This window comes from Eleutherodactylus coqui, chromosome 2 (genome assembly GCF_035609145.1).
Source record: "Eleutherodactylus coqui strain aEleCoq1 chromosome 2, aEleCoq1.hap1, whole genome shotgun sequence".
Taxonomy (NCBI): domain Eukaryota; kingdom Metazoa; phylum Chordata; class Amphibia; order Anura; family Eleutherodactylidae; genus Eleutherodactylus; species Eleutherodactylus coqui.
Genome location: NC_089838.1, coordinates 324,369,072 through 324,440,960, shown reverse-complemented (window position 1 = coordinate 324,440,960; position 71,889 = coordinate 324,369,072). Strand labels below are relative to the sequence as shown.

The window sequence follows — 71,889 nt, the reverse complement described above, 5'->3', positions numbered from 1 at the left end:
AGGTTATTTGAGCCTCCATGCCTACCCGTATCACATCTTGTATCTATGCTAGAGGAGGTACAAAAGGGTACTGGAGCCTCCATGCCCACCTGTATAAAATCATGCATCCAAGCTAGAGGCGGTACAACAGGATACTAAAACCTCCATGCCCACCTGTATCATATCATGTATCCAAGCTAGAGGCGGTACAACAGGGTACTAGAGCCTCCATGCCCATTCATATCACATTATGTATCCAAGCTACAGATGGTACAACAGGGTACTAGAGCCTCCATGTTCACCCACATCACATCTTGTATCCAAGCTAGAGGCAGTACAACAGGGTACTAGAGCCTCCATGCTCACCCGCATCACATCTTATATCCAAGCTAGAGGAGGTATAACAAGGTACTAGAGCCTCCATGCCTGCCTGTATCACATTTTGTATCCAAGCTAGAGGAGGTACAAAAGGGTACTAGAACCTCCATGCCCATCCGTGTTACATCATGTATCCAAGCTACAGGCGGTGCAACAGGGTACTAGAGCCTCCATGTTCACCCACATCACATCTTGTATCCAAGCTAGAGGCGGTACTACAGGGTACTAGAGTCTCCATGCCCCCTGTATCACATCTTGTATCCAAGCTAGAGGTGGTACAACAGGGTACTAGAGCCTCCATGCTCGCCCGCATCACATCTTGTATCCAAGCTAGAGGTAGTACAACAGGGTACTAGAGCCTCCATGCCCCCATATCACATGTTGTATCCAAGCTAGAGGTGGTACAACAAGGTACTAGAGTCTCCATGCCCACCTGTATCACATCTTGTATCCAAGCTAGAGGCTGTACAACAGGGTACTAGAGCCTCCATGCCTGCCCATAGCTCCCTGTAGCAGATCTCTTACATCTTCCTGCAGCTGGTCTCGCGCATCTCCCTGCAGCTGGTCTCACGCATCTCCCTGCAGCTGGTCTCACGCATCTCCCTGCAGCTGGTCTCACGCATCTCCCTGCAGCTGGTCTCGCGCATCTCCCTGCAGCTGGTCTCACGCGTCTCCCTGCAGCTGGTCTCACACATCTCCCTGCAGCTGGTCTCGCGCATCTCCCTGCAGCTGGTCTTGCGCATCTCCCTGCAGCTGGTCTTGCGCATCTCCCTGCAGCTGGTCTCGCGCATCTCCCTGCAGCTGGTCTCGCGCATCTCCCTGTAGCTGGTCTCATGCATCTCCCTGCAGCTGGTCTCATACATCTCCCTGCAGCTGGTCTCATACATCTCCCTGCAGCTGGTCTCATGCATCTCCCTGCAGCTGGTCTCATGCATCTCCCTGCAGCTGGTCTCCGCATCTCCCTGCAACTGGTCTCACGCATCTTCCTGCAGCTGGTCTTGCGCATCTCCCTGCAGCAGACCCATCACTATCCGGGTTATTACTGCAGTCACTGCTGATGATGGATGTGATCTCCACCTCTCCGGTAATTTTGTGCACAGACTGCCGACTTCGACATGAGTTCTTTTACACAACAAGCAAGCATTGGTGGTTCAGTGGTAGAATTCTCGCCTGCCACGCGGGAGGCCCGGGTTCGATTCCCGGCCAATGCAGCACTACTTTTACCAAACTGTTTTAAAAATCGGTTTAACTTCTTCTTGTCTTGCTTTTCTCACAAGCTGCTATTAGTTGAATGCTCTATTATATTGTTAATGTATAGGCTCTGTTACAGCAAATGTGGAGCAATATGCCACAGGATACCATATGGAACCTGTATGTCTCCATGCCCGCCCGTACCATATCTTGTATCCAAGCTAGAGGTGGCCTAACAGGGTACTAGAGCCTCCATGCCTGCCCATATCACATCTTGTATCCAAGCTAGAGGCGGTACAACAGGGTACTAGAGCCTCCATGCCCATCCATATCACAACTTGTATCCAAGCTAGAGGCGGTACAACAGGGTACTAGAGCCTCCATGCCCATCCATATCACAACTTGTATCCAAGCAAGAGGTGGTACAACAGGGTACTAGGACATACATGTCCCTGTGTCACATCTTGTATCCAAGCTAGAGGCAGTACAACAGGGTACTAGAGCCTCCATGCCTGCCTGTATCACATCTTGTATCCAAGCTAGAGGCGGTACAATAGGGTACTAGAGCCTCCATGCCCGCCTATATCACATCTTGTATCCAAGCAAGAGGTGGTACAACAGGGTACTAGAGCCTCCATGCCTGCCCATATCACATCTTGTATCCAAGCTAGAAGCAGTACAACAGGGTACTAGAGCCTCTCTGTCCGGCCGTATCACATCTTGTATCCAAGCTAGAGGCAGTACAACAGGGTACTAGAGCCTCCATGCCTGCCTGTATCACATCTTGTATCCAAGCTAGAGGCGGTTCAATAGGGTACTAGAGCCTCCATGCCCGCCCATATCACATCTTGTATCCAAGCAAGAGGTGGTACAACAGGGTACTAGAGCCTCCATGCCTGTCCGTATCACAACTTGTATCCAAGCTAGAGGCGGTACAACAGGGTATTAGAGCCTCCATGCCCGCCCATATCACATCTTGTATCCAAGCAAGAGGTGGTACAACAGGGTACTAGAGCCTCCATGCCCGCCTGTATCACATCTTGTATCCAAGCTAGAAGCAGTACAACAGGGTACTAGAGCCTCTCTGTCCGGCCGTATCACATGTTGTATCCAAGCTAGAGGCAGTACAACAGGGTACTGGAGCCCGCATGCCTGTCTGTATCACATCTTGTATACAAGCCTAAGGTGGCCAAACAGTCGCGTTCGCATGTGAGCAGGTCCTGCGTACGCAAAAAGTGCACTACTAGCACCAGAACGCATGCAAATCTACCTCATCATCCGCAATTGCACACACGGTCGTCTGCTGCCCTAAGGCTGGGCTTACACAAGTATATCAGGTAGCGCTGCACGCAGTCAGTACACGATGACATTGTGCACTGGCTGCAGGCTCATCCCCATGTACTATCTTGGCGTGAATGCTCACATAATACACACCAACATAGGACACGCTGCCATTTTTTTTTTGCACACATTTTTTTTCACCAGTCATGTGAGCGGCAACACTGGTACAGCGCGGAATATGCTGTACGGACACGCTCGTGTGGGCTGGGACTAAGGGAAGAAAATCGCGCGAGGGGCACAAATATGAAATATTAAACGGGGTCATACATATGGGCGATGTTTTCCAGCACGGCACCGCCATGTGATGCAGGATACAGATCGCGGCTGTTCTATTCTGCTGCGTGCTCTCGCAGCGCCCGTTGCTTTCAATAGACTCCACGATCCTCCACTGCAGCTGACAGCTGCGGCGCATTGAGGTCATGCGAGGGGAGCGTGATATGTGGCCGTGATTCACAGAACTATATCGCGCTCGCCAGCGTGAGGTTAGCCTAAAGAGTATATAACAAAAAAACGTGCAAAAAGTATAAAGATAAATAAAGCAGAAGAAGTAAGAAATAAAAGGAACTGGAAAATATATAAAAATAAACAAAACATTGAAAATAAGGCCAAATGCACACCGGCTCTGCACTGCGCATTATGGCTGTGCGCCAGACGACACGTCCGCAGAGCAGAGCGAAGACGCCGGACAGGTAAGCTGCGGCCACCGCAGGGGAAAGGGTTACATCCCGCTGCGAGAATCCGACCGACTGCATTCAGCCTAATAGGAGAGAAACATGAATGCAAATGAAAACATCCCACAGATCTCTGGTATCTCCCTGCAGCAGGTCTCTCATATCTCCCTGCAGCAGGTCTCTCGTGTCTCCCTGCAGCAGGTCTCTGGTATCTCCCTGCAGCAGATCTCTTGTATCCCCTTGCAGCAGGTTTCTGGTATCTCCCTGCAGCAGATCTCTTGTATCTCCCTGCAGCAGGTCTCTGGTATCTCCCTGCAGCAGGTCTCTGGTATCTCCCTGCAGCAGGTCTCTCGTGTCTCCCTGCAGCAGGTCTCTGGTATCTCCCTGCAGCAGGTCTCTCATATCTCCCTGCAGCAGGTCTCTGGTATCTCCCTGCAGCAGGTCTCTGGTATCTCCCTGCAGCAGTTCTCTCGTGTCTCCCTGCAGTAGGTCTCTCGTGTCTCCCTGCAGCAGGTCTCTGGTATCTCCCTGCAGCAGGTCTCTGGTATCTCCCTGCAGCAGGTCTCTGGTATCTCCCTGCAGCAGGTCTCTGGTATCTCCCTGCAGCAGGTCTCTGGTATCTCCCTGCAGCAGGTCTCTGGTATCTCCCTGCAGCAGGTCTCTCGTATCTCCCTGCAGCAGATCTCTCGTATCCCCTTGCAGCAGGTTTCTGGTATCTCCCTGCAGCAGGTCTCTGGTATCCCCCTGCAAAAGGTCTCTGGTATCGCCCTGCAGCAGGTCTCTCGTGTCTCCCTGCAGCAGGTCTCTGGTATCTCCCTGCAGCAAGTCTCTGGTATCTCCCTGCAGCAGGTCTCTCGTATCTCCCTGCAGCAGGTCTCTCGTGTTTTCCTGCAGCAGGTCTCTTGTATCTCCCTGCAGCAGATCTCTGGCATCTCCCTGCAGCAGATCTCTTGCATCTCCCTGCAGCAGATCTCTTGCATCTCCCTGCAGCAGGTCTCTGGTATCTCCCTGCAGCAGATCTATTGTATCTCCCTGCAGCAGATCTCTTGCATCTCCCTGCAGCAGATCTCTCGTATCTCCCTGCAGCAGGTCTCTCGTATCTCCCTGCAGCAGGTCTCTCGTGTCTCCCTGCAGTAGATCTCTTGTATCCCCTTGCAGCAGGTTTCTGGTATCTCCCTGCAGCAGATCTCTGGTATCTCCCTGCAGCAGGTCTCTCGTATCTCCCTGCAGCAGATCTCTGGTATCTCCCTGCAGCAGATCTCTGGTATCTCCCTGCAGCAGGTCTCTGGTATCTCCCTGCAGCAGGTCTCTCGTGTCTCCCTGCAGCAGGTCTCTGGTATCTCCCTGCAGCAGGTCTCTGGTATCTCCCTGCAGCAGGTCTCTCGTATCTCCCTGCAAAAGGTCTCTCGTATCTCCCTGCAGCAGGTCTCTGGTATCTCCCTGCAGCAGGTCTCTGGTATCTCCCTGCAGCAGGTCTCTGGTATCTCCCTGCAGCAGGTTTCTGGTATCTCCCTGCAGCAGATCTCTGGTATCGCCCTGCAGCAGGTCTCTGGTATCTCCCTGCAGCAGGTCTCTCACGTCTCCCTGCAGCAGGTCGATCGTATCTCCCTGCAGCAGGTCTCTGGTATCTCCCTGCAGCAGATCTCTGGTATCTCCCTGCAGCAGGTCTCTGGTATCTCCCTGCAGCAGATCTCCCAGCAGCAGATCTCTCGTGTCTCCCTGCAGCAGGTCTCTGGTATCTCCCTGCAGCAGATCTCTGGTATCTCCCTGCAGCAGGTCGCTCGTGTCTCCCTGCAGCAGGTCTCTGGTATCGCCCTGCAGCAGGTCTCTCGTGTCTCCCTGCAGCAGGTCTCTGGTATCTCCCTGCAGCAGGTTTCTGGTATCTCCCTGCAGCAGGTCTCTGGTATCTCCCTGCAGCAGGTCTCTGGAATCGCCCTGCAGCAGGTCTCTCGTGTCTCCCTGCAGCAGGTCTCTGGTATCTCCCTGCAGCAGGTCTCTGGTACCTCCCTGCAGCAGGTCTCTCGTATCTCCCTGCAGCAGATCCCTTTTATCCCCTTGCAGCAGGTTTCTGGTATCTCCCTGCAGCAGATCTCTGGTATCTCCCTGCAGCAGGTCTCTGGTATCCCCCTGCAACAGGTATCTGGTATCCTCCTGCAACAGGTCTCTGGTATCCCCCTGCAGCAGATCTCTGGTATCGCCCTGCAGCAGGTCTCTCGCGTCTCCCTGCAGCAGGTCGATCGTATCTCCCTGCAGCAGGTCTCTGGTATCTCCCTGCAGCAGATCTCTGGTATCTCCCTGCTGCAGGTCTCTCGTGTCTCCCTGCAGTAGGTCTCTCGTGTCTCTCTGCAGCAGGTCTCTGGTATCTCCCTGCAGCAGATCTCCGGCATCTCCCTGCAGCAGATCTCTTGCATCTCCCTGCAGCAGATCTCTTGCATCTCCCTGCAGCAGATCTCTTGCATCTCCCTGCAGCAGGTCTCTGGTATCTCCCTGCAGCAGATCTATTGTATCTCCCTGCAGCAGATCTCTTGCTTCTCCCTGCAGCAGATCTCTCGTATCTCCCTGCAGCAGGTCTCTCGTATCTCCCTGCAGCAGGTCTCTCGTGTCTCCCTGCAGTAGATCTCTTGTATCCCCTTGCAGCAGGTTTCTGGTATCTCCCTGCAGCAGATCTCTGGTATCTCCCTGCAGCAGGTCTCTCGTATCTCCCTGCAGCAGATCTCTGGTACCTCCGTGCAGCAGATCTCTGGTATCGCCCTGCAGCAAGTCTCTCGCGTCTCCCTGCAGCAGATCTCTGGTATCTCCCTGCAGCAGATCTCTGGTATCTCCCTGCAGCAGGTCTCTGGTATCTCCCTGCAGCAGGTCTCTCGTGTCTCCCTGCAGCAGGTCTCTGGTATCTCCCTGCAGCAGGTCTCTGGTATCTCCCTGCAGCAGGTCTCTCGTATCTCCCTGCAAAAGGTCTCTCGTATCTCCCTGCAGCAGGTCTCTGGTATCTCCCTGCAGCAGGTCTCTGGTATCTCCCTGCAGCAGGTCTCTGGTATCTCCCTGCAGCAGATCTCTGGTATCGCCCTGCAGCAGGTCTCTGGTATCTCCCTGCAGCAGGTCTCTCACGTCTCCCTGCAGCAGGTCGATCGTATCTCCCTGCAGCAGGTCTCTGGTATCTCCCTGCAGCAGATCTCTGGTATCTCCCTGCAGCAGGTCTCTGGTACCTCCCTGCAGCAGATCTCCCAGCAGCAGATCTCTCGTGTCTCCCTGCAGCAGATCTCTGGTATCTCCCTGCAGCAGATCTCTGGTATCTCCCTGCAGCAGGTCGCTCGTGTCTCCCTGCAGCAGGTCTCTGGTATCGCCCTGCAGCAGGTCTCTGGTATCTCCCTGCAGCAGGTCTCTGGTATCTCCCTGCAGCAGGTCTCTGGTATCGCCCTGCAGCAGGTCTCTCGTGTCTCCCTGCAGCAGGTCTCTGGTATCTCCCTGCAGCAGGTCTCTGGTACCTCCCTGCAGCAGGTCTCTCGTATCTCCCTGCAGCAGATCTCTTTTATCCCCTTGCAGCAGGTTTCTGGTATCTCCCTGCAGCAGGTCTCTGGTATCCCCCTGCAGCAGATCTCTGGTATCGCCCTGCAGCAGGTCTCTCGCGTCTCCCTGCAGCAGGTCGATCGTATCTCCCTGCAGCAGGTCTCTGGTATCTCCCTGCAGCAGATCTCTGGTATCTCCCTGCTGCAGGTCTCTCGTGTCTCCCTGCAGTAGGTCTCTCGTGTCTCTCTGCAGCAGGTCTCTGGTATCTCCCTGCAGCAGGTCTCTCGTATCTCCCTGCAGCAGATCTCTTGTATCCCCTTGCAGCAGGTCTCTTGTATCTCCCTGCAGCAGATCTCTTGCATCTCCCTGCAGCAGATCTCTTGCATCTCCCTGCAGCAGATCTCTTGCATCTCCCTGCAGCAGATCTCTTGCATCTCCCTGCAGCAGATCTCTGGTATCTCCCTGCAGCAGGTCTCTCGTATCTCCCTGCAGCAGATCTCTTGTATCTCCCTGCAGCAGGTCTCTGGTATCTCCCTGCAGCAGGTCTCTTGTATCTCCCTGCAGCAGATCTCTGGTATCTCCCTGCAGCAGGTCTCTGGTATCCCCCTGCAGCAGGTCTCTGGTATCCCCCTGCAGCAGATCTCTGGTATCTCCCTGCAGCAGATCTCTTGTATCTCCCTGCAGCAGATCTCTTGTATCTCCCTGCAGCAGATCTCTGGTATCCCCCTGCAGCAGATCTCTGGTATCTCCCTGCAGCAGATCTCTCATATCTCCCTGCAGCAGATCTCTGGTATCCCCCTGCAGCAGATCTCTGGTATCTCCCTGCAGCAGATCTCTTGTATCTCCCTGCAGCAGGTCTCTGGTATCTCCCTGCAGCAGGTCTCTGGTATCTCCCTGCAGCAAGTCTCTGGTATCCCCTTGCAGCAGGTTTCTTGTATCTCCCTGCAGCAGGTCTCTGGTATCTCCCTGCAGCAGGTATCTTGTATCTCCCTGCAGCAGGTCTCTGGTATCTCCCTGCAGCAGGTCTCTTGTATCTCCCTGCAGCAGATCTCTGGTATCTCCCAGCAGCAGATCTCTGGTATCCCCCTGCAGCAGGCCTATCCGAGTTATTACTGCAGTCACTGCTGATGATGGATGTGATCTCCACCTCTCCGGTAACTTTGCGCACTGATTGCCGAGTTCTGCATGAAATCTCAGCTTGCTTTCTGTAGGAGTCTTCTGTTTTTTTAGCAAAATAAGTAAGCATTGGTGGTTCAGTGGTAGAATTCTCGCCTGCCACGCGGGAGGCCCGGGTTCGATTCCCGGCCAATGCAGCACAACTTTTAAAACTTAGTTGAAGATCTTTTTAGTTTGGCTTCTTCTCTCACAACCTTTTATTAGCTGAATGTTCTATTATACAGTTAGTGTATTGTGGTTAGGTTAAAGCTTATTCTTACATTGCTAACACTTCTGGAAGGTGACCCCATACAGAGTAGTGCATGCAGAGCAGGTGGTGCAGGTCTACCTGTCAGGGCAGACTTATGTGATCCTTCAGCAATCAATCCCTTGTCTATTATTCCACACATTCACATATCAATATACTGGAAGTTAAATAATATATACACTCAAAGTAACCCATCCCCCAGAAGGAATACATAAATATATGCACACTTATTGTCAGACCAATCCCTCCCCTAGTAGGAGTTGTCGGAATGGAATGGAACTTTCTCTGTGACTACCTACGCAGTCATGAACGTGCGATTTACCCCAGATGCGCCTCGCATCATATCTGTGAAATACCGCTCCTCTCACGTGATAGAGGATCAGAGGTGTTTCCAATTGATTTCAATGGTAAACCTCGCATCGCACTCGTATGCACATCGCACGGCATGCGAGAGCCAAGCGATACATTAAAAGCTCCCACTGACATCAATGGGTGATGCGTTCGGAGGAATGGGAAGAGATAGGACATGCCCCAATTTTTGTATTGCTCGTGTATACGACTCCCTTCAAAAGAATGGGGTTCATGATCGCGTGAGATTTCTGCATCTCGCAACGCACAAATCTTGCATGAGTTTCATGTCCGTGTGAAAGCGGCCTGTGTGATTGTAACATTGATATAAGTAAGTGATTACAATATCAGAGCAGAAGTAGAACACTGTCCACTTGTAGGGAGGCTCTAGTAGCCTGTTGTACCTCCTCTAGCTTGGATACAAGATGTGATACGGGCAGGCATGGAGGCGCTAGTACCCTGTTGTACCGCCTCTAGCTTGGATACAAGATGTGATACAGATGGGCATGGAGGCTCTAGTACCTTGTTGTACCGCCTCTAGCTTGGATACAAGATGTGATACGGGGGGGCATGGAGGCTCTAGTACCCTGTTGTACCTCCTCTAGCTTGGATACAAGATGTGATACAGGTGGTCATGGAGGCTCTAGTACCTTGTTGTACCGCCTCTAGCTTGGATACAAGATGTGATATGGGTGGGCATGAAGGCTCTAGTACCCTGTTGTACTGCCTCTAGCTTGGATATAAGATGTGATACGGGCGGACATGTAGGCTCTAGTACCCTGTTGTACCTCCTCTAGCTTGGATACTACATGTGATACAGGTGGGCATGGAGGCTCTAGTACCCTGTTGTACTGCCTCTAGCTTGGCTACAAGATGTGATATGGACGGGCATGGTGGCATACCGCTTCCATATGGCATCCAGCGCATATCGGTCCGCATTTGCTGTAACTGAACCTCTAGGTTGTTCAGACTTGTAGGCTGTGGAGGTTGGCATCCCAAATGGTCCCATACATGTTCTTTTGGTAATAAATCTGGCAGCTACGGAAGTGTGACAATGTTGTGGAAATATTCCTGTGACCCCCTTGTCTGTGGCTGAGCATTATCCTGCTGCCTCTTCAAAGCCACCATGAAAGGAACACATGGGTATTAGTGTATCTTGGCGCCATCGGAAGCTAGGGGTTTGACAGGAGGAACGCCCCTACCACACCCCCAGCTCCCGATAGGGTCAAGGCTGCAAGGTCCCGTTGGGCAGCAGGGCCGGCTGAAATGGATTGACAGACAGCAGCGTCTCACCTCTGTCCCAGCCGGCATTTCTGGCATGTATTCCTGCCGCTGCTGTGAGGTCCGTCCCTGCCGCCGGCTCTATCGGCTGGCAGCTGTGAGCTCCGTGCTGGCCGGCGATTGTGAGCTCCGTTGCACCTGGTGGCTGTGACCGCTGTGCCGCCCGGTGGGTGTGCGCTGCAGTGCGGCCGTGAACTCTGTGGCGGCTGCGAGCTCTGTGCCTGCCGGCCGCGCCCAACCCCCCTGACAGCTGGCAATGAAATAATAATCGCCTGGGCTAACACTGTAAGTTCCCTGTCAACTCCGTGCTGCCCAGGTGCCGCAAAGTTTGTGCACTAAGGCGGGTTCCGCCTTCTGGGCCGCCACCAGGGAAGCTACTTGGAGCTGTGCCTGCACCCCCGGCGGCCACTCTATGCTTTTTTTAGCTTTGTTTACTGGCCTTCCAGGACGTTGTTCCCAAGAAGCTGCGCAGCTAATCAGCTACAGGAGGCGTCACCCCCTGTCGATCTTGACTCCACCAGCTATTGCTGGTGGCGTCAAGATACACTAATACCGAACACATGTCTCCCTGTGTCTCCCAGTCTCTCTCCTAAGCTTAGAGCTTAGCCTGATGTCAGCTGGTGTCTTATTGGCTGATAGCTTCAAACTCACTGGTGCAGAGCTCAAGCTACCACACAAGTCTCTATGCAGGAGGGGGAGGAGTCCAGAAAGTGCAGGAACTAAAAGAGGTCATAAAAGGAATAGGAAGTGAGCAGTTAGGGGAGTCATAGTCAGGCCTTGGAGGAGAGAGGTCATGTCAGAGAGGAGGAGGTACTCATTCCACAGAGAGAAAAAAACAGTGTTTTCACAGCCTTCCCAGGGTAGAGCATGTTTCCCTTCCGCTCCCCTGGGGGTCTACAGCAGATCGGAGAAGGATCTTTCTGAGGTTGGTCTTCTTCCAAAACAGTGAGTCTGAAAACTACCCGGTGAATTCAAAACCAGGATTAGTTCAACTTCTACTTCACACTCTGCTTGATCTACATCTTAAATCAGTGCACTCATCCCTGCAGTTAGAATCACTAGTGGGGAATTTGCAAATAAGGGAGATGGAATAAATTCTCCATAGTGCCAGCATTCCTTCAAGTCAAAGTCAGACTTTTTATACAAGCCTTTGGCCCCATTGTCTAGAGAGTCTATAGATAATGTGTGACAACCCTTCTGCAACCCTCGTGGTCTCCCTAATTTTAGCACGCTTTGCTCGGCCGGCCGTTACACAGTCACCTTGTGTGCCCTCACACATCCACTAGTCGGACACCTCCTAACAGTCTGGTCAGACGCTCCTCTCCACTGGTGGTCTATAGGGGGTGTCCTGAGCCCGGTCACCTTGTGTACCCTCACTGATCCCAACACCTCCTAACAGTCTGGTCAGACGCTCTTCTCTACTGGTGGTCTGTAGGGGGCGTCCTGAGCCCAGTCACCTTGTGTACCCTCACACATCCACTGATCCAACACCTCCTAACAGTCTGCTCAGAACGGCCTGGTGGGGGACAATTCATTGATACGACCATCCAGCTTCTCACATCCCAATAATGGCTCCCCTCTCACTCTGGTAACGGGGTGAAATCTCTTCTCTGCGTCGTCGAGGAGTCTGATGGTCAATAAGCTCTACACAAGCAGAAGAAGAGGTCACTACACACAAGGAGCCTCCGAGAGCCTCTTATAAGCCAAAGCCAACTTTTAGGGTCTCAGGTAACAAGACCGTCCATCTAATCACCACAACTCATCATTTACATATCTGCCTGAGATGGAACTGCAGGACAGGCTTCACAGCAAAGCGACAACTTCTTCTGGGGGTGGGATTGTTTTTGACAAAGAGTGTAGGCACCATGAATGGAGGAGATACAAGTGGGTGAAGCTCTATTAGGGTGTCTTGACACGTACCAGAATATTGCACAAAATGCTCTGGAATATTCCATCCTACAGAATTTGGGAGTGCAAAATCACTTGCGCAAACTGCAGAGAGTAGAACCCAATGATTTAGATTCATTCAGCGTTTTGTAAAATTAGAAAAAAAAAAATTCCGCCATATTTCGGAGCGTCTTGTTTCCACGGCGCAAAAACTTCTACAAAATGACATGATAACTTACCAAATATGTATTTTTGTTTTATTATGTAGATTCTTTTATTATAAATATAAGATTTTGTAGAAAAGTCTTTCCACCAACTGCCTCTTTGATGTCCATACTTCTTCCTCACTTCCTCGCCTCCGGTGTCTTGTGGTCACACTTTTCACACACAAGTGATATAAAGATGGAAGGGTGACAAGAGAGTAATTTACATTGACTAGTCAGATCCACCCAGACTCCTGTGTCAACAGGTCCAATGTCATAAAGCATGAGAGGGGGGGGGGGGTACACCCCTTGTTGTCCGAGGACTATACTGTCTGACTGAAGGACTCCCAAGGGCTGCAGTGTATTATCATCTATGACATTTATGACATATCGAAAGCATATGCCGTAAATGACTGGTAGGTGCAGGTGAGGCTACAACCGGACTGTACTTGGGTCTATGTTGAAACTTTCATCCTGGGGTTCTAATGCAATAGCCAAAAGCAGAATTCAAATGGAACTATTGACAAATGGTGAAGAAAGGTGCAACTTTGGTCTCTGATGTGGTTTCATTTCCATAGTCCACTATTATTGTGTCCTCCAAAAACAATCTAGGTTCCATGTGGGGACAGATTCATCAACGCTGTCGTAACTCTGGAAACACTGTTACAATACTGTACAGAGCCTACATTTTGCAGGGACCCTCAGGGCTCGGTCAGAAGAGCGGAGATCCGCTGCGTGTGCGGGCAAAAGTCCGCACCTACCAAGGATAGAACATATGGGTGGCAATGGATGTGGTCATGCAGATTTTTTTCCTGCACGTGGTGCTTTTTCTTTCCGCGCGAAAAAATGTGCGGATCTCCACTCGTCTGACCGAGCCCTCATAAAAACAGCATGTGGTCCGTATACACATCATATACACTCTTTGTCAAAAACAAGCCCACCTCTAGAAGAAGTTGTCGTTTTACTTCAAAACTCGGGAGGGGTATCATCACTCCTTAAAGAGAGCACCTAAAAGGTCAGTGAGGAGACTTATAGGGCCATGCATGCTCCTCTGGGAAATATTTGTAAATAAGAAAGGCAGAACAATAACTCTGCAGCGCCACCTATTGGATGTCAGCATTCAATGTCTGACCCTTTATACAGGTCTTTGTAACAATGATTGGGAATTGAAAACCAAGCCAGAATCTATACACAGACAGCTGTTTCGGGGCCAGAATCTGACTGAACACTGATGGTCAAAACCCCGAAACTGCTGTCTGTGTATGGATTTTGCCTTGGTGTTCAAGTCCCAGTAACTGTTACAAAGATTATCATGCTCCCATCCAATAGCTGGCGCTGCAGAGGTATTGTTCCATCTTTCTTAGCTGAACACGTCCTCCAGTTCCATCTCAGGCAGATATGCAAATGATTAGAGTTGTGATTAGATGAACGGTCTTGTCACCGGAGGCCCAAAAAGTGGTTCCCCCCTTGGCCTATAAGAGGCTCTCAGAGGCTCCTTGTGTGCAGTGACCTCTTCTTCCGCTTGTAGAGCTTGTTGACCACTAGACGCCTCTACGATGCAGAGAAGAGATTTCACCCCGTTACCAGAGTCTGAGAGGGGCGCATTATTGGGATGGGAGGAGCTGGATGGTCGTATTGATGAATTGTCCCCCAGCTGGGCTGTTCTGAGCAGACTGTTAGGGGGTGTTGGACCAGTGTACGGCCGAGGGACACTTAGGGACTAAGGCCTCATGGAATCTGAGCGGGAACAGGCTAAGGTCTATTAATGTAAAGTTAATAGAGCTGCTTAATCACTGTCTATCAAGTTCGTTGCAGGATCAGCTGGGAGCGGGATGGAAGATGCTGGAGGTTGCTGGGGAGAGTTTACAGCCCTGATAATGACAGCTAATTGGAAAGGAGAAAATGGCGGGAACAAGCTTGAAGAACCTTCCTAATTTTTACTGACATGTTATAAAGAGGTGTCAGATGGGAGGGGGGACCTCAGTTTTCTACAGCACCGCAAGATCGTCTTGCCCTCCCGCACCTTTTTTATTGTTTTTGTCCACGTTTGTCGTGGGCATCTTTAAATGAGGGATTGCCACCCACCTCCTGCAGGTGGGCATCAAGGTGGTTTAAAGTTTGGTGATTTGATAGTAGACTTGAGTATATAGGACTGAGTCTACTTTGGTATATATTTATGGTTATTGGTAAACTCTGTTTAAAATAAATGCCGTGGCCAATAAAATCCATAAAATTAGTCTGTTGTTTATTTAGGTATAGTTTAAGAAGGTTTTAAATGGAGCATGAGATTCCATGGATGTGTGAGGGCACACAAGGCAACCGGGCTCAGGACGCCCCCTACAGACCACCAATAGAGAGGAGAGTCTGATCTTCCAACAAACACAAGCAGCTCTAACTGTTTTGTTATCCACAATTCAGAGACAGGGGGCGCCATCGCTACACCCCTGTGTCTGTCGGAACCATTTCCAGGCGCTTGGCTGAAGGACATTTCGTCTCTCGATGCCCATTACATGTACGGCCTCTGACACCCACCGTCACCTCCGTTTGCAGTGATGTTGTGAACTAAGAAACTGGACACTATAGAGTGGAATCAGGTTCAGAGGTAACGCCCAGGTCACGCCTCTAGCTCACTATTGGCTATCCTCCACACACCTCAAGGTGGCCGAGCGCACCAAGCGCTGAGGGGGCAGGCCTGGCCATAACTCGGGTGCTCTGTGATCGATCCTTGCAGTGGACACGACAGATCAGCTCGGTATTAGTGTATCTTGAGGCCACCGGAAGCTAGGGGTGTGGCAGGAGGAACGCCCCTGTCACACCCCTAGCTTCTGATAGGGTGAAGGGACGAAGGTCCTAGTCGCACAGTGTGGCTTTCTTACTGGCAGCGCTGCAGGTTTACACAGAGGGTTCCTATTCTGCTTAGGCTTACATTATGACCTTGAAATGCTGGCATGTTGCAGTGGTAACATGCCAGCATTAACATGTAATAAATTAAGCCTAAACAGAATAGGAACTCTCCGCATAAGCCTGCAGCGCTGCCAGTGAGAAATGCAGCGTGTGTGCTTGCTCGTGGATGGCATTTCTGCCATGGCCTGATAGGCGGCCGGCGGCTTACCCCTCCGTCCCAGCTGCAGGCTCTCCGATGCGTTTTCCCGGCCGCATCACTGCTCGCTGTGGGTCGCTCCCGGAAAACCACTGTGAGTTGCTCCCGGAAAACCACTGTGAGTACGGACGGCCGCCGGCTCTCCGCTCATCTCCGGCGCCTGCATCACTGGTCCCTAACTGCAGCTCCCGGCAAAGTCAATTGCCTAAAGTGGCACTGCACTTGTGCAGTCAGGGTGGGTTCCGCCTTGTGGTCTGCCAGTGGGGAACCCACTTGCTGCTGGAGGTGCGCGACAACAGTGGCGCCGGTCGCTGTATGGCTTCTCTACAGATCTGAACACTCGTTCCAGGACCTGCTGCCGAGAACGCTGTCCAGCCAATCAGATGCAGGGGGCGTCACCCCCTGTCAATCTTGACTCCACCAGGAATTCCTGGTGGAGTCAGCATACACAAATACGACCAGCCCTGCAGCAGAGACCACGAGGCACCAAGTTCAAGCGCTGAGGGGGCGGAATAGCACCAGCATGCATGAGCCAGCAATTAACAGCGATGAGGGGCCGGCCTTTACTGGAGACGGGACACCAGAGAGCAGGAGCCTGCATGAGTAGCCAAGTAACATCACTAAGGGGCCAGGGCTGCCTTTCACTGGAGACGGGACAGCAACAGACAGCAGCAGCCTGAATACCATCATCCCTATCTTCCTGCTTGTACAGACGACCAGCATCAGAAACCAGGAGGCTGCAAGTTAGCCAATTGGCATCTTGGGGCGTGACCGGGGCATTACCTCTAGCTGAGGCCGCCCAACCCCTAGCTTCCGGTGTCGACATATTGCACTACCACTAGAGCCTCCATGCCCCCAAGTATCACATTGTGTATCCAAGCTAGAGGCAGTACAACAGGGTACTAGAGCCTCCATGGCCGTCTGTATCACATCTGGTATCCAAGCTGGAGGCGGTAAAATAGGGTACTAGAGACTCCCTTCAAGGGGTCATTTTCCACAATAAATGACCCTTTTGCTCTGATATTGATAATCACTTACTTATATCAACATTACAATCACAGAGAGAAAGTTTCTCCTCAGTCTGACAACTTCTGGGGGAGGGATTGATCTGACAATGACTGCATATATACTGTGTGTGTGTGTATATATATATATATAATACTCCTTCTAGGAGAGGTGTTAATTTGACAATGTGTGGATATAATTATTTACCTTTCAATATATTGCCCTATTCAGACAAGACCTATCTTTTCTCATGCGTAGCAATATTGTGCAATAATTCTGCTAGTAAAAAAGAAGCCATTGCAATCAATGGTTTTGTATCGTCCCATTTTGCGGGTGTGATTTTGCCGCCCGCAAAACGGGACAAAATCACGGTCATGTGTTTACGCCCTAGCTGGTACAAAGTGTGTTCTGACAGGGGACCTGCACAACCTGCTATGCACACAGTATGCATTATGGGGTCAACAAAACTTTCTTTGTGTCACCTTAGAAGTGTTTGCATGTGAGAATAGGTCGTCATCTGTACACACTACACTAACTGTATAATAGAGCATTTAACTAATAAAAGGTTGTGAGAGAAGAAATTAAACTAAAAAGAAGTTCAACTAAGTTTAAAAGAAGTTCAAGTAACAATATGAAGTTTAAAAAGTTAAAATAGTTTTGTAAAAGTTGAGCTGCATTGGCCGGGAATCGAACCCGGGCCTCCCGCGTGGCAGGCGAGAATTCTACCACTGAACCACCAATGCTTGCTTATTTGGTAAAAACAGAAGACTCCTACAGAAACCAAGCTGATATTTCATATAGAACTCGGCAGTCTGTGCGCAGAGTTTACCGGAGAGGTGGAGATCACATCCATCATCAGCAGTGACTGCAGTAATAACCAGGAGTGATGGGTCTGCTGCAGGGAGATGCTAGAGATCTGCTGCAGGGAGATGCAAGAGATCTGCTGCAGGGAGATGCAAGAGATCTGCTGCAGGGAGATGCAAGAGATCTGCTGCAGGGAGATGCAAGAGATCTGCTGCAGGGGGATACCAGAGACTTGCTGCAGGGAGATGCAAGAGATCTGCTGCAGGGAGATGCAAGAGACCTGCTGCAGGGAGATGCAAGAGATCTGCTGCAGGGAGATATCAGAGATCTGCTGCAGGGAGATATGAGAGACCTGCTGCAGGGAGATACGAGAGATCTGCTGCAGGGAGATGCAAGAGATCTGCTGCAGGGAGATATCAGAGATCTGCTGCAGGGAGATACGAGAGATCTGCTGCAGGGAGATACAAGAGATCTGCTGCAGGGAGATACAAGAGATCTGCTGCAGGGAGATACAAGAGATTTTCGGAATTGTTTTTTTTTCATTTGCATTTATTTTTCTCTCCTACTTATTTTTTTACAACATTTTTTTTGCTTTTTCTGCTTTATCACTTTGCACATTTTTATTTGTTAAACACTCTTTATTCCTTCCACACAAGTTATTATCATTCTTTGTCCTACTTAGGGACCTTTCACATGGGTTGAATCTGGCCACCGCAGCACATGAAAGCTCTGCACTAAGGGCTCCTGTCCACGGACTCTGCAGCAAATCCAGCCCCATAGCATGCAATGCAAAAACGTGATTTCCTGCCCACGAGCAGAAATCCATTGCATGCTGTGATTTTGTGCGGGCTACGCACAGACGGCTTCCATTGAAGTCAATCAAAGCCGACCGTCCCGTGGCCATTCTGCAATAATCATTGCACAATCGCCATAGCGACGGCGCAGAGTCCTCTGTACTGCGCATGCGTCACCAAATACGCAGGGGTCAGCACCTAGGCACTTGATCAAACTCTGCTGCGGGATTCTGCATGCGGGGTCCGACCCACCTGTGAACAGGCGGCCCTAAGTCCACCCGGCTCTGTGTGTGTTGTTTTGTTTAATCTGATCATTTTTATTATATATTCGATACAATTACCCCTAATTATACGTAGATAATCATAATATACCTAATCAGCTGCTTTCACATCTGCGGCCGGGATTCTGTTTTCCTCCTCTATTCGGGGAGCAGGACTAGAGAAGGAACCGAACAGCGCCAAATGAACCCCACTGACTATAAGGGGGTCCGTTCAGTTTCCGCTGCACTTTACCAGAAGAAGCCCTGCGCACAGCGCTATTTCTTCCGGTGTTTTGTGCCAGATCTGCGACGTAAGCTTCGCTCCGCCGATGTGAAGCAGCCTTACTCCACCCAAACTATACAATCATTCAGAATTATGTTTCAGCAAATCATAATCTCCAAAAATATATATATTTAGACACATACAAAAATAAAGAACCCCCAACCTCCTCCCCACCCTCTCCCCTCTCTCCCTCACCCTCTCCAAATCCCAGCATACCTAGGATACCTCAATCCAGCCAGCACTCAATATAAGCTATCCATTATGTATATCAGACCTCTTTTTTGATATTTCCCCCTTCCCGAGGATATAGCCTCTCTCATCCTTGTGACAATATCTCCTACTTCATCCAACGGGCAGTAATCGGCTTCTGTGCCCGACAAAACGCTCTCTGAATTACCAGAGGAGTGTCGCCATCAGGCCCATCAGCAATACCCAATATACGAGATCTGGGATAAAGACCAATATCAACAAGATAGATTTTTTAATTATTTCTGGTACCTCATTCCAAAATACAATTTTACACAATCCCAGAGCAGATACATGATATCTGCACCATTCATGTAAGATCACGGGCGGTCTGAGATTAATCTAAACAGCTTCAATACAGTACAAAAAGCTTCACGCACTAAATGAAATTGTGCTCCCCGTTGACTCTCAGAGATATCATTGGAATCATACACAATACTGCGGCCTGTTTTTCTTCACTAATATGGCCAAATTCTTCTTCCCATTTTACATTTATCTTTATTGGCAATTGCTGTAAATAGTAAGAAAGCATCTGTCTACATAAATAAGATATTACACCCCTCGTAGCTCCAGGACACTCAAGAACATTCACCAAAGGGACCCAGGACTGGCATCCGCTACATCTAGAAGAAAGCAGGTTTCATCGCCTACACAGAAAAGGGTTCTTTACTGTAAGAGCAGTGAGACTGTGGAACTCTCTGCCTGAGGATGTGGTGATGGCAAAATCCATAGAGGAGTTTAAAAGGGGACTTGATGTCTTTCTGGAGCGGAAGGATATTACAGGATATAAATCTTAGGTTAATCCGGGTATACAGGCAGATAGGAACTATTAGGGGTTGATCCAGAGATTAGTCTGATTGCCATTAGGGAGTCGGGAAGGAATTTTCGCCCAAATGGGCTAATTAGCTTCTGCCTCTTGGGGTTTTTTGCCTTCCTCTGGATCAACAACATAGTTGGATATTGTCTTCATTCGGCCTTACCTACTATGTTACTATGTAAGCAAACTGACTGGCCCAAGCAGCTCAATTCTGCCGGTAATTCCGCATCAAAATCCACATGCAGTTGTGCAAGTTATGGGTTGTGCAGAATCTATGTTCCGGACCATTGGAAAGGTCCCTAAGTCTCTTTTACACAGGCCCATATCACCCATATGGGAGTTTAACGAGCACCAATCGCCTACTGTAAATTGGCGCTCATTTGGATGGGTTGTTTGGATAGTGGATAAGCCCACTTCAATAGGGCCATATGAATTAATAAACTGAAACATACTTAACAATCTGCAGCCATCAGGATCCAGTGCTGCAGCCTCGCTGTGATCCCGGTGATTACTGACAGATGATGTCACAGGTAATCAGAGGACCGCTGCAGCCAATGAGTGACTACAGCATCACTGCACATTCTCCTGGCATCGACATTCACATCCTGAGTGCCATGATGCCAGGAGTTTAGCTGCTTATTGGCTCCAGTGGTCACCTAAATTCCTGTGATCACACCGATCCAACGGGACCACAATAGGGTTGCAGCACTAGATCCCGGCAGCCACAGAGGGGAATGTATGTTTCCGTTATTTTAACCCATACAGCTCTACTAAAGCAGGGTTTTGCAGTAACCAGACAACCCCTCTAACTAGCTCTTTACACAGGCCAATAAACCATAAATATCTGATAGTGTGGATCTCTATATCTGCATTGCTTGATTGGGCAATGAATCGAACATGTTAGGGAGGAAAAGTGCCTCGGGCCACAAGCTGATGAAGAGTTTCTTCAGGTTGTGACTTACAATTTCGCCTCACCTGGTGTGGGGACATCACCAATTCTGAGAAGTTCCAAAATAATCCTCTGACATCTTAATTTAAAGGGGTTGTTCAATTGATTGCCAATCCTCAGTGAGGGTCTATCCTCCAGGAACCCCACCAATCATCTGTTCGCCTGGCCAACAAACTCATGCACTGAGCTGATTTCTACAGGAAGCAAACAGCTCTGTTCACACTGCAGTGGCTCAACTTGGTATTGCAGGCCAAGTTCCCATTCATTTCAGTGGGACCATTGCATTCAGTACCAAACTTGGCCATTGCAGTGGAAAAGGAGCTGTCTGCTTCCTGCAGAAATCAGCTCAGTTAGACGAGCACGTCGGCCAAGAAAACAGCAAATCAGTGGGGTTCCTTGGTGTTTGCCCCTTACCCCCCTTCCCCATAATATATTATCCTGAGGATAGGCCATGAATGGTTTGCAACTGGACAACCTCTTTAACCCCTTAATGACACGGCCTATTTTGGCGTTGAGGACCAAGCGATTTTTGGTATTTTTCCATCTTCATTTTTCAAAAGCCATAACTTTTTTATTTTTCCGTCGACGCGGCCGTATAAGGGCTTGTTTTTTGCGTGGCGAGCTGTAGTTTTTATTGGTGCCACTCTTGGGTACATAGACTATATCGTAAAACTTTCATTATTTTTTTATGATAGCAGGGAGAGAAAACGCATCAATTCTGCCATAGAATTCTTTTTTTTTACAGCGTTAATCATGCAGCATAAATGACCACAAAATTTTTTGCTGCAGGTCGGTACGGTTACAACGATACCAAAATTCTTATATTTTTTTAGGTTTTTACACTTTTTTGCAACAAAAACCCTTTTTTTTGGCAATTTTTTTTTTCTCTATAGCTGCATTCAAAGTCCTATAACTTTTTTAATTTTCTATGCATGGAGCTCTATGAAGGCTTATTTTTTGCGAAACGAGCTGTAGTTTTTATTGTTACCATTTTGGGGAATGTACGGCTTTTTTGATCACTTTTATTGCATTTTTTTGGGTGGCAAAATGCTAAAAATTAGCATTTTGCCACAGTTTTTTTAGCGTTTTTTTTACGCTTTTTGCCGTACAAAATAAAAAGCATGTTCAACTTTTTGTACACGTCGTTACGGACGCGTCAATACCCAATATGCAGGGTTTTAATTTTTTTTAACCTTTTTTTATGCTCATATAAGAAAAAGCACAAAAAAGGGTTTTTTTTACATTTTTTTTTACATTTTTCTTTTCTTCTTTTTACACTATTTGAGTCCCTCTGAGGGACCTACAACACTGTACCTATGATCGCTGTGATAAGACATGGCAGAGCTATTTCTCTGCCATGCCTTATCGCTTATACAGCGATCATAGGCATTGGCACTACAGGACGCCAGTGTCTGGTGTCCTGTTGCCATGGCGATAGGCCGGGCTCTCGCGATAACATCGCGAGAGCCGGCCGGAGACACAGAGGGAGCGCGCTCCCTCCGTGAACTCTTTCTAAGTAGATCGCGGCAGGGAAGGGGTTAACAGCTGTTGCAGCGGGACGCCGGCTGTGACTGACAGCCGGCTCCCGCTGCGGGATAGCACGAGGTCAGTCATGATCTCGCGCTATCCCGATGACATAAGGGTACGTCATTTTGCGCGAAGTACCAGCCTGCCATGACATACCCTTACGTCATAGGGCGGGAAGGGCAGACCACTACAAGACCCTATTACCTGTTTGTTACTGTTGGTCTAAGTACCTATCTGCTCCTTTGGTTTACAGTCCTCAAAAGTTCTTTTTATCTAATACTAGCGTACCCGGCGCGCGTTGCTGCGAAGACAGACATACATACATACATTCGTTTTTATATATCTAGATGATGGCAGCAGCGACCACTGAGGTTTTGTAGGCCGCTGCTTCCCCCTTGCAGGCTGAATAAAATAGCCGTTGTGTGGAACATCCAATTTATCCGGCTGCTGTGGCTTCTTGGGAAGATAGCCTAGTACATGTTTGCCCACTTCCAACTCCAATGGAGACTGACTGTAAATGGCTGGCGTGCTCTAGTATTTATGGTTTCAAGCTGTACGTGTCATTGCATACAGTCTGTCTATCTATCTATCTATCTATCTATCTATCTATCTGGGTTATTGCATACAGTCTATCTATCTATCTATGACATCAGGAAATGAGAGAATTAGATTCCGTACGTAAAATTTGAACGCTAATTCTTTGGCGCTTTGAATTGAATAATCGAGTTGGGACCCATTAACTTTTCCTATTTATGACATAATCAATGCTCGTGCCAAATTTCAAGTTTCTATGACATTGGGAAGTGAGAGAATTAAATTCCGTACATAAAATTTGGACGCTAATTCTTTTGCGCTTAGAATTGAATAATCGAGTTGGGATGAGACATAAGGCCTTGCCCATAAGCATTCCTCAACCTCCAAGAACTGAACCTACCTACCTGAATGAGATTTTGTAGGCCGCTGCTCTTCCCCCTTGCGGGCTGAATAAAATAGCCGTTGGGTGGAACATACAATTTATCCGGCTGCTGTGGCTTCTTAGGAAGATATCCTAGTACTTGTTTACCTACTTCCAACTCCAATGGTAATTGGCTGGCGTGCTCTAGTGGTTCCAAGCTGTACGTGTCATAATAGAGCCGTAATGACATCACAATGCAGCTTTATAGAACATGTTGGGGCATGTTCAAGGGCGTCCGATGTTGATGACATCAGTGATGACATCACAATAGCAGGTGGCTTACTTATTCGATCTACGTGGGGGGGTGGTAACTCTCGACGACGCTCGCGCGTGCGCCATTTATCGTAGGATAGTTGTACTATGCCTATAATCTTCCCAGGAGTGTACTCAACAACTTCCCAAAGTTTCATGGCGATCGGATGAATGGTGTAGTAGCGCATAAAGGACAAACAGACACGCACGCACGCACACAGACAGACATACATTCAATTTTATATATATAGATGTCTTAAGATATTACAGCTATGACAATATTCTTGGTGGAGATCATCACTTCCAGCCAGTCCTTCACTATAAGGCTCTGGGTCTGGGACTTGATGATGAGTATCTAGTCCTCTGAGAAGCACAGATAAGAGCCTTTCCCGGGGATGAGTGTGAAGTTGGCACGGACGTGACAATTACTAAGCTACAATTACCTTTTTATTACAATGAGAAGTGTGTCCCGGGAAGAGATGGCATCTATGTGCCAGAATCGTCCTCCTGCCTTTTCCATCTCTGACACTTCCACAAGTGCTTTGATATTCAACCACCCAGCCTTCCAGAGGTGTCACAGAGTGAGTTCCCATAGTGTATCTCCCATTATAGACTTAGCAAGCTGCTTTAGTAGGAACTGACTGACACTGGCAGCCATCTAGATCTAGTTCCTTCCCTTCCATAGTCATTCCTGTTCACTTGCATAAACTAATTGTATAACAGTTCCCGTAAAATGGACAGGAGGGGAGACGCAGCAGCCTTGGGCCAGATGAGTTGCCAGCCTCACATAGACTTACACTTCAAATCCATCTGTAATAGACAATATTAGTACAGCGCTGCAGAATAAGTACATACCATGGGTGGTGGTGCGACACCGGATGCAGTCGATGGAGTAACCCAAAGTTTACAATACTGAGAAACATGGAAATGAAGAATAATACCCCGTTTCCCTGAAAATAAGACATAGCATGATTTTCCAGAATTTTTGAGGATGCAAAATGATTTTTCAGGCTTTTAGAGGATGATTGAAATATAAGCCCTACTCCAAAATTAAGCCCTGCTAACAGTTTATTAAAAAAGTCAATTTAAATAGTGTCCAGGCAGCTATACATGTAAAAAAAAGTTAAACCTTTTTGAACAAAAATTAATATAAGACACTGTCTTATTTTCGGGGAAACACGGCAGTACAGCAATAATATCTGCACAATTAAACCTTTTTATTGGATTTACTGTCGCTGACTACAGTTAACTAGATCCTAAGGGTAATACACTGGGCATAAAAGGAAACTGTTCCAGAAGAACAACAGCAATAACACTCAACTATTATCAGCACTAACACAACGTCTGGTTATGGAATACATGGCACAGCGATACAGCTTTCCCTTAGGGCAGGAGTGTCGAACTCATATTCACTGAGGGCCACATCAGTCTTATGGTTGCCTTCAAAGGGCAGATTATAATTGTAAGACTGTATAGTGATAATGACCCTCTTAGTGACTGCAGTAGTAATAGTGACCCTAGTAGTAATAGGGTTGCCCATAGTGGCCCCAGTAGTAAGTGACCCCCATAGTCACCCTGGTAGTAATAGGATCCCCCATAGTGGCCCAAGTAGTGATAGTGACCCCTCATAGTCGCCCCAGTAGTAATAGTGATTCCTATAGTGGCCCCATTAGTAAGTGACTTCCATAGTGGTCCCAGTAATAATAGTGACTCCCATAGTGACCCCAGTAGTAATAGTGAACTCTATATTGGCCACAGTAGTAAGTGACCCCCATAGTGGTCCTAGTAATAATAGTAACCCCCATAATGGCCCCAGTAGTAATAGTGATCCCATAGTGGCCCCATTAGTAATAGTGACCCCTATGGTGGGCCCAGTAGTAAGTGACCCCCATAGTGGTTCCAGGCCCCAGTAGTAATAGTGCTCTCATAGTGGCCCCAGTAGTAATAGGGTCCCCCATAGTGGCCCCAGTAGTGATAGTGAACCTTCATAGTGGCCCCCAGTAGTAACAATGACCCCTATAGTGCACCCAGTAGTACTAGTGACTCCCATAGTGAACTCAGTAGTAAATGTCCCCTATATTGGTGACTCCAGTAGTAATAATGCTCCCTATGGTGGGTCCAGTAATAATAGTGTCCCCTATATTGGCCCCAGTAGTAATAAGTGACCCTCATGGTAGTCCTAGTAGCACACCCAGACACCAGGGCGGAAGAGGTTAGTGGTCACAGACTCTGCCCTGCCACCACTGGACCAGAGCTGTAGGCTGGGTGAGTGGAATGCTGCATGGGTTTGCTGCACAGCTAGCAGACCACATATAATGAGGTGGCAGGCCAAATTCAACCCGTGGGCTTGTGTTAAACATGTGCCTTAGGGGTTACCACTCCAATACAGTCTCTTAGAAAAGCTGATTCCCATATTCACTATAATGTCCCTTTAAATAACACAGTCCATAACTCGGATTCGAGCCCTATCTCCTAACACCTGTCTTTAACCCTTTCCTGGGTGTGCACAATTATTGTCAGATTGAGGCCAGCCTTAGGGCGCCCACCCACTGGCGATTTTTTTCCCTGCGAAATTCGCAGCGTTTTTTTCTCTGCAGTGGTCTATGGGACTTGTAATGTTAAAATCGCGATCGCGCAAAATCGCAATTTACCGCGAAATCGCGATTTTGCGCGATCGCGATTTTAACATTACAAGTCCCATAGACCACTGCAGAGAAAAAAATGCTGCGAATTTCGCAGGGAAAAAAATCGCCAGTGGGTGGGCGCCCTTACTTACAATAGGTCAAGTGGGAGTATTCAACTGACCCAAGCTAGTGCAGGATCAGGAGCACTCCTCCATCACAATTTCCATAGATCCTTGCCAGTTTCCAGGTGTCCAGCAGGTCTGGAGACACAACACTGGCTTCAGACACCAAGCAGTTACCAGTCACTGTCCTTCCTCAGCAGCTTTCCCTCACAGGAAGCAGCTCCTCAGCCCTCTCAGGCCAAGCTTCAGCAGCACCTCCATCTAACTCTGCTCAGCACTGTCTCTGCACTGTGACTCAACACAAAACGATCCCTTTTATAACCAAAACCAGTCTCTAGAAAATTGTGCCAACATTTGATGCCATTTTTGTCGCAAGTCACAGTCCATCTCTATGGCAGCATGTTAACCCTCTAGGGTAGCCCCTTACATACTATATAAATGAGTAAAATAAATACACTTTACCCCTCGTTTAATCCATACATCTCTGCATGTGTCTTCAGATACCCCACTTCACATTCTTTCCTTGGTTTTCTCTAATTTGTGGAGGAGTGTTGAACAGGACTGTTCCTCACAAGTTCTGCAACATTAGCAGGAGGGGCTCCCACCAAACCTCTATCCTGCCAAGGATGAGTAGCTGGGTGGACGAACGAGCGCTGGACACTCTTAACCATAAATAGCATAGAGGGGCGATTGCCACGGCTTGTTGGCTGCAAAGGAGGATCAGGACCTGGGTGATGTCACGGTGTCAGCCCGACTATAAGATCGTCACGTTGGCACATGCTCACTGGCATTTTGGCTCTGTATGCTGATATTTCTCTGCTGTTTTATTGACTTTAGTTGACTGGGAGTTAATATCTCAAAAAAGCCAATCAGCCTTAGTTTGTGTATATTTATTCTGACTCCGCCTCACAGAGGATGCCGGTTATACTCTTAGTCTGAAGGTGCTTCTGGTCCTGTGGCCGCTTCTTGTCCTCATCTGCATCTCAGTTAAGGTACGGCTGCTGGATTTTTTACTTACTGTGTTTCCCCGAAAATAGGTCCTACCACGATATTAAGACCTATCGGGTTTTCAGCGGAGGCTTGAAATATAAGGCCTTCCCCGAAAATAGGACCTATCTCAGGTGCCCCCCCACCCCCCAAAAAATCAATACCCACATGGTCCGCGGTGTCCCGATGGTCTCCGGCGGCGCTGCAGCAGCACGGCATCCTCCTCGTCTTACAGCTGCCTTTTGCTTGCGACGGGGCTTTGAATATCCCGCCTCCAGCAAAGCGAGCACTGTGATTAGCTAATCGAGCGCTGGCTGTGATTGGATGAGCCAATCACAGCCATTTAGTGAATGACATTGGCAGCTGTGAGACGTGGCGGACGCCGCGTCGGCACTGGACACCATCAGGAGGTATTGGGACGGCGCGGACGAGATGAGTATAAGGCCCCCCTGAAAATAAGACACCGTGCTCTTTTTGGTGGGCAAAAAAAATATGACAGTGTCTTATTTTCTGGGAAACACAGTAGTTATCCGGGGTGTTTGAACACTTTGTGGTTTATTACACATTGTGTGTCATCTAACCTTTTCCATTATTCTCTGTCAATATCTAGATTGCCCCAGGTTCCTGATATGGGGTTGGCCCCATGAGGGCGGGCGCCTCACTGGTAGGTAGGGTCCTCTCTTATTTGACAGTTTAGAGGTAGTTTTCCTGTCTTGTGTTTACTTTTGATATTTTGTGTTACCCATGTTTATACTGTGTCCTTTAAGGACACAACTAATACCAGAATATATACTTACCCCCTTCACTCCCAACACTTCTGCACTTGGTCCTGATGCTGCCTAGGACATTGTGTGCACTTCCAGACACTCTGCCCTAATGCTTGATGCTGTAAGCAGTGCAATGGGGTCCAGAGCTGAAGAAGAACTGCGAGTGAGGAGGGAGAGAACACAGGACAGTATTTATTGGATTAATCCAATGGTTATTCCTGATTTTCTTTTTTTGCTGCAGTTCCATTGCTTCAATAGTTGAGAGTGGAGGGAGAGTCCAAGCCACATGGGGGTACTTTCAACCCTCATGTGGTTAAGAATGGAACCCAAAGACAGTACCCTGACGTCCCCATCCCAGGACCCCTACCCAAAGACTGAGTGGAGAATGGAGCCCGCCGTGCGATGTTCAAGCTACTAAGCACAAGTGAGTGTTAGCGGAGTGTCCTGTCCTCCTCAGGTGTGTCTGTCCAGGAGCGGAGTCATACAGATACCTCAGCCTGTAGGCCCGGTTTCATCCTGTGTCCCTGTCAGGTTGTGCTGCTGGGATCTGTTGTTCTACAGAGTTCCAGGAGCACAACTTCACAAGTGAGGGATAATTGAGCTGGCTGGGTGTGGAGTCCCTCCTGCAAGCCAATTCCCACGGGTCTGCTGTATGTATATACACCAGCCCCTCTGCAAGAGAAAGCTGGTGTCCCTTCACTCTAGATTTTGTTGGTCCTGCATGCCTGTATATGTGTAATGTATGTGAACGGTGTCTTGTCCACTCTTTGCGCAGGTGGCCAGAATTCAGGTGTGGACAGTCCTGTTCTGTCTTGCATGTTAACCCTAGTGTGTTGGTGTGTGAACTGTGTCCTGTGGTGCTAGATCATGTATCATCTCTAGGCTAGTGTGGCCCTTAGGTTCCAGCGCAGGGCCGCCTTTATCGAGGCAATCGCTCTGCTTGCAGGCAGGGTTCTGGTTCATGTTGTCTCGTTAGAGTAGGGACCGCGAGACACGAGGACCCTTGAAGCTGGGCTCGCGGCTTAAGTGACTCGGTCAATTCACAAACTAATTCCTTGTATTTATTACAGCTATTCCATCTGCTTATTCGTGCGCGGATGTTTGGTGAGTGTCTTGGCCATTTTTCAGTGCTATGTTACATCTGTCCGTGAGTCCAGGTTCCCATATATAGTTCACTGTCCCTCTGGTGTTCTAGCAAGCGCGTCCTCTGGGAACGCGATACCAATTCCATTCCCGTGCCGCGGCGAGGTGCGCCCAGCGGATGTAAGAGTTCGAGAGTGTGAGTGTCTGTCCAGGAGCAGAGTCATACAGATAACTAGGACTGTAGGCCCGGTTTCATTCTTGTGTTCTCCTCCCTGACCTTGGTAACTGTTCTTCCTGCACTTTCGTCGTTTTTCTGGACACAATAAAGATGATCCAGGCCGGATGATGTAAGTGTAAACCTTCATTAGAAGATACCCCTTGATGCTGCTTCATTTACATGTGGACTATGGGTACCTACTGGTTAGAAGCGTGCATCTGTGACCCTACTGAAGACACCTCCTTCATATATGAGATATTTTTGTGTGCCGCTGCGAAACCTATTTTTATAACGGTTCTTCCTGCACTGGTGTGTGAAAGTTACCTTAAAGAAGAAAAGTTCCAGTCACTGCCCATTCCTGGTGATTGGGATATTCAAATATTATTGTGTGTGGACTCTATTATTCTCCCGCCGGACAACCAACGGTGTGAAGGAACGGTAGTGTCACAAGTGACAAATTCTCAAGTCCACTACACCACTTTACAGGTAACCGCTGTCCCAGTGTTGCCTCAAAGAAGCCTAGTGGTGCCTTCGCTCAGGCCGTACGCGTCCCCTGGGGAGGAATTTGGTAGAGCAACCGTGACAAGTGCATCTCCTCAGTGTTGTGTCTCGGCTGCTGCACATACACACATTTTTAGACAAATAAGGCGGTTTTTAGGTTTTCATGACACTGTGGGCTCAGACACAGTAGCTCTGCTCTAGTATAGTTCTAAATGCAGTCACCATATAATAGCCGGATAGAAGTTCTACGCTGTGATAGTGATTACAGTTCAGTTCCCCCCAGTGATCACAGGTGACAGCTCCTCTGATTGGTGTCCTTAACTTTCCCCTCTTGTAAACCTATTTTGTGCCTGTGCACTCTTCTCATCTTCGCTACCCTCAATGCCCCTCTCATTGTCTTCCCATAGTAATAATGCTTGCATTTGTATTCCAAACTTTACTAGTGCCCCCTGCTGGGCAAAGTAATAGTGCCTCAATACAGTAAGGGTATGTTCACACATAGCGGAATTGCGGACAATCCGCACCAATTTTCACGACAAAAAATGCGTCAAAATTTGCAGCGTTGGTGTGGATTTACAGCAAAATTCCTCCCCTTCAATTGAATGGGTGAAAGTTGCTGCAGATGCAGTTTTTAGTGCAGATCCGCATCAAAATCCCTAACTTTTAGATATGCCCTCATATCTATCCCCTAGCACCCACCACAAGAACTAATGCCACTTCTAAGTCCCCGTCATGGTCAGAGTCCCCCTTTTTGTGTCCTCTTCATTATCAGGGTATCTCCCCCCCTTCGTCACACCCCTATAGACAGCGGGGTCTCCCTTTTGTGCCCCCCCACCCCACCACCTCCCAGGCTGAGTGTGGCCTCACGACTGTGCCCCCCATGCTGAGTGTGGTCGCCCTTCTGTGCCCCTTCCATGCTCAGGGTAGCTTCCCTTTTGTTCCCCTTCCTATGCTCAGTGTGGCTTCTATTCTGTGCCCCCAATGATAAGTGTGAGCCCCCCTCTGTATCCCACCATGCTCAGTATAGCCTCCCTTCTGTGCCTCACCTCATGCTGAGTCTAGACCCCCTCTGCACCCCCATGCTCAATGTGGCCTCCCTTCTGTGCCCCCCTCATGCTGAGTCTAGACTTCGTTCTGTACCCCCCATGATCAGTATAGCCTCCCTTCTGTGACCGACCTCAAGCTGAGTCTAGACTGCCTCTGCACCCCCATGCTCAGTATGGCCACCCTTCAGTGCCCCCCCCCCCTCCCTCTTACTGAGTCTGGACCCCTTCTGCACCCCCCCATGCTCAATGTGGCCTCCCTTCTGTGCCCGCCCTCCTGCTGAGTCTAGACCCCCTTCTGCATCCCCCCTATGCTCAATGTGGCCTCCCTTCTGTGCCCGCCCTCCTGCTGAGTCTAGATTCTGTTCCCCCATGCTAAGTATAGGCTCCTTTCTGTGCTCTTCCCCTCCCCCCATGCTGAGTCTAGGCTCCCTTCTGCATCCCCCTATGCTCAGTGTGGCTTCCCTTATGAACCCCCCATATGCTGAGTCTAGACCCCCTTCTGTACCCCCATGCTCAGTATAGGCTCCTTTCTGTGTCCCCTTCATACTGAGTCCAGACCCTCTTTTGCACCCCCTATGTTCTGTGTGGCTGCCTGTGACAGCATTTCTGGGAGCATAGCACTGATTGGCTCCTCCCCCTTCTCCAGAGCCCATCCTGAGAGCAGGAGAGTGCATGTGCGCTGGAGAGGGGAGGAGCTGCTCTGTGATATGCTCGGAGACACTGTGACTGGCTGGGTGAATAATGCAGCAACCTATAATCTTCCTGGTCAGAGCTTCAGGAGGACCTGTGACTGTGGTGAGGGAGACCTTTGGGCCCCCCAGGCTTAGGGCCCGGGTTCCAATTGCAACTCCTGCAACCTCTATAGCTCTGCTTCTGACCAACCCAACGCAGGCCAAAAGGAAATTCTTATCGCCGTTGTCTGATAAATAGGGGCCCATGGACGTATTCGACATATGAGCTGAGAATTCCCCGAATACGGGGCACAGAATTCAGCCTAATATGTCTCGGCTCCATGTTCTTCTATTTGGCTCCTGAGCATCAGTCAAAGAATAGCCGACAAGATACAAAAGCCTCTGATTTATGTGATTATTGCGTATTTCATACGTCGGCGCAGTGAAGGTACATTCAGGGTTTTCTGTTCATTTCTGGAATGCCTTCTCTTTATTACTGTGGCTGTGAAGGAAGTAACATCAGAAGGTGCGGCGTCTCCGGAGACTCTCGTTGGCCTCCAAAGTGATGATGTGGCAGAGCTCTGCATTACTCTCTGCACTGAGCGCACGCAGGACCGAGCCTTACTGGGTATTCATCACGGAAGTGTAAAAAGCAGTAAAGTGGGACGATTCTCACCCACATTATGATGAGGAATACGTTTTAACCCCTTAATGATGCTGCCTTTTTTTATTTCACTTTTTTTTCCCCACTTTCAAAAAATCCAAACTTTTATTTATGCATCAACGTAGATGTCTGCGGGTTGTTTTTGCTGTACAAGTTGTAGTTTTCAATGGTGCTATTTAATGTACCATATAATGTACTGAAATGGAAAGAATACTCACTTCCACCACACTGACATGATAACTTCATTCTGGGGGTCGGTACGATTACATCAATACTAGAGTTGAGCGAACATACTCTGGCGAGCTTGATGCTCGTTCGAGTATTAGCGTACTCGATGGTGTTCGTTACTCGAACGAGCATCAAATCGTGTTCAACCCCGCCCCAGCTTTTGGCTCCTCCCTGCTGTGACGTGCCTGTTTTTTTGCCCCTCCCCGCCGCAGCGCGCCATTTGAAAATTTTTGGTCTGGCAGGAAGGAGAGAGGAGAGAGGGCAGAGAGGAGAAAGAGAAGAGAGAGAGAAGAGAGAGAGAGATAGAAAGAGAGAGGGAAAAAGAAAGAGATAGAGACCCCTTTTGCACCCACTATGTTCTGTGTGGCTGCATTTCTGGGAGCATAGCACTGATTGGCTCCTCCCACTTCTCCAGAGCCCATCCTGAGAGCAGGAGAGAACACGAACCAAGAAGAAAAAAAAAAAAGCTCGGCACCCGGCGTTCCACATACAAAAATGCTCGAGTCTCCCATTCTAGTCAATGGGGTTCGTTACTCGAGTAGGGCTCTCGAGTTTTATGAAAAGCTCGACTCGAATAACGCGGACCCGAGCATTTGGGGGCTCGCTCATCTCTAATCAATACCAAATTTACGTCGTTTTTGCTGTACTATTTAAAAAAATAAAATATATTTGAAACAAAGTCAAATTATTTTCTGCCGCCATCTTCTGACCGCCATAACTTTTTTTATTTTTCCGTCTACACAGCTGTGTGAGGGCTCATTTTTTGCGGGATGTCCTCTAGTTTCTATTGGTTCCATTTTGGAGTAATTACAACATTTTCATTGCTTTTTATTAAATTTTTACTTTAATACAGAGAAACTAAAAAAAAGCGCAACTCTGGCGCTGTGTATTCTTTTTCTTAATGACATTCACCATGCGGCATCAATAATAAATTACCGTGATAGATCAGAGTTTTACAGACGCAGTGTCTAATATTTTCCCGATAGTAGAAACAAAAACATTAAAATCCATGGTTTCGTTTTGGCTGCATAACGGGGCTAAACCACGCCCCCTAAGATCCATAAAAGCCCTGTACGATATTGTCAGCGGTAACGGTATATACTTTATGTGTTAGAAAGGGCTTTTATGACTGTGAGGCCTCATTCACACGTACGTTATTTTAGCGCTCCAATAGCCTCGCTAAAAAATCACGGCTATCGGAGCTTAAAATCGAGATTTTACACAGCTGGTTGTGGCGTGTTGGTGTACCTACTCTGCGTCAAAATGGCGCTCGTGTGAAAGAGGCCTGAGACAGTGTTATACGCCAGTTTTAGGGGTTTTGGTAAACTAATTCGGACCAAACTAAGTGTTTTGCAAAAGTTCGTCGAATAGGCATTTTTAAAAGTATCTATCCCATGATGCATCAGCACATCATTAACTAAGGTTATAAAATTCTGCCTGCCGAGGAAGGGGGAGAGGGGCAGTTTAATTATCATTACCTTTTATATTCACGTAAATAAGCTGCAGACCATAAGTATACAGTCAGGAGGATGAGCTGTGATCTCCTCTATTATAACTGTGCCAAGAGCTGTGTGATCATTATCAGTAACTGTGATAGAAGTGCATGTTTCCCACTGGAGGCAGCTTCTGTAGTAGGGTCTATGTACTAGCATCACACAAACTGAGATTCTGACTAGAAAATGAACACACAACCCCAAGTAGATCTGAGCTAGTCAGAACTGAGATCACATGACCATCTAAGGAAAAAGAGGTTGGAAGTTTCAAACAAAGACATAACAAACCAACTAGCCGACTTCTATATACTGGGGAATAGAAATCACAGAGTGGCCATTTAATGCAACCCATGCTCTGTCTCTTAATGCTCTTGCACATGGAAGTAACCATCACAAGCATCATGGGGTGGTTAGTTTCCATAAATCCCACTTCAATAGGACTCAGCATGCAGTACCACACTAGGCCACTGCACAGTTTATGGAGCTGTCTGCTTCTGGCAACAACGCAGTTCCATACATTAGAGCACCAGTCCCAGCGATCAGATGATTGACTGAGATCCCAGGTGGCGGATCCCTAGGAATCAGCTCTTCATAAGTCTTTTATCTTAGAAATGGAACAACCCCTTTTGCCCTGACATTCCCAAGTCACATATCTTGTCCAAGTGGTAAACTAAGGTAGAGCTATTGTAGGAGATGGCCTCATCAGCACCTGCCCTGCCTGTGCAGTTCACACTTCTTTGGCTTCCATTACCCTCTGTTTGCCTTGTAATAAAACCCTAGGACAATGACTGCAAAGTGTTGAGGACTTTTAAAGGGATATGTGACAATTGTGTCTCTCTCACTCTTGTCACACCTTCCCATACTTCCCTGACGTGTGACCAAACCAAATGGTGAAGGGTAAACCATGGGAACTATACTGACAGAATGTCCAGGGACTGACCATACCGAGGTTAGGAGGATGACTCCTCAGTAATGGTGGTCATAGACACAAGTTGGAGGTTGAAAGTTCAGATGACTGGAAAATATTGGCTAACTCTTCGGTTCTCCCAAGCCTTCATGTTTATTTCAAGGTAGCCAGGATGTAGGTCCAAAATCGGAGACTTTTGATATTGAGTTATCGCAATCCTTATTTTACCCCTGAGATTATCTGCCTAGGCTTGTCTGGTGGAGCCCATAGACATAAGGTCTTGCCAAAACTGGTCATGATGAGCAACATTCTCTGACATCTATGGCCAGTTTATGCTCAAAGTCATTGAATTGGGTATGAGCACCTCGAAGAGATACATCGCAGCAACTCCTATTACCATACTGGGACCCATGTGTCTAGCTGCGGGCCAAAAGCTCATGTGGTAGCTACTTCTCCCGATTTCCCTATAAACACGTGCGCTCAGATTGTTTGAGGATGTATGATTATTTCAACGGGAAGAAGGGATTAATCTGCTGTCAGACCTTTCTGGTAGCTGCTTATTTCCCATGAGAACGAAGCATTAGGTAGGTCGAACTCTAACATGCCCGATCCTTCTTTTTAATGATGTATCTCAGTCCCGGGCCGTAGTTACGAGTATAGTGGGTGCAGAAGTAGTAGTTGCACCCCGGTCGCAGTGCTAGAGAGGACCATCTGCCACAGATGTTTGTAGAAATGGTATATGGTCTGTGGAGATCCTGTGACAGATTTGCATTGGTTCTGCCTAGAACCCCACTGACATGTCTAAGTTGAAGAATATTCTCCAACCTTTAAAAAAAACCTTGTCCCAGGTTGGGAGTGGCATACAAAAATAAACCCTTCCACCATGCCTCTAATTCAGTGGTGCCAACCCAGTCCAAGCAGATGCAGTCCATGTTCAAACAGGGGGCAATGACTGTGGGCAACCTTAACCCATTTGGTTGCACAGGGCACCAGCCAACAGATTGCAGGGGAGGGCACCAGGCAGATGTAGGCTCGGGACTATAGCCCTCTTAGGTCAACTTGGCCAGATGATGCTTTTCCTTAATTTAGCAACTTCTTATGGAGCTACATGAATGATCTAGCTCTGCTCTGCCGCTCTAATGTTCCGAAGCACCGCTGTCCGTCAGTCGGTGCCCCTCAAAACAATCGCTTTCTTCTGCTACTGTATTTATGTATGACTTTGGTTCTGGTATTTATGTACCACGCTTGGTTCTGGTACTGTATTTATGTCCTAGGATTGATTCTGGTGCTGTATTTATGTACTAAGCTTGGTTCTGGTGCTTAATTTATGTTATCAGCTTGGTTCAGGTACAGTATTTATTCAATGAGCTGTTCTGGTGGGGGTATGCTGCTATTTTGCTGCTTACTGCAGAAGCAGAATACAGGCAGACTGCCTATCAGTGCAATAAATATAGCTTTTCCTCTTATGATGCGGGAGACGCCAAAAAACGTCTGCACAGGATGCCATCTAACCTACGGCAATGATTGCTTGCATGACAGCTGCAGCCAAGTCTGCATGAACGGCACACGACACAAGCCAGCGATTGGCTGCGGGCATGATGTAAGCAATGAACATGATGTCATCATTTCCTGTTTCAGTGGGGACCACAGCGGAGGGGACCGGATTGGGGCCCCAGGCACAGAGACACAGTGGAACGGTGAATAATGTTTTTTTTCATGCCATTCCAAGTGTTTTTAAAGGTCCGAAACCTTCTTAAAATTAGGTGAATTTTGAAAATCTACAAAGTGACCATCTAATGTTTTATTGGGTATTGAGCTTGACTTCGGCTTCTTGGTGGCAGTAGAGTTACAAGGTTTCTTCTACCCAAGACCTGTTGTGTTGACTCTCCACACAAGTGAATGGTAGGTGAGACTTGTTCCCAGGACCCAGAGGGATAGTAACATGGACCTGTTAATGAGCTCCACATGGTGTCACAACGTCTCCGGCCAACAGTGTCCTGAAGTGTGTCCAAGTCATGGTCCTCTCATCTGCATGTCTGAGGAAGCTTTGATCTCTCACAAAAGTGTTCCTGAGATGTGACTGTCAGAGATCCCTCTTCCCATCCTTATCATATCCATGCCTGCAAGGAAGGATCAGCAATAAGGAGAGAGGTGTAGGGTGACATCACAAGATCTGACATCACAAGATTTTACCTAGATAAGTTGGGATAAATCAGTTTTGATTGGTGCGGCTGATCAGCACAATCACTGGAGGCTGAACCTGATTCTGCAGCTCAGGGTGGTGGCAGCGCTGATCTGGAAACTAGATGACCATTGAAAAATCATTAAAGAGATGGTTTCAGAAAGACAACCCCTGTTATTATGACCTACGTACGAGCGCATATGGACATCAGGAGGCCTCATGCACACGGGCGGGTCGGAATCCGCATGCGGAATCCTGCAGTGGAATCCGGCCCTCGCAGCAGCGGCGTCCGCACATACAGATTGAAAAAAGAAAAGCAGGTATTGCGGATGGTCCACACGGCTCGCCGCCGCACATGCGCAATACACTTTTTTTTTTAACTCTTGCTTTTCCTAGGTCATCGCCTGCCGATGATGCAGAATCTGCAACCTTTCTGCAATGTCAATTGCAGAAGTGCCATGGATCAAATGGCTTCCATTGACTTCAACGGATGCCATCCACGCAGAATCCATGCAAAAATGGAGCATGCTGCGATTTTTCATCCATGAGCGGAAACTGTAATGAAGAACCACTTTTGCATAGCATGCTATGGGTGGTAGTTGCTGCAGAATCTGGATGCGGACACCCACTCCGGTTTCCACAATGCAAATCCGCCCGTGTGCAGGCGGCCTTTGGGTGAAAACCACACCCACCCTGACTTAAAAGCCTATTTAGCCTAAGGAGCTTCCGATGTGTTCTTTGCCACACATTGAGCGCGCACCTTCCATAGACTTCTATGGGGCCTTTGCGCAAATACGCTCGTATGAAGAGGCCCGCAAAGAACCCCATAGAAGTCTATGGTAGGTGCTCAAATGCACTCAATACGCATGCAATTGGGCAATATGCTGTACAAGTCCACGGGAACGAGAACACATATGGAACTCCTTAGGCTCAAAATCACAGTGGGGGGTGTCGTGTGCCCATGTGAACTGGCCATGCGATAACAAAAACGTGCAAAAGCGCATTGTTCTAGGTGCAAATGCGTTGCGTTCACGCTCATGTGTAGGGACCCTTAGGCTGGGTTCCCACACAGCGGTTTCCCAGCGGAAATCTCGCGATTTGGCTGCAGCGAAAAACCGCAAGATTTTTGCCTGAAAAGCGCTGCTTCAAAACCCGCGGCACTTAGAGGAGAGCGTGGCCACCGGAAAAGAAAAAATGGACATGCTGCGGCCGGCGAATCTTTGCCGCGCCAGATTCACCGGCTTTTGTGGACGAGATTTCTGAGAAATCTCGTCCACATGGCTGACTAACCGGATTAGCGGCCACAGGTGGATTTGCCGCGGCGAAATTCCCGGACGCGATTTCCGCAGCAAATCCGCCCTGTGTGAACCCAGCCTTAGGGTGGCTTCACACGGACATACGCATTTTTGCACGCAGCAGATGAACAGGTCCTGATTTAAATGGCTATTTCTCCTAATGAGTTACAGATGTGAATTGCGCAGCATATTGCGCATTTGTGCGTGCATTTGCGCACCTCCCCTTGATTTCTATGGGCGACCTTTGGTGCACCAAAGCAGGCCCTTTTTTTGTTCGCGCGGGAAAAGGAAATGTGAATGACCCCATTGAAATCAACGGGTTCTTTTCTCTGCGTATTGCGCACACAGATATGCCCGTGTGATGCCGCCCTCGGGCACGGGGCAATTATTAGGCATTCTCCTTTACATTTGTATTCATTCCACTATGAACTCCGCATCTGTCCTCTTCATTCCACGTCCATCTTGGACAGGAATATTCTTATACCTTTCTATGTATTTTTACTAATTAGTAATATTGCTCATTCTTCTTATTGTTCATTCCTTTTCTTCATTCTTTTTAGAACGTCCCCAAATTGGATTTTGCAGATGAATTTATTATAGTGATTTCCCTATAAAACAGCAGAAAGGATCTGTCGTCTGGAAGCTTCTTGTTTGGAAAGTGATGATGTGGCAGAAGGAGATGTATCTAAAGGGATCCTGATACAGCTGAACTCCTTGTATCCAGTCTACAAACCTCTATTATATGTATTATAGGACACTGGATGATGAGGGAGATGAACAAAAAGGAAAAAAGTAATCCTGCATTGGCCGGGAATCGAACCCGGGCCTCCCGCGTGGCAGGCGAGAATTCTACCACTGAACCACCAATGCTTGGATGTTTTTTAACTCCGTCTGAAAAGTTTTTGAAAAGTGATTATACTGCGTACGAGATAGTAAAGGTTAATAATTCTTATTGGAAGTAGTTTGAGCGCTGGGGCCTCCACAGACGAACAAATCTGTGTATATGCTGGCCGTAATGGAGAGTATTTGTACATGAACAAGGGTTATCCGCAGAGTCACCCTCCACCTTCATTTTTTTAAAACTAGCCATAGACTTCTATGGCAGCTTTCTGCATAACACACAGAGGGCAGGTCCTACTTTTGCTTGTGCGCAGGAAACACGCCCATAAGAACGCACCCATTGAAATCAAAAGGTTCGCTTTGTCATGTTTGCGAGCCCGAGTTTCACATGCGCAAAATCCTACACCAACACGTTCATCTCCTCACTGATGGGGAATCTGCGGACCTTTTCTCTCCATTGGTTTGCATCTCCAGCCTCGCTTCTACAGACCTCCCTGAAGTGTGACCAGAAGAGAGGATGATGGATTTTCCATGGGATCTATCATTAGGATATGTCATCCCATTATGATCGGCGATCGGGCCCTCCCTGACCGTGACAATGACGAGGTGATAGCGCTACTATAGCAGTGCATCCCCTTCACTGCTTTCCAGATGGTAGAGGGAAAACATAAAATGGGATATAGCGCTAAACTAGCGTTTCATTCTCAGGATTGGTGGGGAATCCCCGGGGTTGGATCTCCACTTACCATAAAGTGACACCATAGCCTAGTGATATGCCATCACCTTATAAGACAACAAGCCCATTTAAACCCTTCCTGCTCTGGGCCATAAATGAACAGCACGGCTGCCATGTTGCTCTCATGAACCGCTGTACACTGACAAGTATAATACACTGCACTACAGAAGTAGTGCAGTGTATTATATGAGCGATCAATCGATTGTATAATCAGTGAGGCAAAGATAAAATGTATGAAAAAGAAAGTAAACACCTAAAGCCCTTTACATATTAAACATGTGTTTATTCTAAAAACTGTTAAAAGTGCCAATAATAAACAAGTACTAATAACCGACACCGCCGTATCCGGGCTATAAAACTAACTTTAGCATGATTTATTTCACATGCGAACATTGTAAAAAAAAGACAAAAAACTAACTAAATAGCAATTGCTGTTTTTTGGTCCCCACATATCTAAATACTGACCAAAATATTGTATGGACCCCAAAATGATATCAATATTAATATTTCTTTAACCCCTTCCCTCCCCATGACGTAAGGGTACATCATGGGAGCGGGGTACTTCCCGCAAAATGACATACCCTTACGTCATAGGGATAGCGCGAGATCATGGCAGACCTTTTTTTAATGCTTTTTCTCATACTAGCATAAAAAAGGGGAAAAAAATTAAAATGGCACATATTTGGTATCGACGCGTCCGTAACGACGTGTACAATAAGTTGAATATGCTTTTTATTCTGCACGGCAAAAAGCGTTAAAAAAAACCGCAAAAAAACAGAGGCAAGATGCTAATTTTTAGCATTTTGCCTCTTAAAAAAATGCAATAAAAGTGATCAAAAAAGCCGTACATTCCTCAAAATGGCACCAATAAAAACTACAGTTCATCTCGCAAAAAATAAGCCCTCACAGAGCTCCGTGCATAGAAAATTAAAAAAGTTACAGGACTTTGAATGCAGCGATTTAGAAAAAAAAAGTTTTCCAAAAAAAGGGTTTTTTTTTGCAGAAAAGGGGAAAACCTAAAAAAAATATAAGAATTTTGGTATCGTTGTAACCGTACCGACCCGCAGAAAAAATGTATTGTGTCATTTATGCTGCATGATTAACGCTGTAAAAAAAAAAATCTATGGCAGAATTGATGCGTTTTCTCTCCCTGTTATCATAAACAAAAATAATAAAAGTTTTACAATATAGTTAATGTACCCAAAAGTGGCACCGATAAAAACTACAGTTCGCCACGCAAAAAACAAGCCCTCATACGGCCGCGTGGACAGAAAATTAAAAAAGTTATGGCTTTTGAAAAATGGAGATGAAAATCAGCCAAAAATCGTTGTGTCCTTAAGCCCAATATAGGCCATGTCCTTAAGGGGTTAAGTATAAATTTGGTCTCGCTGTAATCGTACTGCTCCGCAGAATAAAGGTAACATGTTACTCCTTCTGCAAAATTGAATACCGGTAGTTGTTTTCTTTCATCAAACCAGTGATAGTTAATAAAAAGTTAAAGGGGTTTTCTGGGAAGAATACTACTGATGACTTCCCCTTAGGATGGGTCATCAATAGTTGATCAACTGGGATCTGTAGCTCAGAACCCCGACCGATCAGCTGATTGTGCGCCCACTGACAGCACCGCAAATACACAGGGGTTGGAGCTGAAGCAGTGGAAGTCTCTGCTCCGACCTCTGTGTAGTGGCCGGCGCTTGTAACTGCAGGCATGGCTTTCATTGAAATCAACATGAGCCACGCCTGCAGTTACAAGCGCCAGCCACTAAACAGAAGTTGGAGCAAAGACTTCTGCTGTTTCCACTCCAACCTCTGTGTATTTGCGGCGCTGAGAACATGTGCCCACTCAGCTGATCGGTCGTGGTCCCGTGCGACGGACCCCAGCCGATTAACTATTGATGACCTATCCAGAGGATAGGTCATCAGTAGTATTCTCCCTGGAAACCCCCTTTAATTAATAAGTGATATGAACCCCAAAATGGTGGAATTGAAAATCATAACTCAACCTGCAAAAACAAACCTTTTTATGAGAACATCCAATGGTGGATTATAATAGGGGCTGTAGGGTTTACTGCCCTGGGTCTGATGCTACAGAGGGACCCCAGGCCGCCTAAGTTACCCCTACTGATAATGAAATGTAAAAGAGAAAAAGGTTATACTTACCAGTGCCGCTCCTCCGTCTCCTGCACCCCGCAGTCCACACTACTCACACAGAGTTCTTGGCAGAGCGATCCTCTGCCAGGAAGTGGCCTCAGTGATCACATGATTACTCTACCGGAGGTGAGCAGGCAAGCTGGTTGGGCAGCGCAGACAGGACAGGAACAGGAGGTGCAGCACAGGTGAGTATAACTTTTTTTTTTTACTCTGCACTGCTACTCAGGGGAGGGCACCAGTACCGAGTAGGGGGCCTATGAGCAGCACTGTTATTGAGTTAGGGAACTGGGGCCTATGAGGGCCACTGCTACTGAGAGGGGAACTGGGGCGTATATGGGGCATTGTGAGTGGTGACCTGTAAGAAGTATTATTACTGAGTGCAGCCTGTGAGGGGAAAAATTACTGAGTTATGGCCTATGTAAAGAATTATTACTGAGTTGGGGCCTATGTGAAGAATTATTACTGAGTTGGTGCCTATGTGGAGCATTTTTACCGACTTGGGGCCTATGTGGAGCATTATTTCCAAGTTGGGGCCTATATAGTGCATTATTACTGAGTTGGGGCCTATGTGGAGCATTATTACGGAGTTGGGGCATATGTAGAGCATTATTACTCAGTTGGGGACTAAGGAGCATTATTACTGAGTTGGAGCCTATATTGAGCATTATTATCACGTTAGGGCTTATATAGAGCATTATCACCGAGTTGGGGCCTATGTAGAACATTATTACTGAGTTGGAGTGTAGTGGCCCACTACATGCTTTTCTGGCCCCATCCATAATGTAATGTCATCCATGTATGTTTTATGTAGATGCTCTGTGCAAAACTATCTTGTCATTCTGTTATGTATATTGCACAGTGGCAGCAAATGAGAGGTTAATGTCTGCAAAAGTGTGAGCTGACTGTCTGTAAATGTATCAATTTATGTCCTGTCACGTGGTATTAGAGAGCTTATAAAAGTGAGTGTTTGTGAGCAGGAAAGTGTCCATGTCTTCTGCAGTCGTAGTCAAGAGGTCCAGCTACATGGGGGTACCTTTAGCCCTCATATAGTGAAGCATGGAAGAAGCGGAGAGGTTCCACAGAGTGTGTGTTCCCTTAAAGGGGTTGTCCAGCCATAAAGAATGCATTTGATTACTTCTGTTTGCCCATTTCAATGCCCATTTTTAATATACATTGTGCATTGAAAATTAGGCAAATAGAGGTTATTTACTTACCCTAAGGCCTCATGTCCACGGGCAAAAGAAGAATTAAAATCCGCAGCGGATTTTAACTCTTCTCCTGCCCGCGGATCCGCACCCCATAGGGATGCATTGACCACCCGCAGGTAGATAAATACCCGCGGATGGTCAATAAAAGGGAATTTTTTAAAAAATGGAGCATGTAAAAAAACGCGACATGTTCCATTTTCGTGCGGGTCTCCCGCGGGGACGGCTCCCGCAGTCTTCTATTAAGGCTTATGGAAGACTTCCGGATCCGTGGGAGACCTAAAATAAGAATAACTTACCCGCAGCGGGCCGGGCACGTCTTCTCTTCCTCACGGCCGGATCTTTCTTGCTTCGGCTCGGCGGATGTGCCCAGCGCATGCGCGCGGCACGCCGACGACGTGCCAAGTTCATCCACCGGCCGAAAAAGAAGATCCGGCCATGAGGAAGAGAAGACGTGCCGGTCCGCTGCGGGTGAGTTAATTCTTTTAAATTGTTATTTTAATGCCTCATGTCCGTGGGGCAGGAGGGACCCGCTACGGATTCTCCATGTAGAATCCGTAGCGGACCTGATTTTCCCTGTGGACATGAGGCCTTAGGGGTGCCCCTTCCCCCGGGGTGCCCCTCCCACCCCTTCCTGTTGCTTCTCCGGTCGTCCATGGTTACGACAAATCTTCTTCTCTTCTTGTCGGGCCGGCTCCAGGTCTTCACGGGTCGGGGACGAGCTTCTTCTCCTTCACGCATGCGCAGTACAGCTTCTTCTGCCGGGATTGCGCACTGCTTCAGGAAGCCCAGGTCAGCTTGCAGGGGACGCGCGGCCCCCCGCCGGCGCATGCACAGTACACTCCCTGGTTTTAGCTACCAAAGGGAGTGAGTGACTGCCTGCCGCTGCTGCTTCTACGAAAGCCACGGGAACAGGGCCGGAGCATCAGCTGAAGAGTAAGAATTTGAGGGGAGAAGGGGGAGCGTCGGGCTCTCACTGGTTGGTGGGGGTGGGGGGGAGAGGTGCCGGGCTCTCGCTGGTCGGGACGGGGGTGCGGGTGCATGCATGTCACTTAGCACGGGTAGGGGGGGGCGGCATTACACTGGTCTGGGGGGGGAGGTGCCATGCACCAGGCTGTCATTGGTCCTCAGGGGGGAGGGGGATTGGGGGATTGGGTGCTGGCATGTCATTGGTCTGGAGGGGGGAGGGGGGCGAGCTTTTGCTGGTCCTGTGGGTGGTGTCCCGGGCTGTCACTGGTCCTGCGGGTGGCAGGGAGGGGGGTTCTATCACATAGACTTGTCGCCAGGGGTGCTGTTACATAGATTTTTTGCAGTGCAGGTGCTGTCAGATAGACTTGTCGCCGTCGGGTGCTGTCACATAGACTTTTGGCCGTTGGGTGCTGTCACATAGACTTGTCGCCGTCGGGTGCTGTCACATAGACTTTTGGCCGTCGGGTGCTGACACATAGACTTGTCGCCATGGGCTGCTGTCACATAGACTTGTCGCCGTCGGGTGCTGTCACATAGACTTTTGGCCGTCGGGTGCTGACACATAGACTTGTCGCCGTCGGGTGCTGTCACATAGACTTTTGGCCGACGGGTGCTGTCACATAGACTTTGGGGGCACCGTGGGGGGGGGGCACTGTTGAGGGGGGACTATGGAGGGACGCTGTGGAGGGGGCGGAACTGGGGGGGCATGTGGAGGGGGGCACTGAGGGGGGGTACTTTGGGGGCACTGTGGTAGTGACATGAGGGAGGCACTGTGGGGTGGGGGCATGTGTAGGAGGGTACTGTGAAAGGGCACTGTGGAGGAGGTGGGCACTGTGGAGGCATGTGTGTGGGGGGGGCATGTTTTGTTTTACTTTCACTTTCAATTACTTTCAATAGCAGAGGATCGCGATCCTCTGCCATTGAAAGTAATGTTAGAGATCGCGATCTCCTGCTACTGCTGTGACAGCTGTAGCAGGAGATTCCTTCATCTCCCCAGCATGTCCCCTCATCACTGGACACTGGGACAATGATGTCACAATGATGACAATGATGTAACAATGATGTCACAGTGTCCAGTGATGAGGAGACATTCCGGGGAGATGAAGGAATCTCCCTCTGCAGCTGTCACAGCAGTAGCAGGAGATCGCACTGCTCTCCCTGCTCTCCCATTGCTTTGAATGGGGCCACACGGCTGCCGGCTCCATTGAAAGCAGTGAAGGGACTCCCGGAGGGGAAGAGCTATATCGGGTCATCACTCACAGCCCGATATCGCTCCCCCCATGACAGTGTGCGTCTCCATAATGAAGCCAGTCTTCCAGTCATGAGACCGTTGTCGTCGGGAGCGCGCACGCTGAGGAGAGAGAGGCAGCAGTGCATCATGGGAACTCCTCAGCGGCGCCATCTTTGAAAAATTCTTCAGGCCAGCTTTATAAAGGGAAGAAAAGGAATAGAAAGGTGAGCAGAATATCGGTTTTTATGTGTAAAGCTGTTGTGCGTGATGCTTTTACTCTACAGGGCATTAATGGGCAAAAAAAAATTTCAGTTTGGGCGGCGGGACAACCCCTTTAATGAAGAGAGAGTGAGCCCCCAAAGAGAGAGAGTGAGCAGTAAGTGAGTGCATCTTTCCAAGGGCTAGTGCAGAGGTACTCATCTACAATTGTTTCACGCCCGAGCGTCCTGAAGTCTGGGTCTGCTGAGTGGAGGTACGCATCTTTAATTGGTCACACACAGGCGCCCTGTAGTCTGGGCCTGCCGTGTGGAGGTACTCTAGTTTATCTAATTCCTGCACTTTCCAAATCTGTAATTTGTGCCTTGTGTATTGCTGAGTTACTCTATCACTGTCTGTGGCTCAACTATTTCCCTGCCGATGCTCATGCCAGTGGGAACGGTGGCATCACCCGTGCCAAACTCTGCACCTGTTCTACCGTTTATTGGGCATCCTTATGCCGGGGGTGCCCAGAAGAGACCTAGTGCTGCCCTGGCCTTGGCTGCATGGTTTCCTCTGGGAGGGAGCGTGGTAAGTGCCGACGTGACAAACCAGCATCTTGCCCTCCCCACTCCTCAACATATGCCATGTGTCGGGGGTCATCTTATGGGATGCTGCAGGAGCCTATGTGGAGCATTATTACTAGGTTGGGGCCTATTTGGGAGATTATTACTGAGTTGGGGGCATAAGGGGAGCTTTCTGCATAAATCGCAGTAAGGGCAAGTCCTGTCTTTTTGTATGAGACAAGCGCTTGTGAGAACGAACCCATGGAAATCAATGGCTCCGTTTTGTTACGTTTTATGTTTTATGCTTCACGTGTGCAAAAACCTGCGCAAACATGTTCGTCTGTATAAGCCCTGATACACATGGAGTGAACAGAACAGACGTACGATGCAGAGTGGATTGAAAACATATTTTATGTAAAATGATTGTAATAACATGTATATAGCGCCAGCATATTCCACATACACACCAAAAGACGTAACAGGGTCTAGGGTACTATACTTATATACAGAAGTGCTGTACGAGCCGCTCATGCGCCGTATTTGTGTATAAACAAGTAAGAAGTGCAATAGGATATATGAAGAATGAAGGGGGGGGCGTCATGTTTTTTGTGCACATAATATATACAGGCGCAATACACAAAGAATAGAACCCATTGAAGTCAGTGGGTTTGTTCTCATGAAAGTGTTTTGTGCACAAAAAAATAGGACCTGCTCTATCTCTCTGCGTATTTGCGCAGAAAAGGCGCCCATGAAGTCTATTAAAGGTTCGCAATGCGTGCTCAATAGCACAATACGCTGCATAATTCTGTGAAAAACAGAACACATCTGGACCTCGTTAGGCTAAAGAGGGTTTGGATTAGGGCTCCTGCAGACAAGCGTTAGAGCAAACACGCGTGCTTTTGAGCAATGAACGAGTCTTTTTGTGCGCGGAATGGCGTATATGTCTCTGGATTCTATTCTCTGCAGTTTAGTCAAGCGTATTTCTGCATGCGACAGCATGCGGTAACAGACCTGCGTGAAGGAGCCCTTAATGGTGACTCGGAATCGTCCTCTGCAGAATAGATGTGTTGTTTCTACAGGAATGAGTTGTTCGGAATGTATAGTGGTTATATTCCACATAACTAGAACCTTCCTGTACTTGATACTTTGGGAATGAATAGTATATATGTTGTTTTTTAGTGGAATGTACACATCTTCCATATAACTGGATGCCACAATGTTCCTGTGCTGATAGATGGGAATAGACAGGATACACATATAGTTTAGGGCAGCTCGAGACGACCACCTGTACAATTGTGTATGCTTCAGCGCAATGTATTTACGCCATGAAGATTTGAGCGCGTATCCACACATAGTACTATACTTTTTGCGCACGCAGGACCTGGTCACATGCTTGTGACATCCCCGCACGCATGTGGTGAAGATGACCTACGATACCCTGATTTTAAAGGCTATTTAGCCTAATGAGGTCCAGATGTGTTTTTTTTTTACCGAATGGTGCGCATTTTAAGTGTGTATTTGCGCACCTTCCATAGTCTTCTATGGGTCCCTTGCTGCATATTAGTGAAAACTTAAAGATTGCTTTTCTAAGTATGTCTTTGGGTTTCAAATTAGTTAGTTCATATAGGCCGAGCTCGGGAAATAGCTTCCACCACAACACAGTTGGACGTGATCAAAAGTTATTATCTTTATTAATTGACAGGCAGCAGTTTTTTTAGAGGTTCATGCTTTGATTACAATAATTCAAATTTATTATAATTCATTTATTACCATTGGTTGATAAAACATAAACACAATATGAATATGCAGGATAAGGAATTTAACATCTAAAATGCCAAACAAATAAAGCCCAGGCGCAGTAGAATCCTACATGATTAGCTTCTCAGAATAGTAAACAATAAGTTGTTTAGAGAGAATATTTTGGAACATGTTAAGCACGAGGATCATGTCATCTTGACCCGCCTCAGTCTGAATGCTACATAGCTATCTCCTGCAGCTCTGGCCTCGGTTATTTACTCAAGGCTTTTAAAGTAACTATTTAATACCTATAAATTACAGAAAAGGAAGACATAAACAGACAAATAAAAAATATCCCAGAAAGCGGCCATATATTCACTGATATACTGATACAAGGGGGCAGGTAAAAACACCACATCCCAAACACGCAGACAGCAATACTACTGTATGGAGGAGCATTTGCATAGGTGAACATACTGATGAACAACCACTTACACACCTCTCTTATACCGAGGGGGGGGGGGCAGCTGTTTAGCACTATTCTTGCACAAAAAGACATATACAGGGTGCCAGGCCACATGGTACATGCAGTGCAATACACAAGCTCACAATCCGCGTAAAGGGTCCTTGTTCACTTGTAAGTCCCTACACTAACATCAATCAAAATCACAGAAAAGGGAAATATAAACAGACAAAAAAATCCCAGAAAGCAGCCATATACTTACCAATGTACTGATACAAAAGGGCAGGTAGGAGCACCACATCCCTAAACATGCAGACAGCGGACTACTATATGGAGGAGCCACCGCACAGGTGAAGGTACTGATGAACAACCACTCACATATATATGCCTTTTTTGTATAGAACTAAGTAGCCGACCCCCAATATAAGGAAGGTGTGTGAGTGGTTGTTCATCAGTACCTTCATCTGTGTGGTGGCTCCTCCATGAATCGGTCTGTCTGTCTGCATATTTGGGATGTGGTGTATATACCTGCCCTCTTGTATCAGTGAGTATATGGCCACTTTCTGTGGTTTCATTGACATCAATGGGCGCTATTCTCTGTGCTTGCACGCAAATACAGTTGTTTGTAGAAGCCCTTAGAGTGGTAAGCAGACATTCTCCATACACGCAGGCTGTGTCCGATACGCCTGGACTGCTCGCCGTAAACATGCAGCTTAGATTTACTTATACAATTGTTTAGAAGGGAAATGTGTTTATTTCAGTAGTAACCGCACAAAATCGGTACATATTCCCTTTCTTTATTTTGTTTTGTATGTCCCCAAAATAGATTTATTATAGTGCTTTCCCTATAAAACAGCAGAAAGGATCCTTCGTCTAGAAGCATCTTGGCTAGAAAGTGATGATGTGGCAGAAAAAGATCTCTCTTAAGGGATCCTGAACAGCTGAACTGTCCCTGCTGAGCTCCTTGTATCCAGTCTACAAACATCTATAATATGTATTACAGGACACTGGATGATGAGGGAAAGGAACAAAAACGGGGAAAAAAAATAATCCTGCATTGGCCGGGAATCGAACCCGGGCCTCCCGCGTGGCAGGCGAGAATTCTACCACTGAACCACCAATGCTTGGATGCTACAGTATGCTGCCGAAAAAGTTTTTAAAACTTTCGTAGACGTGAGTACAAAGGCCAGATGTGTGTGGTTTTTTTTCAAGGCATTGCGCAGCGTATTGAGCATTTACACTCATATCGACTACATATTTACGCACCTCCCGTACACTTCTATGGGGCCCTTGGTCTACAAATATGCAGGAGAATTATTTTTGAGAAATGCACACGCAAAACACTCTCTTGGGAACAAATCCATTGACATCCATGGCTTCTATTCTCTGCGCATTGACTATGATAACACCGGGATTCGGCTGAAAGAACACCGAACCCTGCAGTTAACACCTTATGTGCTGCGACCAATGTTCTCTTAATCCCACCAAAGCTAAGTTGAAGTTTCCCAAAAATTGAGTTATTCCGTATTTTTGCAGATTTAGGGCTCAAGCAGACGAACAAGTTCGCGCGGATTTTTTCACGCTTGAAAATTATGTGAGTATACCGCAATGAAACAAAGCAAGTTCATTAATTTTGTTCTCACACGCGTGTTTCTCGCATGCATTTCCTACGCGAGAAGAAAGATAGGACCTACCCTCTCTGCGTATTATGCAGAAAGCTGTCACAGAAGTCTATGGCAGGTTAAAAAAAAGTAAGAGAAGGGTGAGATTGGCAGACAACCCTTGGGTATTAGTGTATCTTGATGCCACCAGGAAGCTATGGGTTTGACAGGAGGAACGCCCGTCTCACCCCCAGCTCCCGAGTGGCTCAATAATACCGCTGCTGCCAGTGTTCTGTGTCCCTCGCTCCTCCCCACCTGCTTACCCCGAAGCCCCTGGCTGCTTGGTGTCCCCGCCGCTGTGCTGTCAACCTTACGGCACTGTGTTACTGCTTGGCGGAGCTCTGGACACTGACTCCTCCGCTGGGGCTTGCGGCGGGGCCGCAGCAGATGCTACGCGCCGATTTCTCCCGCTGCTGGATGAATGCCCGACGAAGCTCAGCTCACTCACTGCTCTGCTGGGGCTTATGGCAGTGGCGCTCCTCACGCTCCCCGCCGGTGCTGTGTGACTCCTGTGCTGGCCGTTTTTCCGCTGTGTCCCGCTGCTCCTGCTGCGCTATTTTCATGGGCTCAGCAGTCAGTGGGTCCACGGCTGTGGCTTCACCCCTGCATGCTCCGTCAGTGTCTCCTCTGCGGCCTCCAATTATATGAGCAGCGGAACAGCGCCAGGAGGCTGCAAAGGAAATAATGGCCAGTGGCGGAGGGGGATTTCTGTGGAGCCTACAGCCAACATTATCACCATGGCAGATGATGGCCACCCATTCTCCTGGGCAGCCAATCCTGGTTGGGGCATTGGTTGAGGGGCGTGTATCTTGACTCCACTCATTCTGCTGGTGGTGTCAAGATACACTAATACCCAACCCTTGTTCATGCGCAAATACGCTTCGTAGCGCCAAGCATATTTGTGCATACATTTGTAGGTCGGAGCCCTTAGGCTGTGAAGCAGTGCTGGGCTGTCGGTGGGTTAGATGGCACGCTGTGCAGAATGTCTTTTGACAACCACCCCATAAAAAATGCAATTTATATTGCAAAAATGTGCAGCTGTTGTTGTTAGCTGTTTAGTCATTCACGGTCTTCGGCGACCCTAAAGCTGAGTTCCCTCCATGTTTTGGGGTTTTGCACTTCTTCTTTCAGTTGTGTGATATCCATGCCAGTATCAGCTCTGACAGTATCAGCCATCGTGTCCTTTGGCGCCGGGTCTGCTTTTGCCACTGATCTGTCCAAGCATTACAGATTTTTCTAGTGACTCTGCTCACATTATATGGCCAAAATATGTGAGCCTGAGCCCGGTCATCTTGTCCTCCAGTGATATATTGGGTCTTATACAATTCAGGACTTCTCTGTTTGTTCCTCTCACCATCCAGGATATACGCAGCAGCTTTCGCCGGCACCACAGCTCAAACGCATTAATCCTCCTTCTACCAGCTTTTTTCGCAGTCCAGCTGTCACCTCCATACATGGCTATGCGGAATACGGTGGTCTGCACTATCCTGTGTTTAGTTGTATACCGACATCCCTACTTTTCCAGATTTTGTCCATGTTTAGCATCGCGCTTCGCCCCAATGTTATACTATGTTTTATCCCTGGCATAGATTCTCCAGCCTGCTCAATTTTTGAACTAAGGAAGATGAAGTCTCGTACGCATTCTATGACCTCATTGTTTATTTTGATTTGAATTTGGCCATTTTTTGTAATTGTCATAATTTTAGTCTTCTGTAGGCCTGTTTCACACGGTCTACAAAATCGCAACACGATGTATGTGAAGCCCATGGTTTCCAATGGGTTCTTTCAGACTACCAAACATTGCTCGTGTGAAAAAACCCATTGGAAAGCATGGGCTTCACATAAATGTGTTTTGTAGCCCGTGTGAAACAGGCCTTAAATTCAGGTAGAGGCCCAATTTTTGACTTTCAGTTTTAATCTTCCATATCAGCGGCTTCAGACCGACTTCTGTTTCTGCAGGTAGAGTTGTGTCATCCACATAACGGAGATAGTTGATGTTTCTGCCACCTATTCTCACCCCGGTTTCCAATTTGTCTAGGCCCATTTGTAGTGGCCCAGAGTAATAGGGCCCCTCCATAAAAGTGTGCATGCATTTATCTAACTGTATTGTCAGTGTCTTCTGTGTTGCATGATTGATGTGTATTGCATAGCTGCAGCACTGTAAGAGTTAACTGTCTGGTATGTGAGATATCTGTCTGGAAATTTATTTTTTGTTTGTCATGTGACCTTGTAAGATATATGTAGGTGCAAGGTGCATGAGTGGGTCCGTTTGTCGTTTTTGGGTCTTTGAGCTTGGGGCTTTTGGAAGGGAGACACACAGAGGCCTTCAGCTCTGTGTGGTCCGGAATGGAAGAGGCTGAGAGGAAGCCAAAGCCTACCCTGGCCTGCTTTACCCAGGAGATGCCAGTGTTACCCCTAAACACTGAAAGAGAGAAAGAGAGAGAGGATGAGGAGCCGCTATGCAGCGCACCTCTTTTTCCAAATGCGATTGATGATTGGTAGAGAGTTGGAGTGAAAGAAGAGTGTTGCCGGGATCAGGACCCACAGATAACAGGACTGTGGTTTCTCCTGCCTACCCGTGAATCCTCCCTGTAACACCACTTTGAGTTTTGCCCTGTTTTCCCTGCTGGCGTTTATTACTGAACTGTACCAAGTTATTGCAAGTAAACAAGCTTCACCGGTTTGGCTCTGAAAGTTAACTCCCTGTGTGTGGACTCTTTATTACCAACAACTGGATTCACCGCAGAGGATAGAACGATGGCGTCACACGTGACAAAAAGGACTAAGGTAATCCACCGCTGGGTTTCCCTATTTTCATAGCCTGCCCTCGACCCCTTGGACGTGTCCCTGGTTACCCTCCAAATGTGAGGCGGTAGAGCCACCGTGACAAGGCCCAAACTGTACCCTGCTGTCTCCTAGGCTGGGGCCCGCTCCTCGGATGCTACACATTTTCCACATGATCACTACTGCATATAGGTTAAACAGGAAGGGTGAGAGGATGCAGCCCTGTCAGACGCCTTTGCCGATCCCAACCAATCTGTGTCCCCATACTGTGTTCTCACAGTGGCTTCTTAAATGATATAAAGTGATTTTATTAGCTTGACTAGATGTACCAATACGCCCAGCTCTTGTAGGGCCTGCCATAGCTTGTCAAGGTCGACACAGTCAAAGGCCTTGCTGTAGTCTATGAAGCACATGTGGATATATTCCATGGTCCATTGCAGGTTTGCAATATGGCAGCGGGTGCCGCGTCCTTGACGGAATCCTGCCTGAGCATCAGGACGCGCCACTTCAACTACTGATCTCAGTCTTTCCTGTATAATTTTGAGAAGGATCTTGCGTGCATGCGGGATGAGGGGTATTGTTCGGTAGTTGGAGCAATTCTGGGAGTCACCTTTCTTTTGTAGAGGCATGAAGACAGATCTTTCCCAGTCCTGTGGCCATTGTGTGGATGCCCATACTGCCTGGCACACCGCTGTGATGGTCTTCACTGGTACTGGCAGCAATGGCTCTGCAGGTAGGTTATCTATGCCTGGTGCTTTACTTTTGGCTAGTTGTTTCATTGCCATAACCATATCAGACTCCATAATGGAGGCTCCAAGTCCACCGGCTGAACCTCATGTAATGGTCCAGGTATGTGGTTGTAGGCATATAGTTCCTCTGAGTATTCCCTCCCCCTATCCTTCATACTCTGTTGGTCATTCAGTTCCTTCCCATTTTTGCCTTTGATTGTGCTGTTGCGTGCCATTAAAGGTTTTCGGGCCATCTTGACCGGTGAGAATAGGCCTCACATATGGCCTTTCATGGCTTCTGCTTCGAGTTGTTTGCAACGCTCATTCCAGTCCATTTCCTTGTCTTTCCTTGCCGCTCGCTAAAAATCGGCATTTAGTTGCTGAACTTTGTCTTTGTTGCCGGCCGCTTTTGCTGCTCTTCTATCAATTATTCTGAGGGTTTGCTCGGACAACCAATTGTTTTTCCTGATTCTTATAGGTGAGATGCTTACTGACTGTTTCCGTAACTGTGGACTGTATATCGTGCTGTAGTTCCTCTGGATGCTTTTCTGATATGACAAGCAGTCCGAATTAGTTTGCTACCTCAATAGTGTATGATGGGGGGATTTTAGAGGTGTCGGATTTTCTCAATGCAGCACCTTTCTTAAAGGGGTTGTCCCGCGGCAGCAAGTGGGTCTATACACTTCTGTATGGCCATATTAATGCACTTTGTAATGTACATTGTGCATTAATTATGAGCCATACAGAAGTTATAAAAAGTTATTCACTTACCTGCTCCGTTGCTAGCGTCCTCGTCTCCATGGTTGCCGTCTAATTTTCGCCGTCTAATGGCCAAATTAGACGCGCTTGCGCAGTCCGGGTCTTCTTCTCTTCTCAATGGGGCTCCGTGTAGCTCCGTGTAGCTCCGCCCCGTCACGTGCCGATTCCAGCCAATCAGGAGGCTGGAATCGGCAATGGACCGCACAGAAGAGCTGCGGTCCACGGAGGAAGAAGATCCCGGCGGCCATCTTCAACCGGTAAGTATAGAAGTCACCGGAGCGCGGGGATTCAGGTAAGCGCTGTGCTGTTTTTTTTTTAAGTCCCTGCATCGGGGTTGTCTCGCGCCGAACGGGGGGGGTTGAAAAAAAAAAAAAAACTGTTTTGGCGCGGGACAACCCCTTTAATGCTACAGAATTTGATCTTGATCTTAGCTGCAAGGAGTCCATGATCAGTGCTGCAGTCGGCACCAGGAAAGGTTTTCATTGCAACGACTGATCTTCACCAACGATGATTGCACAGGATGTAATCAGTCTGATTTCTGTAGAGGCCATTGGGAGATGTCCACGTGTACAGTCGGCATTTGGGCATCCACGTGTTTGCTAGCCTGAGCCAATTTTCTTGGAAGAACTGTACCAGGCGATCACCGGCTTCATTTCTTTCACCAAGCCCGATTCTTCCTGTGATGGTTGCTTCTGGCTGGCTAACGACTTTGGAATTGAAATTGCCCATAATGTAAATGATGTCCTCCTTTGGCACTTCGTTTAGAGTTTTCTAAAAATCTTCAATGGTTTTCTCATCAGCATCCATCGTTGGAGCATAGACCTGTAAGATTGAGATGTTCAGTGGCTTACCACGTATCCGGATAGTAATGATATGGTCGCTGATTGTTCTAAAACTTTCTACTGTGTTTCAGGTCTGCTTAGTTTAAAGGCTACTCCATCTCGCTTCATTTCCTCGTGTCCACCATAATGCAATGTGGAGTCATCGGACTTCAAAGATCTATTACCCGTCCAATGCAATTCGCTAATCCCAAGACTATCAATGGTAAGTCTTGTCATTTCGCGTTTCACAACGTCCAGTCCCCTAGACTCCTGCCCCGCACATCCCATGTTGCTAGTATGTGGGCTTTGGTAGAGCGCAGCCCTTTCCTTTCATCATGAAGTGCATCAGAAGCCGTGCTTCCCGAGGGCTTTTTCCCAGTTGTGCCATGAGGAAAACCCTGACTACTTCTGCTCAGACCTCGCTCTTCTCTTTAGAGAATCCTTTGGCCTGGGCGTCCATCGGATACCATATCTGAATCATTTGAGAGCTCTTTCATAGGGTTTCCGAGGTGAGGTTTTTACAGGGTAGGTCACCAGGTCTTACCCCAACCCTCCCCATTTATCTGGGCTTGGGACCAGCGTATAGAGATGACCCCTCAGACACGCGTGCAAATCAACCTCCTTCACTATGCAAATACGTTGCGCTGAAGTGTCCGCATTTGTCCATATGCTCGTATGAAGGAGCCTTTAGGGCTTCCACAGACGTGCGTATATGTAAATACACTTGTTGTACCGGAGTGTATTTGCGCATGAGCAAGATTTGGAGATGGAACTAAATGGGCAGATATGCGTGCCAGCGCATAGTAATGTAATTTTTGTGCTCACAAATGCCAGTTCACACGCGCATTACTTCCTGTCCGTGAAATAGAATGACTATTAAAGCCTAATAAGGGCCGGCTACCTTATTCTCCGATGGTCACACACTACCGCTTGGTTTTTGAGCATAGACTTCTATGGCAGTTTGCTCTGTAAAACGCAGACAGATAAGGCAGGTCCCATCTATCTTATGTGCAGAAATTGTACACGAGAAACGCGCTTATGTGAATGAGTCCATTGAGATCAACAGGTTCTATTTTTTGCGTATTGCGCACACAAATCCGCCCGTGTGAAGGAGCCTTCGGGCACGGGACAATTATTAGGCATCTGCCTTTTTGGGATCTGTATTCGCTCCACATCTGACCTCTTCATTCCACGTCCATCTTGTACAGGAGAATTTTTATACCTTTCATTTTCACTAATTGGTAATATTGTTCATTCTTCTTAGGCCGGCCTCAGCTAAGCGTAATTTAATCACGTATTACGCATGCGATATACGCACGCATAATATGAGGTGAATGGATCCAATGAAAATACATTGGTTTTCATGAATCCATTCACATTTGTATACATACATTACGTAGAAGGCCTTCTTCAGACGACTGTCATTTTGTACTATTTTGCAACCATGAAAATCATCGTGTGTTAATATTACACGCGAGAAAAGACAGGACTTGTGGTATCCTTCTTGTACGTAGTTTATTTACGTGCGATAAAGGGAGGGCAGGATCTATCTTCCCGCTTTTTTTCCCTTCAAACTCCTATACAATAGCGCAGAATTTGAATAAAAAAAGGTCCATCCACTAATACACGCCGTAGCGGTGAGCGTATTAGCACATGCACCCTTCTGTTTAAGCCCTAATATGCGCTTTAAAAAGAACGCAGCATGTTCTATTTTTTTCTATTTTACAGCGTATTATGTGCAATAGAGCCCTATTGTTCTCTCTGGGTGCATAATAACTGCTGTGTAGCGTTTATACGCACCGCTGCTAAGCCACAGAGCGGAACATTTAAAAAAGAAAACAAAAACAGGACGACTGCGCATGTCAGCGTGCGTGAGATATGTGTGTGGGATACGCTGTCATGCGCAGTCCAAAATCGCTGCCATACGTAGCGAAATGCCGGCTCACACGGCGGTAAAACGCTGTGTTATATACATACGGTCATGTGAGCCCGGGTCTCGTTGTTCATTCCTTTTTTTTTTCATTTTTTTAGTGCGTCCCCAAAATTTGCTAATGAATTATAGTGATTTTCCTATAAAACAGAGGCAGGATCTTCTGTCCAGAAGCTTCTTGGCTGGAAAGTGATGATGTGGCGGAAGGAGATCTATCTGAAGGAATCCTGAACAGCTGAACTCCTTGTATCTAGTCTACAAACAAACATATATTATAGGACTCTGGATGATGAGGAAATGAGCAAAAAGGGGAAAAAAATAATCCTGCATTGGCCGGGAATCGAACCCAGGCCTCCCGCGTGGCAGGCGAGAATTCTACCACTGAACCACCAATGCTTGGATGCTGCTGTGTACTACCGAAAAAGTTTCTCAAAAGTGATTTAAAAGGCTATTTACTGTAATAAGGACCAGATGTGCGTATTTTTCAAAGACTTGTGCAGCGTATTGAGCATTTGCGCTCATATTGACTGCATATTCACACACCTCCCGTACACTTCTATGGGGCCCTCAGTGTACAAATATGTGGGAAAATTAAACGGGTCCTATTTTTGACCGCCCGTGAGAAATGCACACGCAAAACACTCTCTTGGGAAGAAATCCATTGACATCCATGGCTTCTATTCTCTGCGCATTGACTATGATAACACCGGGATTCGGCTGAGAGAACACCGAACCCTGCAGTTAACACCTTATGTGCCGCGACCAATGTTCTCTAAATCCCACTAAAGCTAAGTTGAGGTTTCCTAAAAATTGAGTTATTCCATATTTTTGCAGATTTAGGGCTCAAGCAGATGAACGTGTTAGCGCGGATTCTTGCACGCTTGAAAATCATGTGAGTATACCGCAACAAAACAAAGCAAGTTCAATCATTTCATTCTCACAAGCGTGTTTGTTGCATGCATTTCCTACGCAAGAAAAAAGATAGTACCTGCTCTCTCTGCGTGTTATGCAGAAAGCTGCAATAGAAGTCTATGCAGGTTAAAAAAAGAGAAGAGTGTGATTGGCGGACAACGCTTGTTCATGCGCAAATACGCTCCGTAGCGCCAAGCATATTTGTGCATACGTTTGTATGTCGGAGCCCTTAGGCTGTGAAGCAGTGCTGGGCTGGCGGTGGGTTAGATGGCACGCTGTGCAGAATGTGCAGAGTTTTTTGACAACCACCCCATAAAAAATGCAACTTATATTGCAAAAATGTGCAGCTGTTGTTGTTAGCCGTTTAGTCCATCATGACCCTCGGCGACCGTAAAGCTGAGCTCCCTCCATGTTTTTCGGTTTTGCACTTCTTCTTTCAGTTGTGTGATATCCATGCCAGTATCAGCTCTGACAGTATGAGCCATCGTGTCCTTTGGTGGCCGGTTCTTCTTTTGCCGCTGATCTGTCCAAGTATTATAGATTTTTCTAGCGACTCTGCTCGCATTATATGGCCAAAATACGTGAGCCTGAGTCCGGTCATTCTGCTCTCCAGTGATATATCGGGTCTTACACAAATCAGGACTTCTCTGTTTGTTACTCTCGCCGTCCAGGGTACACGCAGAAGCTTTTGCCGGCAGCACAGCTCATACACATCAATCCTCCTTCTATCCGCTTTTTTCACAGTCCAGCTGTCACCTCCATACATGGCTATGGGGAATACGGTGGTTTGCACTATCTGGCATTTAGTTGTATTCCGATATCCCTACTTTCCAGATTTTGCCCATGTTTAGCATCACGCTTCGCCCCAATGTTATCCTATGTTTTATCCCTGGCATAGATTCTCCATCCTGGTCAATATTCAAACCAAGGAAGATGAAGTCTCGTACGCATTCTCTGACCTCATTGTCATTTTGATTTGAATTTGGTCATTTCTTTGTAATTGTCATAATTTTAATCTTCTCTAGGCCTGTTTTACACGGGCTACAAAATCGCAACACGATGTATGTGAAGCCCATGCTTTCCAATGGGTTCTTTCAGACTACAAAACGTCGCTCATGTGAAAAAACCCATTGGAAACCATGGGCTTCACATAAATGTGTTTTGTAATGATGTTGCATTGCTACAAAATCAAACGATTTTGTAGTCCGTGTGAAACAGGCCTTAAATTCAGGTAGAGGCCCAATTTTTGACTTTCAGTTTTAATCTTCCATATCAGCGGCTTCAGACCGACTTCTGTTTCTGCAGGTAGAGTTGTGTCATCCACATAACGGAGATTGTTGATGTTTCTGCCACCTATTCTCACCCTGGTTTCCAATTCGTCTAGGCCCATTTGTAGTGGCCCAGAGTAATAGGGCCCCTCCATAAAAGTGTGCATGCATTTGTCTAACTGTATTGTCAGTGTCTTCTGTGTTGCAAGATTGATGTGTATTGCATAGCTGCAGCACTGTAAGAGTTAACTGTCTGGTATGTGAGATATCTGTCTGGAAATGTATCTTTTGTTTGTCATGTGACCTTGTTAGATATCTGTAGGTGCAAGGTGCATGAGTGGGGCTGTCTGTCGTTTTCGGGTCTTTGAGCTTGGAGCTTTTGGAAGGGAGTCACACAGAGACCTTCAGCTCTGTGTGGTCCGGAATGGAAGAGGCTGAGAGGAAGCCAAAGCCTACCCTGGCCTGCTTTACCCAGGAGATGCCAGTGTTACCCCTAAACAATGAAAGAGAGAGAGGATGAGGAGCCGCTATGCAGCGCACCCCTTTTTCCAAATGTGAGTGATGATTGGTAGAGAGTTGGAGAGAAAGAAGATTGTTGCCGGGCTCGTGACCCACAGATAACAGGACTGTGGTTTCTCCTGCCTACCCGTGAATCCTCCCTGTCACACCACTTTTAGTTTTGCCCTGTTTTCGCCGCTGGCGTGTATTACTGAACTGTACCAAGTTATTGCAAGTAAACAAGCTTCACCGACCGTTCCTGGTTTGGCTCTGAAGGTTAAATCCTGTGTGTGGACTCTTTATTACCAACAACTGGATTCACTGCAGAGAATGGAACGATGGCGTCACGCGTGACAAAAAGGACTAAGGTAATCCACCGCTGGGTTTCCCTATTTTCATAGCCTGCCCTCGGCCCCTTGGACGTGTCCCTGGTTACCCTCTGAATGTGAGGCGGTAGAGCCACAGTGGCAAGGTCCAAACTGTACCCTGCTGTCTCCTAGGCTGGGGCCCGCTCCTCAGATGCTGCACATTTTCCACATGATCACTACTGCATATAGGTTAAACAAGAACGGTGAGAGGATGCAGTCCTGTTGGACGCCTTTGCCGATCCCAACCAATCTGTGTCCCCCATACTGTGTTCTCAAGGGGGCTTCTTAAATGGTATAAAGTGATTTTATCAGCTTGACTAGATGTACCAATACGCCCAGCTCTTGTAGGGCCTGCCATAGCTTGTCATGGTCGACACATGGCCTTGCTGTAGTCGATGAAGCACATGTGGATATTTTTTTAATATTCCTGAGCTTTTTCCATGGTTCATCGCAGATTTGCAATATGGCCGCGGGTGCCACGTCCTCGCCGGAGTCCTGCCTGCGTATCAGGGAGTGCCGCTTCAACTACTGAATTCAGTCTTTCTTGTTTAATTTTGAGAAGGATCTTGCTTGCAAGCGGGATGAGGGTTATTGTTCGGTAGTTGGAGCAATTCTGGGAGTCGCCTTTCTTTTGTAGAGGGATGAAGACAGGTCTTTTCCAGTCCTGTGGCCATTGTGTGGATGCCCATACTGCCTGGCACAGCGCTGTGATGGTCTTCACTGGTACTGGCAGCAATGGCTCTGCCGGTATGTTATCTATGCCGGGTGCTTTATTTTTGGCTAGTTGTTTCATTGCCATAACCATATCTGACTCCATAATGGAGGCTCCAAGTCCACAGGCTCCACCTCATGCAATGGTCCAGGTATGTGTTGCAGGCATATAGTTCCTCTGAGTATTCCCTCCCCCTATCCTTCATACTCTGTTGGTCATTCAGTTCCTTCCCATTTTGCCTTTGATTGTGCTGTTGGGTGCCATTAAAGGTTTTCGGGCTATCTTGACCGGTGAGAATAGGCCTCACATATGGCCTTTCATGGCTTCTGCTTCGAGTTGTTCGCAATGCTCATTCCAGTCCATTTCTTTGTCTTTCCTTGCCGCTCGCTAAAAATCTGCATTTAGTTGCTGAACTTCGTCTTTGTTGCCAGCCGCCTTTGCTGCTCTTCTATCAGCTATTCTGAGGGTTTGCTTAGACAACTAAAAGCAGCGTTTTTCCTGCGTCCTATAGGTGAGATGCTTACTGACTGTTTCCGTAACTGGGGACTGTATATCGTGCTGTAGTTCCTCTGGATGCTTTTCTGATATGACAAGCAGTCCTAATTAGTTTGCTACCTCAATAGTGTATGATTGGGGGATTTTAGAGGTGTTGGATTTTCTCAATGGAGCACCTTTCTTAATGCTACAGAATTTGATCTTGATCTCAGCTGCAAGGAGTCCATGATCAGTGCCGCAGTCGGCACCAGGAAAGGTTTTCATTGCAACAACTGATCTTCACCAACGATGATTGCACAGGATGTAATCAGTCTGATTTCGGTATAGGCCATTGGGAGATGTCCACATGTACAGTCGGCATTTGGGCATCCATGTGTTTGCTATCCTGAGCCAATTTTCTTGGAAGAACTGTACCAGGCGATCACCAGCTTCATTTCTTTCACCAAGCCCGATTCTTCCTGTGATGGTTGCTTCTGGCTGGCTGACGACTTTGGAATTGAAATTGCCCATAATGTAAATGATGTCCTCCTTTGGCACTTCGTTTAGAGTTTTCTAAAAATCTTCAATGGTTTTCTCATCAGCATCCATCGTTGGAGCATAGACCTGTAAGATTGAGATGTTCAGTGGCTTACCACGTATCCGGATAGTAATGATATGCTCGCTGATTGTTCTAAAACTTTCTACTGTGTTTAAGGTCTGCTTGTTTGTAATAAAGGCTACTCCATCTCGCTTCATTTCCTCGTGTCCACCATAGTGCAATGTGGAGTCATCGGACTTCAAATATCCATTACCCGTCCAATGCAATTCGCTAATCCCAAGACTATCAATGTTAAGTCTTGTCATTTCGCGTTTCACAACGTCCAGTCCCCTAGACTCCTGCCCCGCACATCCCATGTTACTAGTATGTGGGCTTTGGTAGAGCGCAGCCCTTTCCTTTCATCATGAAGTGCATCAGAAGCCGGGCTTCCCGAGGGCTTTTTTCCCAGTTGTGCCATGAGGAAAACCCTGACTACTTCTGCTCAGTCCTCGCTCTTCTCTTTAGAGAATCCTTTGGCCTGGGCGTCCATCGGATACCATATCTGAATCATTTGAGAGCTCTTTCATAGGGTTTCCGAGGTGAGGTTTTTACAGGGTAGGTCACCAGGTCTTACCCCAACCCTCCCCATTTATCTGGGCTTGGGACCAGCGTATAGAGATGACCCCTCAGACACGCGTGCAAATCAACCTCGTTCACTGTGCAAATACGTTGCGCTGAAATGTCCGCATTTGTCCATATGCTCGTATGAAGGAGCCTTTAGGGCTTCCACAGACGTGCGTATATGTAAATACGCTCGTCGTACCGGAGTGTATTTGCGCATGAGCAAGATTTGGAGATGGAACTAAATGGGCAGATATGCGTGCCAGCGCATAGTAATGTAATTTTTGTGCTCGCAAATGCCAGTTCACACGCGCTTTACTCCCTGTCCGTGAAATAGAATGACTATTAAAGCCTAATAAGGGCCGGCTACCTTATTCTCCGATGGTCAGACCCTACCGCTTGGTTTTTGAGCATAGACTTCTATGGCAGTTTGCTCTGTAAAACGCAGACAGATAAGGCAGGTCCCATCTTTTCTTATGTGCAGAAATTGTACAGGAGAAACGCGCTTATGTGAATGAGTCCATTGAGATCAACAGGTTCTATTTTTTGCGTATTGTGCACACAAATCCGCCCGTGTGAAGGAGCCTTCGGGCACGGGACAATTATTAGGCATCTGCCTTTTTGGGATCTGTATTCGCTCCACATCTGACCTCTTCATTCCACGTCCATCTTGTACAGGAGAATTTTTATACCTTTCATTTTCACTAATTGGTAATATTGTTCGTTCTTCTTAGGCCGGCCTCAGCTAAGCGTAATTTAATCACGTATTACGCATGCGATATACGCACGCATAATATGAGGTGAATGGATCCAATGAAAATACATTGGTTTTCATGAATCCATTCACATTTGCATACATACATTACGTAGAAGGCCTTCTTCAGACGACTGTAATTTTGTACTATTTTGCAACCATGAAAATCATCGTGTGTTAATAGTACACGCGAGAAAAGACAGGACTTGTGGTATCCTTCTTGTACGTAGTTTATTTACGTGCGATAAAGGGAGGGCAGGATCTATCTTCCCGCTTTTTTTCCCTTCAAACTCCTATACAATAGCGCAGAATTTGAATAAAAAAAGGTCCATCCACTAATACACGCCGTAGCGGTGAGCGTATTAGCGCATGCACCCTTCTGTTTAAGCCCTAGTATGCGCTTTGAAAAGAACGCAGCATGCTCTATTTTTTTCTATTATGTATTATGTGCAATAGAGCCCTATTGTTCTCTCTGGGTGCATAATAACTGCTGTGTGGCGTTTATACGCACCGCTGCTAAGCCACAGAGTGGAACATTTAAAAAAGAAAACAAAAACAGGACGACTGCGCATGACAGCGTGCGTGAGATATGTGTGTGGGATACGCTGTCATGCGCAGTCCAAAATCGCTGCCATACGTAGCGAAATGCCGGCTCACACAGCGGTAAAACGCTGTGTTATATACATACGGTCATGTGAGCCCGGGTCTCGTTGTTCATTCCTTTTTTTTTCATTTTTTTAGTGCGTCCCCAAAATTTGCTAATGAATTATAGTGATTTTCCTATAAAACAGAGGCAGGATCTTCTGTCCAGAAGCTTCTTGGCTGGAAAGTGATGATGTGGCGGAAGGAGATCTATCTGAAGGGATCCTGAACAGCTGAACTCCTTGTATCTAGTCTACGAACAAACATATATTATAGGACTCTGGATGATGAGGAAACGAGCAAAAAGGGAAAAAAATAATCCTGCATTGGCCGGGAATCGAACCCGGGCCTCCCGCGTGGCAGGCGAGAATTCTACCACTGAACCACCAATGCTTGGATGCTGCTGTGTACTACCGAAAAAGTTTCTCAAAAGTGATTTAAAAGGTTATTTACTGTAATAAGGACCAGATGTGTGTATTTTGCAAAGACTTGTGCAGCGTATTGAGCATTTGCGCTCATATTGACTGCATATTCACACACCTCCCGTACACTTCTATGGGGCCCTCGGTGTACAGATATGCAGGAGAATTAAACGGGTCCTATTTTTGACCGCCCGTGAGAAATGCACACGCAAAACACTCTCTTGGGAAGAAATCCATTGACATCCATGGCTTCTATTCTCTGCGCATTGACTATGATAACACCGGGATTCGGCTGAGAGAACACCGAACCCTGCAGTTAACACCTTATGTGCCGCGACCAATGTTCTCTAAATCCCACTAAAGCTAAGTTGAGGTTTCCTAAAAATTGAGTTATTCCATATTTTTGCAGATTTAGGGCTCAAGCAGATGAACGTGTTAGCGCGGATTCTTGCACGCTTGAAAATCATGTGAGTATACCGCAATGAAACAAAGCAAGTTCAATCATTTCATTCTCACAAGCGTGTTTGTTGCATGCATTTCCTACGCGAGAAAAAAGATAGTACCTGCTCTCTCTGCGTGTTATGCAGAAAGCTGCAATAGAAGTCTATGCAGGTTAAAAAAAGAGAAGAGTGTGATTGGCGGACAACGCTTGTTCATGCGCAAATACGCTCCGTAGCGCCAAGCATATTTGTGCATACGTTTGTATGTCGGAGCCCTTAGGCTGTGAAGCAGTGCTGGGCTGGCGGTGGGTTAGATGGCACGCTGTGCAGAATGTGCAGAGTTTTTTGACAACCACCCCATAAAAAATGCAACTTATATTGCAAAAATGTGCAGCTGTTGTTGTTAGCCGTTTAGTCCATCATGACCCTCGGCGACCGTAAAGCTGAGCTCCCTCCATGTTTTTCGGTTTTGCACTTCTTCTTTCAGTTGTGTGATATCCATGCCAGTATCAGCTCTGACAGTATCAGCCATCGTGTCCTTTGGTGGCCGGTTCTTCTTTTGCCGCTGATCTGTCCAAGTATTATAGATTTTTCTAGCGACTCTGCTCGCATTATATGGCCAAAATACGTGAGCCTGAGTCCGGTCATTCTGCTCTCCAGTGATATATCAGGTCTTACACAAATCAGGACTTCTTCGTTTGTTACTCTCGCCGTCCAGGGTACACGCAGAAGCTTTTGCCGGCAGCACAGCTCATACACATCAATCCTCCTTCTATCAGCTTTTTTCGCAGTCCAGCTGTCACCTCCATACATGGCTATGGGGAATATGGTGGTCTGCACTATCCGGCATTTAGTTGTATTCCGATATCCCTACTTTCCTGATTTTGTCCATGTTTAGCATCACGCTTCGCCCCAATGCTATCCTGCGTTTTATCTCTGGCATAGATTCTCCATCCTGGTCAATATTCAAACCAAGGAAGATGAAGTCTCGCATGCATTCTCTGACCTCATTGTCATTTTGATTTGAATTTGGTCATTTTTTTGTAATTGTCATAATTTTAATCTTCTCTAGGCCTGTTTCACACGGGCTACAAAATCACAACACGATGTATGTGAAGCCCATGCTTTCCAATGGGTTCTTTCAGACTACCAAACATTGCTCGTGTGAAAAAACCCATTGGAAAGCATGGGCTTCACATAAATGTGTTTTGTAGCCCGTGTGAAACAGGCCTTAAATTCAGGTAGAGGCCCAATTTTTGACTTTCAGTTTTAATCTTCCATATCAGTGGCTTCAGACCGGCTTCTGTTTCTGCAGGTAGATTTGTGTCATCCACGTAACGGAGATAGTTGATGTTTCTGCCACCTATTCTCACCCCGGTTTCCAATTTGTCTAGGCCCATTTGTAGTGGCCCATAGTAATAGGGCCCCTCCATAAAAGTGTGCATGCATTTGTCTAACTGTATTGTCAGTGTCTTCTGTGTTGCATGATTGATGTGTATTGCATAGCTGCAGCACTGTGTTAACTGTCTGGTATGTGAGATATCTGTCTGGAAATGTATCTTTTGTTTGTCATGTGACCTTGTTAGATATATGTAGGTGCAAGGTGCATGAGTGGGGCTGTCTGTCGTTTTCGGGTCTTTGAGCTTAGAGCTTTTGGAAGGGAGTCACACAGAGACCTTCAGCTCTGTGTGGTCCGGAATGGAAGAGGCTGAGAGGGAGCAAAAGCCTACCCTGGCCTGCTTTACCCAGGAGATGCCAGTATTACCCCTAAACAATGAAAGAGAGAGAGGATGAGGAGCCACCATGCAGCGCACCCCTTTTTCCAAATGTGAGTGATGATTGGTAGAGAGTTGGAGAGAAAGAAGATTGTTGCCGGGCTCGTGACCCACAGATAACAGGACTGTGGTTTCTCCTGCCTACCCGTGAATCCTCCCTGTCACACCACTTTTAGTTTTGCCCTGTTTTCGCCGCTGGCGTGTATTACTGAACTGTACCAAGTTATTGCAAGTAAACAAGCTTCACCGACCGTTCCTGGTTTGGCTCTGAAAGTTAAATCCTGTGTGTGGACTCTTTATTACCAACAACTGGATTCACCGCAGAGAATGGAACGATGGTGTCACGCGTGACAAAAAGGACTAAGGTAATCCACCACTGGGTTTCCCTATTTTCATAGCCTGCCCTCGGCCCCTTGGACGTGTCCCTGGTTACCCTCTGAATGTGAGGCGGTAGAGCCACAGTGACAAGGTCCAAACTGTACCCTGCTGTCTCCTAGGCTGGGGCCCACTCCTCGGATGCTGCACATTTTCCACATGATCACTACTGCATATAGGTTAAACAAGAACGGTGAGAGGATGCAGTCCTGTTGGGCGCCTTTGCCGATCCCAACCAATCTGTGTCCCCCATACTGTGTTCTGAAGGTGGCTTCTTAAATGGTATAAAGTGATTTTATCAGCTTGACTAGATGTACCAATACGCCCAGCTCTTGTAGGGCCTGCCATAGCTTGTCATGGTCGACACATGGCCTTGCTGTAGTCGATGAAGCACATGTGGATATTTTTTTTAATATTCCTGAGGAGCTTTTTCCATGGTTCATCGCAGATTTGCAATATGGCCGCGGGTGCCACGTCCTCGCCGGAGTCCTGCCTGCGTATCAGGGAGTGCCGCTTCAACTACTGAATTCAGTCTTTCTTGTTTAATTTTGAGAAGGATCTTGCTTGCATGCGGGATGAGGGTTATTGTTCGGTAGTTGGAGCAATTCTGGGAGTCGCCTTTCTTTTGTAGAGGGATGAAGACAGGTCTTTTCCAGTCCTGTGGCCATTGTGTGGATGCCCATACTGCCTGGCACAGCGCTGTGATGGTCTTCACTGGTACTGGCAGCAATGGCTCTGCCGGTATGTTATCTATGCCTGGTGCTTTAGTTTTGGCTAGTTGTTTCATTGCCATAACCCCTTCTGACTCCATAATGGAGGCTCCAAGTCCACAGGCTCCACCTCATGCAATGGTCCAGGTATGTCGCTGCAGGCATAGAGTTCCTCTGAGTATTCCCTCCCCCTATCCTTCATACTCTGTTGGTCATTCAGTTCCTTCCCATTTTTGCCTTTGATTGTGCTGTTGCGTGCCATGAAAGGTTTTCGGGCCATCTGGACCAGTGAGAATAGGCCTCACATATGGCCTTTCATGGCTTCTGCGTCGAGTTGTTTGCAACGCTCATTCCAGTCCATTTCCTTGTCTTTCCTTGCTGCTCGCTAAAAATCGGCATTTAGTTGCTGAACTTCATCTTTGTTGCCGGCCGCCTTTGCTGCTCTTCTATCAATTATTCTTAGGGTTTGCTTAGACAACTAAAAGCAGCGTTTTTCCTGATTCTTATAGGTGAGATGCTTACTGACTGTTTCCGTAACTGGGAACTGTATATCGGGCCATAGTTCCTCTGGATGCTTTTCTGATGTGTCAAGCAGTTTGAATTGGTTTGCTACCTCAATAGTGTATGATGGGGGGATTTTAGAGGTGTCGGATTTTCTCAATGGAGCGCCTTTCCTAATGCTACAGAATTTGATTTTGATCTTAGCTGCACGGAGTCCATGATCAGTGCCGCAGTCGGCGCCAGGAAAGGTTTTCATTGCAACGACTGATCTTCACCAACAAAGATTGCACAGGATGTAATCAGTCTGATTTCTGTAGAGGCCATTGGGAGATGTCCAGATGTATAGCTGGCATTTGGGCGTCCATGTGTTTGCTAGCCTGAGCCAATTTTCTTGGAAGAACTGTGCCAGGCGATCACCGGCTTCATTTCTTTCACCAAGCCCGATTCTTCCTGTGATGGTTGCTTCTGGCTGTCCATAATGTAAATGATGTCCTCCTTTGGCACTTTGTTTAGAGTTTTCTAAAAATCTTCCACGGTTTTCTCATCAGCATCCATCGTTGGAGCATAGACCAGTAAGACTGAGATGTTCAGTGGCTTACCACGTATCCGGATAGTAATGATATGGTCGCTGATTGTTCTAAAACTTTCTACTGTGTTTCAGGTCTGCTTAGTTTAAAGGCTACTCCATTCTGCTTCATTTCCTCGTGTCCACCATAGTGCAATGTGGAGTCATCGGACTTCAAATATCCATTACCCGTCCAATGCAATTCGCTAATCCAAAGACTATCAATGGTAAGTCTTGTCATTTCGCGTTTCACAACGTCCAGTCCCCTAGACTCCTGCCCCGCACATCCCATGTCGCTAGTATGTGGGCTTTGGTAGAGCGCAGCCCTTTCCTTTCATCATGAGGTGCATTAGCAGCCGGGCTTCCCGAGGGCCTTTTCCCAGTTGTGCCACGAGGAAAACCTCCGACTACTTCTGCTCAGACCTCGCTCTTCCCCAGTCGTATTTAGAGAATCCTTTGGCCTGGGCGTCCATCGGATACCATATCTGAATCATTTGAGAGCTCTTTCATAGGGTTTCCGAGGTGAGGTTTTTACAGGGTAGGTCACCAGGTCTTACCCCAACCCTCCCCATTTATCCGGGCTTGGGACCAGCGTATAGAGATGACTCCTCAGACACGCGTGCAAATCAACCTTCACTGTGCAAATACGTTGCGCTGAAGTGTCCGCATTTGTCCATATGCTCGTATGAAGGAGTCTTTAGGGTTTCCACAGACGTGCGTATATGTAAATCCGCTCGTCGTACCGGAGTGTATTTGCGCATGAGCAAGATTTGGAGATGGAACTAAATGGGCAGATATGCGTGCCAGCGCGTAGTAATGTAATTTTTGTGCTCGCAAATGCCAGTTCACACGCGCATTACTCCCTGTCCGTGAAATAGAATGACTATTAAAGCCTAATAAGGGCCGGCTACCTTATTCTCCCTGCGTCGTCCGATGGTCACACCCTACCGCTTGGTTTTTGAGCATAGACTTCTATGGCAGTTTGCTCTGTAAAACGCAGACAGATAAGGCAGGTCCCATCTATCTTATGTGCAGAAATTGTAGACGAGAAACGCGCTTATGTGAATGAGTCCATTGAGATCAAAAGGTTCTATTTTTTGCGTATTGTGCACACCAATCCGCCCGTGTGAAGGAGCCTTCGGGCACGGGACAATTATTAGGCATCTGCCTTTTTGGGATCTGTATTCGCTCCACATCTGACCTCTTCATTCCACGTCCATCTTGTACAGGAGAATTTTTATACCTTTCATTTTCACTAATTGGTAATATTGTTCATTCTTCTTAGGCCGGCCTCAGCTAAGCGTAATTTAATCACGTATTACGCACGCGATATACGCACGCATAATATGAGGTGAATGGATCCAATGAAAATACATTGGTTTTCATGAATCCATTCACATTTGCATACATACATTACGTAGAAGGCCTTCTTCAGACGACTGTCATTTTGTACTATTTTGCAACCATGAAAATCATCGTGTGTTAATATTACACGCGAGAAAAGACAGGACTTGTGGTATCCTTCTTGTACGTAGTTTATTTACGTGCGATAAAGGGAGGGCAGGATCTATCTTCCCGCTTTTTTTCCCTTCAAACTCCTATACAATAGCGCAGAATTTGAATAAAAAAAGGTCCATCCACTAATACATGCCGTAGCGGTGAGCGTATTACATGCACCCTTCTGTTTAAGCCCTAGTATGCGCTTTAAAAAGAACGCAGCATGCTCTATTTTTTTCTATTTTACAGCGTATTATGTGCAATAGAGCCCTGTTGTTCTCTCTGGGTGCATAATAACTGCTGCGTGGCGTTTATACGCACCGCTGCTAAGCCACAGAGCGGAACATTTAAAAAAGAAAACAAAAACCGGATGACTGCGCATGACAGCGTGCGTGAGATATGTGTGTGGGATACGCTGTAATGCGCAGTCCAAATGCGCTGCCATACGTAGCGAAATGCCGGCTCACACAGCGGTAAACGCTGTGTTATATACATACGGTCATGTGAGCCGGTCTCGTTGTTCATTCCTTTTTTTTTCCATTTTTTTAGTGCGTCCCCAAAATTTGCTAATGAATTATAGTGATTTCTCTATAAAACAGAGGCAGGATCTTCGGTCCAGAAGCTTCTTGGCTGGAAAGTGATGATGTGGCGGAAGGAGATCTATCTGAAGGGATCCTGAACAGCTGAACTCCTTGTATCTAGTCTACAAACAAACATATATTATAGGACACTGATGATGAGGAAAAGAGCAAAAAGGGAAAAAAATAATCCTGCATTGGCCGGGAATCGAACCCGGGCCTCCCGCGTGGCAGGCGAGAATTCTACCACTGAACCACCAATGCTTGGATGTTAATACAATGTTTTAAATAAAGTTTCAAAAACTTTCTCACTGATCATACAGCATCAGGGTCATCAGGTCCAACCCCCTTGCTCAGTGCAGGATCACTACATCATCCCAAACAGATATCTGTCCAGCCTTTGTTTGAGGGCTTCCATTGCAGAAGAACTCACCACCTCCCGTGGTAACATGTTCCACTCATTGATCCCCTCACTGTCAAAAAGTTTTTGCTAATATCTAATCTGTGTCAATAAAGCAGATCTTGTAGATGTTTTTTTTCAGACTGTGTTCCCCATGCAGCAACCTAAGGAACAGGCTTATAGTTGTCTCTCCCGGCTCCCTGCATCTTCTGCGTCGCTGCTCAGTCCTCCATGCCCAGTTTTTTTTTTTACGGGATGTCACGGGCTGCTGCAGCTAACGATAGAGCTCAGCGATTGACTGCTGAGCGCTGTCATTGGCTGCTGCAGCCTGTAAACGTTATGTCACAGGGAAGACCTAGAGGGGTGGCCTTGGACACAGGAGGAGCTGGGAGAGGTGAGTACAAGCCTGTTTGTTAGGTTGCTGCTTTGGGAACACAGGCTAAAAAAAATTCTTAAACAACCCCTTAAGGCTGGGTTCACACTGGACGGATTTTCTGCAGAATTTCCGTGCGGATTCCGCTGAAAATCCATTCCGTGTGAACCCAGCCTTAAGGGGATATTCCCACCTCAGCCAGCTAACTGCACAAGGTGGCTCGGAGGACGGAAACAACCGTATTGGCCACGCCTGGCCATTGCATACAGCCGGGCTGGGGGCAGTGGAGACCAGAACACGAAATGAAAGTGGGTCCCCGCTGATAGACTGTCTACCTGTATTCTGGTTGTGTGGAAAGCATCAGATAGCACTATACCCACACCAGAGCAGCTCAGTGAACACATTCTGTACAAGAACAAAGTTCATAACTTAAATTCAGCACCTAAACTAAACTCATGACATAAATACAATACCAGAACCAAGCTAACATAAATACAGCACTACAACCAAGCTCAATACATAAACCCAGTACCAGAACCAGGCTCATAACATCAATACAACACCAGAACTAAACTAACATAAATACAGCACCACAACCAAGCTCAGCACATAAATACAACACCAGAACCAGGCTAACATAAATACAACACCAGAACCAAGCTAACATAAATACGGCACTACAAACAAGCTCAATACGTAAAAACA

At 47.4% G+C, this 71,889-nt stretch overlaps 8 non-coding genes across 8 annotated transcripts; 2 read left to right on the top strand and 6 right to left on the bottom strand.

Annotated features, from left to right (window-relative positions):
* Positions 1-1,497: 1,497 nt before the first annotated feature.
* TRNAG-GCC (transfer RNA glycine (anticodon GCC)) lies at positions 1,498-1,568 on the top strand. The gene has a single exon. It is a non-coding gene; the product is annotated as a tRNA-Gly (tRNA).
* Positions 1,569-8,306: 6,738 nt separating this feature from the next.
* On the top strand, positions 8,307-8,377 carry TRNAG-GCC (transfer RNA glycine (anticodon GCC)). The gene has a single exon. It is a non-coding gene; the product is annotated as a tRNA-Gly (tRNA).
* Positions 8,378-16,983: 8,606 nt separating this feature from the next.
* TRNAG-GCC (transfer RNA glycine (anticodon GCC)) lies at positions 16,984-17,054 on the bottom strand. Its single transcript has one exon. It is a non-coding gene; the product is annotated as a tRNA-Gly (tRNA).
* A 21,730-nt stretch (positions 17,055-38,784) lies between these two features.
* Positions 38,785-38,855, bottom strand: TRNAG-GCC (transfer RNA glycine (anticodon GCC)). The gene has a single exon. It is a non-coding gene; the product is annotated as a tRNA-Gly (tRNA).
* Positions 38,856-49,131: 10,276 nt separating this feature from the next.
* Positions 49,132-49,202, bottom strand: TRNAG-GCC (transfer RNA glycine (anticodon GCC)). Its single transcript has one exon. It is a non-coding gene; the product is annotated as a tRNA-Gly (tRNA).
* Positions 49,203-57,086: 7,884 nt separating this feature from the next.
* On the bottom strand, positions 57,087-57,157 carry TRNAG-GCC (transfer RNA glycine (anticodon GCC)). The gene has a single exon. It is a non-coding gene; the product is annotated as a tRNA-Gly (tRNA).
* Positions 57,158-63,870: 6,713 nt separating this feature from the next.
* TRNAG-GCC (transfer RNA glycine (anticodon GCC)) lies at positions 63,871-63,941 on the bottom strand. The gene has a single exon. It is a non-coding gene; the product is annotated as a tRNA-Gly (tRNA).
* A 6,663-nt stretch (positions 63,942-70,604) lies between these two features.
* On the bottom strand, positions 70,605-70,675 carry TRNAG-GCC (transfer RNA glycine (anticodon GCC)). Its single transcript has one exon. It is a non-coding gene; the product is annotated as a tRNA-Gly (tRNA).
* Positions 70,676-71,889: the final 1,214 nt, after the last annotated feature.